This window comes from Martes martes (genome assembly GCF_963455335.1).
Source record: "Martes martes genome assembly, chromosome: 18".
In the NCBI taxonomy this organism is placed as follows: domain Eukaryota; kingdom Metazoa; phylum Chordata; class Mammalia; order Carnivora; family Mustelidae; genus Martes; species Martes martes.
The window spans coordinates 6,054,264-6,121,350 of record NC_137906.1 but is presented as its reverse complement, the minus strand read 5'-3'; the positions used below and the strand labels follow the sequence as shown (position 1 = coordinate 6,121,350).

Genomic DNA, 67,087 nt, shown 5'->3' with positions numbered 1-67,087 from the left:
CGCAAACCCATTTCTTACAGAAGGAAACTGAGTGTCAGGAAGGTGCAGGGCCATTCCCAAGGTCACATGGTGAGAAGATGCACTCAGGCCCTGTGGCTTTCTTTCCATCAGTCTCACTGGCCCCCATCGGCCTCCAGGGGATGGGGAAAGGTGTGCCTGGGTGGGGAGGGAGTCTCTTTGCCAGAAGTGGCCACCAAGCAGCCAGCTGCTGACTTTTCACTGCCCTCCTGGCGGCTGCCCCCCCCCCCCGTATCCCAGGATGGCGATCTGGGCTGAGCTGGAAGGGGTGTCCCTTCTCAGGGATGTGTGTACGACCATAGCCATCGGGCTCCAAAGGAAGACAGCTGGGATGCTGGAGCAGTGGGCAGTGGGGAGGCAGCACCCCGATCCCGACCCCTAACCCTGGCCCTAGTCCTAGGAGTCAATCAAACCCACGAGATGGAAGGGCCTTTGCTCACATGGGAGGCTGAGGCCCCAAGGCTTAGTTTTTCAGAACCCCAGGCCTGCTTTCTTCCAAGGCTTCTCTGTCATCTTGGGGCTAAGGGGTGGGTGGGGAGGGGGCAATCTGACTCCTACAGCCCCTTAGGTGCATGGGTCACTGGGTCCCCTCTCCTCTCTGGTCTCCAAGCTCCTGTGTTTGTTTTCGGGTAGGGAGCGGGGAAGGACTGCTACCCTAGGGTACCACAGGCCTCATTACCCAAATAGAGTACATAGCCCATGCCTGGTGGCTGGCCCCCTCCTTCCTAAGTTAGATAAACACCATCTGTCTAGTAGGGAGACTTAGATGGGATACACTGATACCTCCTGGGCCAGCTTCTTCGGTGGCACCCCCCGGGGGGGGGGAACCTCTGAGTCTGTTGCCCCCACCTGTATCCCAGCAACCTCCCAGCACTCTGATCACCCAGGGCCCCAGGCCCGGCCTGCCTGCCCTCCCTCCGCTTCCCAGCGGAGGCTATGATGTGTGTGGCCAACGCAGTGTTTAGGGAGATGAGACCGTGACAACGTCCAAGGCCGGGAGGAAAGCCATTTTGCTTGTGCCGGGCTTGCTGGGTGGGAGGGGAGCCGAGGGGCCCAGCCCGGAGGAAAAAGCCTGGCACCAGGGTTCGAGGGCTTCTCATAACCAACAGAAAGTCTGGGAATCTTGGGGATAGCTTGGAGAAAACCTAGGACTCCTAGTTCAGCCTGACTGACTCCCTGCCCCTCACCTGGCCCCCAATCTCCCTTACAGGAATTCCCCAAGGGTCTCTCTGACAGGGTCCTCCTTGCTCTGTCCCCGAGGCCAGGCTTTCCATAGCTAGCCAGCTCTGACCATGAACAAGTGTTTTCTTGGAACTTCCAGAACCCGTCTCCCTGGGGCTTCTACCCACAGAATCGTGAACTCTGGTTCTCCTCCTAGAAGGGAAGTCCACACTGCCCTGCCCGGGATGAAACTGGCCTTTCATCCCGTCCTCCCGGTCAAGCGTCTCCAGACCCCTTGCCTTACTGTCCTTTCCCATCCAGTCAGTCACTCTCTCGGGTCACCCTGGCTTCCCCCATACTCTCCCTTCCAGGGGACCCCCATAATTAGGGGTATTCAAGGGCTAAAACACTGTCCCTGTCTGAACCTCAGATTTTTCCTCTACCGTGGAGGGGGAAGCCAAAGTCTCCTCTAGTACTGAGCCACCTCCATCCCTGGCACTTGGGCACCCCCGGAGATGGAATATTCTGGGCGTTTAGGGAGAACGCACAGCCCTCTCCTCCCCAGCTGCCCTGGGTCACATCAGATTCTAGTCAGCCCCTTAGTGGGGTCAGATCTCAGAGCGTGCTCTAGCCCCAACCTTGCCCCTTCCCCCGAAACCCCTCCCTTTGGCCACCCATCACCCATGGTTTGGGGTTGGGTGGGATGTGGTATAAAGCAGGAAGCTAAAGTTGGGAGCAGGTGAGAAATGGGGCGCCCTGGGAGAGCCTGGGGAGGAGGGGTGCCCACATCCGGTGTACCAAGACCTTAAATGCCCTCTCTCAGTGGGTCCCGTGATGTCCCAGGAGGCGGGGGAAGGGAAGAAAGGGACGGGAGTTTGAACTTTCCACATCGGTCCAGCGCCCCGGACGATCAGGTTGCAACATGACCTGGGCCTGGGGCCAGAGCATGTGGGCCAAGGTTACATCGCCTCCAGCCAATGGGGTCTCGGCTGGGCTGCCGCAGTTGGGGGTGGGCAGCACCCCCGCAATCCCCACCCCAGCCCCGGCTCCGGGTCGGAGCCTCAAGGGCTGTTCTGTATCCAGCGGTTCTCAGAAGGGGAGGCGGCGCCGCAGAGGAAGAGGAATATTTGCACAGAGAAAAGATCAAGGCCAGCCGATCCCCCTTTCACCTCCGCGGTTTTCGGTTGATAATTTATCCTGGCCCCTCCGCTCCTGGGAACTTTGCTCCAGGGCACTGGGCCAGAACCCGGGTTCGCGCCCTCCCCTGGGACGCAGGCGTGGAGCTAGGGCCGGGCACGGTCTGTACTCTCTGCGACGCACCGAGCGGGGGTCCCAGGCAGCCTTAGGCGCTCAGCCTAGCGCGGAGACCGGGGTAGGCGAACCCAGGCCTCCCGGGCACCAACCCCCACGCGGCGTGCAGCACCCCCTGCCGGGCGACCGCTGGGGACTCTGCCAGCCGCGTCCTCCTGGGGCCGCCCGGGGCACCCTCCATCTAGCTGGTCAAGGACAGGTGTCCCGGCAATTGGGGAATACAGGGTGGACGAGAGACTGGGTTTCGAACGACGTTGGCTATGAGTCCGGACAGCCACGGGCGTGAGGAGTGTCGCCTGAGTGCAGGAATGAAGTGGGTCCGGGCCAGGGGTGCTGGGGAGGGAGCGGAGGGCTGGGGTGGTCTGGTGGATTGGCCCCAGAGTGGAGAGTAGGGACGGCTTAGGGTCCCGGGCGCGTGAGGGGTGCCCTGGCATTTCTTTGGGGGCAGAGGAGCCGGGACAGGCCTATGGCGGTCAAGGTGGAGGGCAGGCTGTCCACCCTGGGAAGGGAGTGGAGGTGGCCAGCAAAGGGAACCTGGAGGGGCGCACTCTAGGCGGAGGCCGGTGGGCTGGGCCCCGGCCGGAGGACGCTCAGAGCCGGGGCAGAGGGGTGTCCAGGATGTGGTCGGAGTCTCCGAGAGCAGCCGGGGACCAAAGTTTGGGGCCGGGTCGGGTGTCCGGGGCCCCAGCGCGTGGTCCCGCCACGGAGGGCCGAGGCTGGCGGGCCCCGGAGCCGCCCTCACCTGTAGGCCAGGCTCATGCACTCGAAGAGGCGGGTGAGTGTGGGGTCGATGCTGCGCGGCCCGAAGTCTGCGGGCCCCGTGGGCCCCTCCTGGTCGCGCCGCCGGGTCAGCGAGTCGCTGTGCGGCGACGACACCATGAAGTGACCGCTGTGGATGACCTGGGAACGGAGCAGCCCGCCCGCGCTGCGCCGAGTACTCGGGTCCTCCGAGTCCGTGTCTGAGTCCGAGTCTTGGCTGGGGACGACCCGCGGGCCGTGCAAGCCGGCGGCCAGACCGGCCAACGCCCCGGCCATGGCTTTCGTCGCCGCCGCCTCGCCCGGGCTCGGAGGAGCCGCGGGCACAGCTAGCGAGGCCCGACTGGCCTCATTAGCATGACCCCGCCCCTCCACCGCAATAGGTCGCTTGAGGGGCGGGGCCTCCGGGGGGCGGGCGGGGCGGGGCTTAAATTAGCATAATCAAGGCGCTCAGTGTGAGCGTCCCGGTCCGGAGCTACTTGCAGATCTGGAGTTTGGAAGAGGAAGAGGTGCTTGTGTCCCCTCCCGCCTTTCCTTTTGTGGTGCCCCTACTTCGCCCGAAAGGGGTCTTAAGAAGAGCTGATTATCAGGAGCTCACACCTGAGCCTGAAAGCGCCTCAAAGCCTGGGGTTCCTTGCCTCCAGGGGCGCCCCCCACCCCCGCCCCGCATGAAGCCCTTCACCTACCTACACCCCTCCCTCCCGCCCTCTCTGATCTCTGGGCTCACATTCATGCCCTCTCGGTCCTGCACACGACTGGAAGCACCCACCTCTCAGAAGTCTTGTGTGGCCTGGCCCACGGGAAGGTCTCAGCACCCCCTGTTGCCATAATGATCCTCACTACACCTGCACAGAGGCCCCAGAGGGTTAATGAGTGTGAATCCAGCGGTGATGGCTGACGGCCGGCAAGGTGGAGCCTTGTCACCCTCCCCTGGACATCCCCCAGGCGGGCCACCTGCTCAGGAGCTCTGGGCACCCCCTTTCCCTGCTGCCCTGAGGTCCAGCTCCTGTTCCTGTTTCCCTTCTCTCACCCTGAGAACACGAACTGGGGTGTTTGGTCTGGGGAACTCACACGGTCACCTCACTGCCCCTTTAACAATCCTCAGAGGTGGGATTCCTGTCCCACGTCAGGCGGTGTCACCAAAGTCCACAGGAGTGGAAACACACTTGAGTATTTACAGAGGACCAGCCAAGGTCTGGAATTCCAGACTTCCCATCCAGGGCTATCTCTGGTGGGGGAGGGGAGGGCTAGAGGCCAATGGTGGAGGGTGTGGCCTAGGTGTGGTCACAGGAGGGAAAGAGGGGGAGGTAGTCAGGGGAGGGCTGGAAGCTGGGAAGAGGTTCCCTCAGAGGGCTTTCTTCCTGCCCAGGATCCCGAAATCAAATGGCAGGCCCCCCGAGGGGCCCTGTGACCATCTGAGATGCTAAAATGATGGCCCCAGGCTGTTCACAAGCCCGGCTTTCCACCCACCCTCCCATGTCCCTTGGCCAGGTACCCTCTGTCCCTGGCAAACAGCGGTTTCTCTGTCCTTGGAGCCTCCGGCGCTCTCGTCCCCTGTCTCCTGGTTTCTGCAGGAGGTGCATTCCCTCTGCTCATCTCAGCCAAATCTGGGGGCCTCAGGGGCCCACCTCAGCCTGCCTCCTCTGGACAGAGAGCCATTCCTAAGTGGCTCTTTTGGCATTCTTGGCATAGAGAAGGACAGAGTTGTTACTTATCCCTTAGGTGCCTGACTGGCTTTGCCCGGGGGCCGTGGGCCTGGAGGCAGGACTGTTCTCTGGTGTCTGAACCCCCAGGCTGAGCATGGAGGAACTTGGGGAATGCATGACACTAAACAAGAGCTGGTACCACTGTGGGGGACAGAGGTGGGATGAAGGGCCTCCTCTCCCTTGGAGACTCCTAGCTTCAGGGACCCAGGCACCCCCACAAATCTCTGTCTACGGGGATTCTTTCTCTCTACCTGTAAAATGAGGCCCTTGAATTCAATGACTTTTTTAGGACTCTGTAACTGTTAACACCCTTGGTTCTGAGTCTCCCGCTGGCCTTCCGTCCCCAGGATAAAAATCTCAGAATTGTCTCCTGTGATTTGAGAGACTTTTCCTGCGACTTGGGTCTCAGTAGGGTGGACTGTGTGTGCCACCTCCTTTCCCTTCCTTTCCCCAGACATTAGTCGGCTCTCGACAAGCATCTTGTACCCTGGTCTTGCCCCCCTCGGGGCCTGATAATTCCTTTGGAGGACTAAGTCCTGAAAAGCCAACCCCTCTGTGCATAATTCAGAACAAAACAATGTGACATTGTACCCTAAGTGCAAGGAAGTTCACAAATTCTGTTTCTTCCACAACGACAACTTCAATTAGAAAATATATTTAGGGGCGCCTGGGTGGCTCGGTGGGTTAGGCATCTACCTTTGGCTCAGGTCATGATCTCAGGGTCCTGGAATCGAGCCCCGAATTGGGCTCTCTGCTCAGCAGGAGCCTGTCCCCACCCCCACCACCTGCCTACTTGTGATCTCTCTCTCTGTGTGTCAAATAAATAAAATCTTTAAAAAGAAAAAGAAAGAAAGAAAATATATTTATATGTACATATATCCATTACTATTTTTTTTTCCAAAAAAAGGAAAAGTTTAAACGCTCCCAGCTTGGGGTACCTGGGTGGCTCAGTGGGTTAGGCATCTACCTTTGGCTCAGGTCATGATCTCAGGGTCCTGGGATCGAGCCCCCCATCGGGCTCCCTGCTCAGCGGGGATCCCGCTTCTCCTTCTTCTGCTCCCCCCACCCCGCTCATACATGTGTGTGTGCACACGCACTCGCTCTCAAATAAATAAATAAAATCTTTAATAAATAATAAATACTCCAACCTTGCTGGCACCTTGAATGCCTCATCTGTCTTGTCCAGCCTCCCCAGTCATCGTCCCTTAACTATCCTAGAGTAAGTGATATTACGTCCATTTCACAGTTGAAGAAACAGGCTCAGGGAAGTGAGGCACTTGCTTAAGTTCCCACAGTGAGAAAGGGCAGAGCCAGGTCTGATTCTGAAGTCCCGGCCCCTTAACTTATGAGGCTGCCTCTCTCCCCTCTTAAATATGATTCCAGCCACAGCCAACTGGAGAAGTCAAACCAGCTGTTGGCAGGGGGGCCCTGTCTGGCATGCCTGGACGTGGGCACAGCCAATTCAGGGTGCCCTTGCCCAGAGGACGGTGCAGGCTTGTGGGAGCTGGCCTGGCTCCCCCTCGTGCTCCCTTCCCCCTCTGGCCTCTGCCACCCACGCCCAGCGTTCACAGCCTCTCTCTGCAGCCAAGTCTTGTTCACAGCCCACGGAGGTCCAAGACCATGGTCCCCATCGGTATGGGAAGCCCTGACTGGCCAGCGATCCCGCTTGACATCACACCTGCCCCGTGTCCCAGCCTTAGTTCTCGGGATCCTTGCCCCAGACTGCCCCTCCTCATCGGTAAAGTTCCCCCAGACTTAAAGGGCCACCTCCACCTCCAGGATCTCATTGGAGGTGCCACAACCCTATTCCAACACAACTTTTAATTGCATCCGGCTGTGCCTTTTTAGGGAGGGGTGCACATTCCTCCCTGTCCCACTAGATGGCGAAGGACCTGAACGGGAGAATCATCGTTTATTTCTCTCTATAGACCATTTTCCTCCCAGTGCAAATGTGCAAGTGGGGTTTTGTCGAATGGATGAGTTTATACTACATCTGTCTACTATGTATGCTCTGTCCATCCATCCATCCATCCACACACACAATGACATCATCCATACACACACATACACACACACGCACACACGCCTGACGACACTCACTAAGTGTATATTACATGCCTGTTGCAGTACTAAGTAGTTAGGTTTTGCAAGAGTTCAAAAATACAGAAAAGCAAAGATTTGGCACCTGTAGTATCCAAAGAGATGGAAAGTAGCTCAGCAGCTGCCAGGGGTTGGGAATGGGGGAATGAGTGCCAATGGGTATGGGGTTTCTTTTGGGGGTGATGAAAATGTCCTAGAATGAGACAGCGGTGATATTTGCATAACTCTGTGACTATACTGAAAGCCACTGAGAGGGGCGCCTGGGTGGCTCAGTAGGTTAAAGCCTCTGCCTTCGGCTCAGGTCATGATCTCAGGGTCCTGGGTTGGAGCCTCGCGTCTGTCTGGGCTCCCTGCTCAGTGGGGAGCCTGCTTTCCCTCCTCCCCCGCCACCTGCCTCTCTGCCTACTTGTGATCTCTCTGTCAAATAAATAAATAAAATCTTTGAAAAAAAATAAAAGCCACTGAGAAAGGGTGAATTGTATGATCAATGTATTATATCTGCGTAAAATTAGGCACTTTTAGACGTTATTCCATTCCTGGTTATCCCCTCAATTGTGTGTGTGTGTGTGTGTGTGGATATGTTAGGATGGTCATGGCCAATTTACAGAAGCGGAGACTGAGGCTCTCCACGGGCAATTCAGAGTGCTTTTGTGAGAACTGACCCTAAACGGCTAATGTTCAGGTTAGGACCCTACCCTAATCGGTCTAGGGAATCTTCCTAACAGCTCGGGGTGCTGTTTCAACTCATTTCAACGCGTCTCGTACACAAGGAAACAGGCTTTGCCAAAGGTCACAAGGTAAGAAGAGAGCCGAGATTCACACACAGTCAACCCGAAGCCGGCCTGCCCCGCAGAACCTCTGTTCTCACGTTAGAAGGACCAGCGATCGATCAGTGCTTGCTTCGGCAGCGCGTACAGAAAGACCAGCCATCGTGTGGGAGGACGTGGTACCAGCAGAATTTCACCTGTGCCTCCGCCAGAGTCACTTGGCACAACCCCTTTGGAAAACTTTCTCGGTATCTGCTAGAGCTGAACACGTGTGTCCCTTATAACCCAGCAGATGTACATGTGCACCAAAAGACGGGCACACGACTATTTGTACGCGTTATTCTCATCAGCTCGGGACTGGGAACATCCCAAATGTCCATCACTGGCAAATGCAAGTGCAAGATGCAAGGCGGAACAGCCACGCTACGGGATATTAACGCAGCGGTAGGAGTGAACCCCCGCCAGCCGGAGGAAAGCAAATGGACGCATTCACCGACCATACGCTGACCGAAGAAACCTGACACGGACGTGTACGTGCGGAAGGCTTCGTTTTTTAAATTGTTTTTTGTTTTTTAAAGATTTTTATTTTTTTATTTGTCAGCGAGAGAGAGCATGAGCAGGGGGAGTGGCAGGCAGAGGGAGAAGCAGGCTCCCTGCTGAGCAGAGAGCCCGATGCAGGGCTCGATCCCAGGACCCTGAGATCATGACCTGAGCTGAAGGCAGCCGCTTAACAACCGAGCCACCAAGCATCCCTGTAAGGCTTCATTTATATAAAGTTCCAAAAGAAGCGCGTCTGTGGTTTATGAGTCAGGGGAGTGTTTAGCTTAGAGGTGACAGGAGGGATCAAAAAGGGGCCTCCTGGGCTCCTGCTGACATTTCATTTCTGTATCTGGGTTAAGGTTACACAGGTGCGTTTTCGGTGAATATTCATCAAGCTGGATACTTATGATCTGTGCACTTTTTTTTTTTAAGGTTTTATTTATTTGGGCGCCTGGGTGGCTCAGTGGTTAAGCATCTGCCTTCGGCTCAGGTCATGATTCCAGGATCCTGGGATCGAGCCCCACATTGGGCTCTCTGCTCAGCCAGAAGCCTGCTTCTCCCTCTCCCATTCCTCCTGCTTGTGTTCCCTCTCTCGCTATGTCTCTCTCTGTCAAAAAGTAAATAAAATCCTTAAAAAGTAAAGATTTTTTTTTTTATTATTATTTGAGAGAGAGAGTGAGGGAGAAAGAGAGGGAGAAAGCAGGGGGAGAGACAGAGGGAGAGGGACAAGCAGACTCCTCCCTGAGCAGGGAGCCTAATGCAGGGCTCCATCCCAGGACCCTGAGCCCATGACCTGAGCTGAAGGCAGAGGCTTTAACCCACTGAGCCACCTAGGAGCCCCTGATGTGTGCACTTGAAAACCTGGTTTGCATGCGTGTGCCCAAACACACATGTGCGCACGCACACACACACACACACACACCCCGTCAGTCACTCCCACCTCTGAATCACCTTCGAAGCTATTTTTTTTTTTTGAACCTTTGAAGCTATTTACCTGAAACCTGCCCCAGCTGGGGGTGAACTAGGGATCTAGGTGGGGGGAGGGGACAGGTGGTACATAAAGTCCAGAAGAGGATGGCAGAGATCACTGAGTGGGTTGAAGAAGTAGGTGATGGAGGGATGGACGAGAATAAGAAAGAGGAATAAAAACGTTTTTGCTGTAACAGACTTTGCCGTAGGGTCCTCCAAAAATATAATCCCCACATTATCTGTCCACCAACAGAGTAGGGAAAAGACAGGTTGCCCCGCCCACAGCATTTCTGCCTTTTCCTGGTCTGGGAGGGGGTTTTAAGGCTGCCTGGAAACAGTCAAAGTGCTGGAGAAGGAGAAGTTTCCAGAGAGACACCCCCACCTGTCACACCACTGATTTCTTCCTTCCTAGCTCTCCCTGCGCATCAGCGACCCCATCCCCCAACCCCTCTAGTGGTTGCACCCCAGGGCCCTGTGGAAACGGCTCCCCTCTCCTCTCCACTACTCAACTGTACCCATCAAAAAGTACAGGGTCAGGAATTAGAGTCTTTAAATTACTTGCTCTGTGACCTCAAAGAAGTGACTTAACTTCTCTGAGCCTGTTCCCTCATAGATAGCAAGGAATCATAACCCCCGTTCTTCTAGTCTCCCTGAGGGACAAGAGGAGAGAAGCATTTAAGGGTGCTGGGCTCCGGAGAGACTGGTGGTTTCGTTGGCTAAACTTCGGGCAGGCTTTGGAAGCACAGATGGATGAGCCAAGGCCTTGGCCTTGGGAAGCCGGATGATGGGGGGAGGGGGACACAGAAGGAGAAGAGGAGGGAAGAAGACCCGAGAGAGACTGAAGTGGGCCGGGGCTGCAACTAGCTTCATTGCACGTTCCCCCAGATCCCAGGGACCCGGACTGGTTCTTCTAGAACCATCTGGGAAAGCCCAGGCTGACCTTCTGGCCGATCTCTTCCTCTTCCTGCCCTTCCTCAGTCAGAGATACTCGGGACAGGCTCTACATCCCAGCTCCCTCTTTGTCTGCTGGTCTTTTCCCAGTTGCTTCTCTCTTCCTCTCCTGGGCCCTCCCCACCCCACCCCCCAGCTCAGTCCAGCCCGAGGCAGGAGCTCATGGGAAGCTGCCCGCCATGATGTCAGCCTTGGGTTCAAATCTCTGCCCTGCCCCCGGCCATCCATGAGAACCTCAGCCGATCACGTCAGGCTGTAAAATGGGGAGAAAGTTCTCGCCCTGCCCCGCTCTCAGGGGAATGAGATAATGACCACGAAGCCACTTTGGCCAAGGGTATGTGTCGTCTACCGGAGCTTCTCAAACTACCCGCAGCCCAAATGGAATGGGCAAAGGGCCCCGCTTTTATTTTTAATCTGCCACGGGTGTATAAGCAGGCAAGACATGATAAAAAAGTGAGTTATTAGAAAAATTCAATTGAAGGAATAAATAAGCTGGAAGCCCAGTGTTTTATTATCATATTCCACAGGTGGCAGATGACTATTAGACTGATATGTTTCTAAACACTTGCTTTCAAGTTATATATTTATCTGGTTGTCAGGGCACCTGGGTGGCTCAGTGGGTTAAGCCTCTGCCTTCGGCTCAGGTCATGATCCCAGGGTTCTGGGATCGAGCCCCACATCGGGCTCTCTGCTCAGCGGGGAGCCTGCTTCCCTTCCTCTCTCTCTGGCTGCCTCTCTGCCTCCTTGTGATCTCTCTCCGTCAGATAAACAAATAAAAATCTTATCTGGTTGTCAACTGGAAAGGGAATCCGTGGCCTGGCGGTAGTCCACAGGTCCCACTTTGGGGAGCACTAGTGTAGAAGTCTCAGTGCCCACTGGAGCTGGGCTTGGGGACAGGGCCGGGGGTGGGGAGCACGGCAGCTTTGCAGGCTATTGGCACCCTGCCCTGACTCTGGCCCCTTGAATGATCTGCCTCTCTCTGATTCCCCAGCCCTGACTTCACCCCCGGTGATCCCTCCCAGAACACCTTCTCCCCTCTCTGCATGTCTGATACCCACTTTGTCTTTCAAGGATGACCTCAAGCACACCTTCTAGAAAGCCTGCTCTGACCATGCTCCCGCACCCCCCATGCTGCAAGTCAGCCCTCCCTCCACTGAACTTGCACAGTCCCGGGCACTATTTCTGTCCCTCTCTGAGTCTCTGGGGGGGGCATGCCTTGGTCTCCCATGCTGAGTTGCTTGGAGGCAGGAGTCCAAGTGTCTGAACATCCCCCCGGCTGAACTCCTGCACCCCTGGTGTAACTGAGGGCATGATACCAGCAGACAGTTAGTATGTGTGCCAGGTGGGCAGCTGAGAGGGCTCTTGGTTGGGAAACAGATGCAGAGATGGAAGGTTGGGTAGATGTATGGGTAGAAGGAAGGACGGACAGATGGACAGATGGGAAATGCTAGTAATCGGCATCATCATAAGTGTAGAAATAGTAAAAGGTAACTAAAAGCAATGCTGACTTAAGAAGAAAGTTACAGAACAATGTGCAAAGCGTGATCTCATTTGAGAAGAAACTAGTAACGGTGAACACTCACATATGAAAAGGGAAGAAAAGTCAGGACATCCAGCCACCAAACGATGACACCGGTGGTCTTTATGGGAGGTGGAAAACAGACATTTGCTTGTAAATTTCCATAAATGTTCAAGTTGCATAAGCCCTGTGTATTACTTTTGAAACGAGAAAAAAAATTCTCCAAAAAAAGTACAGAAAATAAGATGAGAGAGTAGAGCAGATGATGGCATGGGAGCTCCCTCCTTTCTTCATAAGGACCCCAACGTCCACAATCAAAGCTGTCTAAACAAAAGAGAAAGGGTTCCTGATTGGCTAACCAGGCACTGGGGGCGGGGAAGGGACAGCCTCCCACCCCAGCTCCTGGGAACACTCTGATTCTACACAGCCCACGGATGCCATGGGGGACATTTTCTCTTTAGGGCACAAAGCTCGGGGGCTGGGCTCATCAGGTACCTGTGGGTCATCTCAGGCAAACCATTCACCCTCTCTAGGCTTCAGCTGCCCCGCCCCCCACAACATGGACTGAAGCAGTCTAGCCCCCTAGGTATGTTGTGAACAGCCAGGGGGTAGAATCCGGTACAGAGCAGTGCAGGGATGGGCGGGGGGAGTATAGCCAAGGAGATGAGGTTCTGCCAAGAAGAACCATCATGCCAAGAGTCTTCTCAGTCTACAAAAACGTTCCTGGCCACCATTTACCACCAGACCATTTTTACCCCCAGAGAATACTATGATTCAAGTCCATTCTGACACTCTCTCCTGGGAGTTAGCATCCAGCCCCACGAGTTAAGGGCTCAGACCCACAAAACTGGCTCCATTTCAGACACCAACCTCAAGTTCAGGTTATTACATGGACTTCTGGCCCACCGCCTGTAAATCAGGGCATCCCAGGGCCCCTTCTTCAGGTAGTCCAATCTGCTAGAGAGGCTCACGGAACTCAAGAAAGCACTTTGCTCACATTTGCCATCTTTATCATAAAGGATACGACCGGGGAAAGCCAAATGGAAGGGAGGCACAGGGCAAGGTATGGAGGGTGGGGGGGGGTGCGGGGAGCTCCCCTGCCCCCACCAGGTGCCCCACCCTGCCAGCGCCTCGATGTGTTCACCAACCCAGAAGCCGACCGAACTCCTTCATTTAGGAGTTTTTCTGGAGGTCTCATTAGGTAGGCACGATTACATCATTGGTTACTGGTGATTGAACACAATCTCCAGCCCCGTTCCCCTCCCTCCGGAGAGATGGAGGGTGGGGCTGAAGTTTCCGACCTTCTAAGTCTTTCTGATCCCACCTTGATCTCCCTGCTGACCCACTTCGACCCAGAAGCCATCAGCCAGCCACCAGTCATCTCGTTAGCGTACAAGAGACACTCGGGGCTCTGGAGTTTCCAAGGGTTTCGGAGGGTTTTCAGGGCTGGGAGCCAGAAACAAAGGACAAGGACCAACCTTACACTGCTTAGGAGTGACCCCTGCTGCTTGTTAGTTTGGCCTGTCAGGACTGGACTGAGCTGCGGAAGTCAGCAGGGGCAACAGGCTTCTGTTACTCGGGGCGGGGGGCGGGGGGCTCCGTTTGGAGCAGCGGACTGCACCAGGCTACCTGTCGTGTCCCATCAGTGACCAAGCCAGGTCCTCTGCCTCCCAGCTCCGGCCCCTCTGCCCTGCGCTATCAGAGCCTTACAAGAGAAACCCCAGAAGGAGAACAGGTACCACTGTGTTAGTCTACCCATTCTACAGATGAGAACACAGAGGGCTGGTGAGCAGGTGTGCCTTGCAGCGGAGGGCATTTCTGGCCACCTCAGTGTGCCAGGGTGGGTCTGTGCCTGGTTGTTCGGAGTCAGCCCCGGGAGAGTAGAATGGGGAGTGCCTTGGAGGGTGTGGAGTGATTGTCAAGGTGAGGAGCCCCCCGGTCCTCCTCAGACCCCTGGCCTGCTTGGGGAACATCTGGGTCAGACGACACCCCTGCCATCCACAGCCCCCTGGCCCCAAGGCGTGGGGACAGGGTCTGGAACGTGGTGCTCAAACCTGCCCCCCGTGTGACCTTGGGCTCCTCTCTGACCGTGACTCCTATACAAGGAAAAACGGTACGGTGGGCTTCGAACGCCGGTTTGTCACCTTTAACATGGGTGTGGGGATATGGTCGGTGGTCAGTTTACCTTGCAGGATTGTTGGCAGAATCGAACGACGGGTGTGACGGCCAGTGGCAGGCCCATGAGTGTGGATTTCCTTTCTCCTTCCCTCCTTCCTCTCGCACCCCTCCATCCCTGCCCTTTTTTTTTTTCTTCCTTCGTGCCTAGCGAGCATTTCTGAGCACGGTGTTAGAGAAAGAGCCAGGTGCTATGGGACAGACGATGTGGGGACCACCTCCCCCAGGGGACTTGGGGATGGAAAAAAGCTTCTCAGACCAGCTGCGGGTAGCTGTGGGAGTCACACCAGCCCCATCAGGGCTTCGGGTCCCTGGGCTGACAAGGAAAGCCGTCCCAGGGAGGCATGTCTCTCGACCAGGGTCACCTGGCTGATGGGGCCGTGTGGGCCAAGGGCTGGTGAGACTCCCAGGGCTACCCAGAATTAGGGAGGCCTGGGGATTCTGGGAAGGACCTGGCTGGGTCAGATGATGACCCAGGTCAGCTTAGCCAACCTCAAAGAGCAGGCTTGCTCCGGAAGCCCAGGAGCAGGAAAGGCAGGCGGGGAGGGGGAGGTGGGGGCCGTGTGGACCCCCATGGGCATCCGAGTCTACCCCCTCTGACGCAGAGCTTGCCCACAGCTGCCGCCGACTGTCCCCGCGAGCCCACTTAACCCCAAGTGACGGACGAGCAGAGTGAGGCCCAGAGGCGACAGTGGGAGCAGAAACCCGAGTTTTGGAATTCGGGTGCCTTGTTCTGAATCGCAGCCCTGTCATTTCCAGGCTGTGTGACCTTGAGCCCGTGCCTTGACTTCTCTGAGTCTCTGTTTCCTCATCTATAAAGTGAAGACAACATCCCTTCTCTCTCAGGTTATCAGGAAGAAGGAAACAGTGACAGAAAATCACAGTGGCTGGCACAGAGTAGGTGCCCAGCAAAATTCAAGCCCTCCTTCCCCCTTCCCACCTACCCGGGGCTTCAGGAAACCTCTCTTCCCTTCCTCGCCGGACTCACATCTGAGCCCAAACCCCTTCGTCAGTACTGATCGGGGAGTGATGAGGGCCTCCCCCACTTGCCTTTACCCCCCACAGAGCCAGCAGCAGGGCGAAGGGCAGCTTCTGAAGGAGGTCCCAGGTAGGGCTCCTGCCCAAAAGGAGGAGGTGGGCTTTGGGGCAGGTGCGGTCCACGGAAGCCTCAAAAACACAGCTTCTCCCACCTCCACGCCACTCTGCGTTTGTCAAAGCTCGTTTTGCCCTCCACCTCAGTTTCCCAGTGTCGCCTCCCCTGGTGCCACACACATGTACACACAGGCTAGGCCAGGGGATTTCCGTTTACAGCATTCCAAGACCCCAGGTGGGTCCCTGACCCTGGCCCCCTCACCTGGGCCCAGGTCGAGTCCTGATCCCGCTGCCTGAGCCCTGAGCATGATGCCAAACTGAGTCCTGGCCTGGGGTAGATCGTTTCCTTGGTGGGGAACAGGGGTGCAGCCAGAAGGATCCCCCTCTCAAGGGAGGAGAGGAGCACAGAGTTCCTCAGTGGGACTCTCCCCCCTCCTCCAGGAACTGCCCCTGTCCGGAGGCTGAGGCGTTGAGCCTCCCTGGGGCGAGTGCGTGAGCCTACTGCTCAGGTTCCTGGGCCTGAGATCCCCAGGCCTCAGTGCTCCTCCCCCTGGATCTGGGGCTCCTGGGCAGGAGAGGAGCAGCCAGATGCAGAGAACAGAAGGAGACACACCTGGACAAGATGGAGGCCTGGGCCGGATCCCCAGCCCCACCCAATCCCTGATCCAGCTGTCCCTGGGGTATCCTCGCCCTTGCGACGACACCACAGGGACCTTGCTTGGAGGGGCCTGCCCTGTCCTCCAAAGCATCCTGGTGTCCTGTTGAATCCTGTCCCTATCTCCACTCCAAGTGGCCCAGAAACGAGTTTCCCCATGTCACAGAGGGAGAGCCGGGCCCAGAGAAAGGAAGTAACGTGCCCAAGGTCACACAGCCCGATGCAGACAAGAACTCCAAGCTCCTAAACCCAGGCCAGGCCTGACCACAGGTTCTTTGCCCACTAGGGTGCCCTCAGGAGACACTGGGGCAGGGAGAGGGTGGCCGTGAGGCAGAAGGAAGGCCTGGGCTTCCTGGGCCGGACCAGTGGGAGTGCCCTTGGCCACTTTTCTAACTACACCTGTTGGCTGGACAGCTGCTGATCACGAATGCACACAGCTTCCCAGCCACACGGTAACATCTGGCTTCTCCCTGCCCAGCCAGGAGCCCTTGCTCCTGGTCCTAGGGCCCACCTGGGGCCAGCTTCTCACGGCACCCACACCTGTCCAGGGCAGAGGGTGCAACCGGGAGAAAGAGGGCCCTCCCTCCTGCCTCCCTCCCTTCTCCCTTAGCCCACTCTCAGCTCCCTGGAGAGTCCCCAGATCACCATTCAATCCTTGCCCAGCCCACGGGACCCCAGGAGGCCATGGGAACCTGGGTGCACCTGGTAGAGCCAGCAGGATGAACTCCCAGATTCTCAGTCCTGAGCCCTCGCTGGGGTCTGAGCTAGCCTCCTCCTCCTCCTGGCTGCTGGGCCGGGACAGGTACACAAGAGCATTAACCCCAGCAGCCGCGCGGAGCCAGAGAGGTGTCCCTCCCCCTTTGACAAGTGCAGAGACTGAGGTCCAGCCTGGGGGACGACGTGACTCCCCCTGGGCCAGGCACCTGCACCCACCTGATGCCCTCCTCGCCCCTCACCTGGATTCCGCGCGATCTGCGGGCTGGGTGGGTCCCAGGCAGCGCCACAGGGTCCGCTCGGGCGGCGTCCGGGGGCCCCAGAGCCGCGGGGCGCACGCGGGATGCTCCCGGGGCCGCGGCCGACAGCGGCCGCGTCTTCTCCGCGCCGGCGGCAGAGGGCTCTGTGCGCTGCGCCCTGGGCCCGGCTTTTAGCAGCGGGTGTGGACGCGGGCACTGCCCGGCCCCCGCCCGCTCGAGATGTCCTTTGCCCCTTGATCGGGTGCCTCCTTCTCTCCTTAGCACGTGGATGGCAGCCGCTCACCCGTCTGGCTGCCTGTGGGACAGACATGGCCCGGGCCGCGGGCCCAGGCGCCTGCCAATCCCCGTCTGGGACCTGCTCGTGCCCGCTCACCTTTAACCCCCGTCTCCCCGGGGGCTTGGTGCGGGGCTCCCAAACCGCGGTCTGGGTTTGAGAAGGGAGGAGCCACAGGTATGGGGCCCGGCCCAGGTGGGCAGAGACGGAGGCTGGGACTTTGCGGCCAGTTCCCTGAGCCCCAGCCCCGGTGGGAACCTCCCTCCCTCCATTTGAGCTCGCAGCCGACTCTCCCAACCCCATTCATTCCCCCGGTGACGGCTCCATCCCGGACCCCGCCCTGAGCTCACTCTGCCTCCAAGCTCCCTTCCTCTCCTTGATTTCCCACGACCCTCAGGAGCACCCCCTACCTTCCCTGGGCTCTCTTCCCCTGCTAGGGCAGCTCCCCACTCTCTCTGGGACACACACAAACCCTTCTCCACTTTTACGACCCTCCCCCTCCACAACCTTCTGCTCTTCCAGAGTTCCCATTCCCTCTTGACTTCCTTCCTTTCCTCCTAAGCCTCTTTCCGGCCCTGTTTCCTCAAGTATGAGATGGGAAGCACAGTGGAGGGGATGGCGGTGGTCTTGGGCCTTCACATCCAGGAAAGGCAGAGGGAAGAAGTTCCTGGAAGGAATCCAATCCGGGAAGGCTTCCTGGAGGAGGAAGATGTCCATGGTTCCTCTGATGCTAAGAAAGGAAGGAGATGACTTCGATGGCTTCTGGTGACTGGCTCCCCTCTCTTGATGGAAGCTGGAGAGCCATGGGGGGGGGGGTCTCCTCATTTAAGAAAGTCTCCCAGAGATCAACAGAACGCATCTCCCCCTTCGAATGAAGATTCTCTAAAGCAAGGGCAGGGTCTCATTTCAACTTGATAAATCATTACTTCTAGCTAATGTTTGCCCAGCATTGACTGCTTGCCAGGCTCCTGCCTACACTTCTTAAGCCCTTTGTGTGGGTTAAGTCATTGAATTCCCTCAGGGACCGGACGGGATGGATATTTTCTCCCCATTTTACAGATGAGGAAACAGAGGCACAGGGAGGTTCATACAGGTGTTCGGTGGTAGAGCTGGAGTTTGAGTCCCGATGTCCTGGCTTGGCAACTGGTGTGTAATAGATCTTTTGCTGGGGGGCCAGGGGCCGGGATAGATGACCTAAATGCTGTTCCTGGTCTCAGGGGACCTCTAGTTTAACAGGGAGGCATGGAAGAGTCTTTAGTGACTCTGGTACAGGTCCGGTTGGCATCCAGGCTGTGACCGGAAGTGGCAGGAAGGAAGAACTGATCCTGCCTTTGGAGGAAGAAGTATGCGCTAGGCCAAGGTCAGTTCTTCAACAGCTTTAGGACAAGGCATGGGGAGGAAGGGTATCTGAGGTGGAGGGACCTCTGGGGCAAAAGCAGGGGAGGTATGGAAATGCAGCGTAAGGTCGTGGGGGGTGGGTAGTCAGGCGTCTTACTTGACTGGGAAAGGGTCTCTGGGTCCAGTATGAGACCGGGGAAAAGAAAGAGGGACAGAATCATAGAGGAACACAGATGCAGACAAAGAAATGAAGACCAGCGGAGAGACGACGGGGAGCCACGGAAGGATGTTGAGTAAAGGCAGAACCAGGGGCTTTGCAGAGGTTGTGGCAAAGAGGGGAAGCAGGGGCTACATGAGGGTGGGTGCCTCAGCCCAGGAGGGGCAGGGCTGCCTGTGTGACTGACCTGGGGGGGAGGTGAGCCAAAGACTTGCGGAGCAGAAGGGACAGTTTGTCACCGTGATTTCTTAAGGGTGCTTCTCCAAAGGGCTTGGGTCTCCTTCAGCTCTGGATCCAGCCCCAAAGCAGACCGGAGAGAACTAGCACGCTTGTAAATGTCATGTGAATTGCACGAAGAGGACTTGGGGCTGGATGGAAGATGCGGGGCTGAGAAAGTCTTTCCTGGTTTGAGCCTAACTGACCGGCAGGATGCTAGCCCCCCAAACCGAGTAAGGGGGTGCCCCAGGGGCTGACTGATTGGGCAGGGTTGGAAGATACGCTGGGGGTTGGGGGGGTGGTGATGACCAGCAGGCTGTTGTCTTCAGGCTGATGGGTGAAATCTACGCCTCCCAGGACGAGGCAGGTGCGGAGCTGACTCTTGATCTCGGGGTCGTGAGTTCGAGCCCCATGATGATTACTTAAATAGATAAACTTAAAAAAATGACCAATAGTACATGAAAAGATGTTCAACCTCATTCGTCATCAGAAAGATGCAAATCAAAATCACGAGATCCTATCTCATATCCACTAGGATGGTTATAATAAGAAAGAAAGACGATACAGTGTTGGCGAGGGAATTGGAATCCTCATCCTTTGTTGGTGCAGGTGAAGGGTGGCAGGGCTGCTTTGGAAAATGGTCTGGCTTGTCCTCAAAGAGGTTAAACACGAAGTTATCATATATCCACTCACTGGTATATAGCCAAGAGAAAAACACACGTCACCTAAAAACTTGTGTGTGAATGTTCATAAGAGAATTATTCATAATAGCCAAAAAAGGCAAACAGCCCCAGTGTTCATCAACAATGGACGGATAAACAAAATCACGGTGTACACATAAACCAGAATATTATTTAGCCTTAAGAAGGATGAAAATCGGGGCGCCTGAGTGGCTCAGTGGGTTAAAGCCTCTGCCTTCCCCTCAGGTCATGATCTCAGAGTCCTGGGATCTAGTCCCGCAGTGCATCTTCCCCTCCCCTCTCTACCTACTTGTGATCTCTCTGTCAAATAAACAAATAAAAGGATGAAAATCCTGTCACCCGCTAAAACATGGATAAATCTTGAAGATATTATGCTCAGTGAAGTAAACTAGTCACAAAAGGACAAATATTGTAGATTCCACTTACAGGAGCTCCCTGGAGCGGTCAGATTCATGGAGAGGGAGAGGAGAAAATAGTGGGTGCCAAGAGCTAGGAGGAGGGGACTGGGGTGTTCGTACTCAGTGGATATAGAGTTTCAGTTTGGGAAGATCAACAAGTTCTGGGGATGGATGTTCGTGTTGGTCACTGAGCAATGTGAATGTGTTTAGCGTCACAAGGTGTATACTTAAAAATGATTAAAATGGTAAATTTCATGTTATGTATATTTTACCCCCCCAAAAATCAGAAGGACTTGTGCAGTAATAAATACTACAATGTGAATGAATTTTTTTTCTTAGGATTTTATTTATTTATTTGACAGACAGAGATCACAAGGAGGCAGAGAGGCAGGCAGAGAGAGAGGAAGGGAAGCAGACTCCCCGCTGAGCAGAGAGCCAGAGGGGGCTCCATCCCAGGACCCTGGGATCATGACCTGAGCTGAAGGCAGAGGCTTTAACCCACGGAGCCACCCAGGCGCCCCAAATGAATTAAAAAAAAAAAGATTTCATTTATTCATTTGAGAGAGCGTGTGAGAGAGAGCACAAGCGAGGAGCCGGGAACCCGACTGGGAGCGGGCCTGGATCCCTGGATCCCAGGATCCCAGGATCCCAGGATCATGACTTGAGCTGAAGGCAGACGCTTAACTGTCTGAGCCACCCAGGCACCCCCAGTGTAAACGAATCTTGAAAACATGATGTTAAATGAAAGAAGACAGGGGCACCTGGGTGGTCCAGTTGGTTGAGGGACTGACTCTTGATTTTGGCTTGGGTTGTGATCTTGATTGGGGCAGGAATGGGGAGTGATTGCTAATGGTTACGGAGTTTCCTTCTGGGGTGATGGAAATATTCTAAAACTGTGCTGATGTACCCCGAATAACTGAACTGTAAAAAATGAATTGTTGAATTGCATGGCATGTGAATTATATCTTAATAGAATTGTTTTTGTTGTTTTGTTGTTTAAAGAGGGTAGCGATTGGGCTCTTGGAGAATAATGAATTTAAACACTGAACCAGGGAGCGGAACCATGAAGATGAAGGGGCCCCTTCGTATAGTCAGCCCCGGAAGTTCGTGACTGATAGTAGAGTAGGTACCTGTAAATTAAAACCAAGGGAGGGGCACCTGGGTAGCTCAGTGGGTTAAGCCTCTGCCTTCAGCTCAGGTCATGATCTCAGGGTCCTGGGATCGAGGCCCGCATCGGGCTCTCTGCTGGATGGGGAGCCTGCTTCCCCCTCTCTCTCTACCTGCCTCTCTGCCTCCTTGTGATCTCTCTCTCTGTGTCAAATAAATAAATAAAATCTTAAAAAACAAAAACAGTGGAGCGTTTCCAGAAAGAGAAACACATCCCAGCTGCTGTTTTTGGAGCACTGACTAGATGTCAGGCATCATGCAAGACACATGTCAGGTCACATCCTTCAACTACCCATTTTACAGATAATGTAACTGAGGCTCAAGGAATGAAGGCATTTACTCTTGGTCACACAAAAAGTGGCAGAGCTCAGAAAGGGATCCAGGTCTGTCTGACTCCAAGCCTAAAAATAGATCCTAAAAATTATTAATTTTATATGAAAGTTTTCAGACTTTATTTTATTTTTAAAGATTTTATTTATTTGACAGAGAGAGACAGAGCAAGAGAGGAGAACACAAGTAGGGGGAGTTGGAGAGGGAGAAGCAGGCCTCCCGGCAAGCAGGGAGCCTGACGTGGGGAGTTTTCAGACTTTAATAAAAATATAAAGAATAATACCGGGTACCCCCACTAGCTTAAGAAATTGAACTATCTCTCAATGCTATTGAACTTCCCTTGATCTCCCTGATTCCATCCTCCTTTTTTTCTTTGTTAAGGACTTTTTTATTTCTTTGAGAGAGAGAGAGAGAGTGAGCATGAGCAGGGGGAAAGGCAGAGGGAGAAGCAGACTTCCCGATGAGCAGGGAGCCTAATGCGGGGCTCGGAGCCGAATGCGAGGCTCGGAGCCTAATGGGGGGGGCTCTATCCCAGGACCCTGGGATCAGGACCTGAGCCCAAGGCAGATGCTCAACCCACTGAGCCACCCAGGCTCCTCCCCTCCGTCCTCCTTCTGCCAGACAGCCACGCTCCTGGATTTGGTATTTCTTGTTCCCACTTTTACTTTGTACATATCTGCAAGCAATAGGAAGTATAGTTTTGCATGTTTCTAGACTTTGTATAAACAGCACCGCAGGGAGGCGGTCTCTTCTCACTCAGCGTTGTTTGTGGATTCACCGAAATCGACAGGTGTAGCTAAAATGTGCTCGCGTCCGTTGGTGTTTAGTACAAAGAACTGACTGTATGGCGGTTCCCTGGTTCCTTTGCCACTCTCTGGGGCTTGGGCGTTTGGGTTGTTTCCAGTTTTCTGTTACGACAAGTAGAGCCACTGTGAGCGTTCCCATTCTTGTCTCCTAGCCCAGGGGACCAAAAATTCCTACGAGTTTGTATTAGTTTCTTATTGCTGTTGTAACAAATTACCAAATTCGTGCCTCCAAACTCTGCGAATTTGTTATCTTACAGGTCTGGATGTCAGAAGTTCAAAATGGGTTTCACTGGGCTGAAGTCAAGATGTCGGCAGGGTCACGCTCCCTCCAGAGTTTCCATGCATTTCCTTGCCCTCTCTGGCTTCTAGAAGCTGCCTCTACTCTTTATCGTGAAGCTCCTTCCTTCATCTTCAAAACCAGCAACACAGTGTCTTCGAGCTTCTCTCTGCCTCTGGCTCTCTGATTCCCCTGCCGCAAGTCTTCTGATCCTGACCCCGCTGCCTCCCTTTAATAAGGACCGTTGTGATGACTTTGGCCCACCTGGGTGATCCAGGACCATCCCCCCCACCCATCTGGAGACCCTTAATTTAATCATATCTGCAAAGTCCCTTTTGCCTCATTTCTGTTGTTGTTGTTTTTGTTTCTATTGGACTGTCTGATACAGACGAGTCCCTTTTGCCTCGTAAAGGAACACACTCACAGTTTTCTAGGGTTTAGGAAGAGCTCGGTAGTATGATAGGGGGTGTCTTTGAATCGAGAGCTTGTCAGACCGCTCTCTGGAGCGGAGAATGGATTCTCTCTCCCGCCCGCAGGGCAGAAGCCCTCCTGTTGCTTCCCACCCTCACCAACACTTGATGTTATCTGACTTTTTAATTTTCACCAGCCCGATGGCGATGAAGTATCTGGGCTCTGACCGCCGTGTAGTCAAGAAAGAGGTGGTGCTCGAATGGTGAGAGTAGCCCTGGCGGTAAGGAAGTGGCCGATGACTTTGATTTTGAGCAGTGCCCCGAAGTGGTGAGAGGGGAGTGACGTCAGCCTGAGTCAAGGAATAAGGAGGGTGAGGAAATGGGCAGTGAGGGTACAGGGGATGTCTTAGTCTGCTCGGGCTGCCGAAACAAAATCCCACAGACCCAGTGGCTTAAACAAGAGACTTCTCTTTCTCATACTTCTGGAGGCTGGAAAGTTCAAGATCAAAGTCCTAGCAGCTGGGGCTTCTGGTGGGAGCCCTCTTCCTGGCTTGCAGAGAGCCACCTTCTTGTTGTGTCCTTGAGAGAGAAAAAACTCCAGTCTCTCCTCCCCTTCTTATAAGCACACTAATCCCATCACGGGGCCCCAATCTCACGACCTCATCTAAATCCAATCACCTCCCAAAGGCCCACCTCCAAAAACCATCACACTGGGGGTTAGGGCTGTGACATATGCATTTGGGGGGCGGATACACAAGTACTCAGTCCATCCCAAGTTACTTCAAAATACTGGGGGTGGTGGTGAAAGGAAGGTGGCAGTCTAGAGGCAGAGATGAAAGGTGAAAGGGCCAGAGACGGGAAGTGAGACATAACTACTAGATTGGGTCAAGGCATCTCGGGGGAAGCAGGTGGAGGTGGGACCCATAGCGAAGGTATCTGGGTTGGCTTTGGAACAAGGGGGGCTGCTCTTCCTGGATGCCACGGGGAAGGAAGGACTCCAGGGCAGATGCACAAAAAACCCAAAGTGGTGAGGCAGAAAGTTGGTGGGAGCTTCTCCATGGGATGGAGTTATCTCCTGAGAGGGCAGGAGTGGGTGCGAGGGTCTGAGTGTGGGGAAGGTTTATGGGATGTGTTATCGGGCGGCTTCAACAGAGGGTCCACTGAGCAAGGGGGGGACTGGCAAGAAAGAGAGGACGAGCTGAGGCAAGCATCTCACATCGGATCTAACCAGCACCTCCTTGAGAAGCCCAGAGGAGGAAGGAGCCAAAGCAGGGCAGGTCAGGGGGTGTGTCTAGGAGCACTCCGGAAGCTTAGAGGAAATGGTGGGTCCTGAGGAGGCAGAGCAGAACCAGGGAGATCATAACCAGGAAACTGGAAAGTGCAGAGGTGTTCTTGCTAGTGGCCAGGACGAGGGTGGAGGGACAGCAGGGACCGTAGGAGCCCAGAAGAGAGGGGCGCACAACCCAACCTGGAGGGGGAGAGGCGGCTTCCTGGACGTGGTGGTCTTCCAGCTGAGTCTTGAAGAGGAAAATCAAATTTCAGTTATCCCAAAAATGTGGAAGGAAAACTGTCGTCACAGTCCGTCAACAAGCCTGTCCTGCTCAACTCCATCGGGCACCTCTCCAACGGACGGCCCGCTTTGTCTCTCCTTCTCACATATCTCTGCCATGCCCAGGGTGTGCTGGCTGGTTTGGAAGACTCCTTGGCAGATGAAGTTCTCTCTGGGTTCATTGTTTTTTTCTCTTCAGCTTCAGAACTCCTATTCATCCCTCAAAACCCAGCTCAAATATCACCTCTGCTGGTGTCTTCCCCCCACCCGCCCCACCCCCAACCCTCCCCCTCGTGAGGTTTTCAGACTGTCCCGGTCCCATCTCTGCGCTTTCTCAGTGCAGTGAGTTGGAACAAGCTCCAGTCACGGCTGCTTGATTTTTAGACAAGTGACTTCATCTCTGAGTGTCTGTCTCTGGACCCAGCACTGGCTTGAAGATAAGCTACCTGACATCCTCGGGCATCACGCGGGAATCACAAAGGAAGACATCCCGTGGTGACACCTGCCATTCTCCCTTGTACGAAGGGAAGCTGAGAATGTGACTCTGCCTCAATCCGAGAGCTCTCTGAGGGCAGAGACCATGTCCCCGCGGAGCCTCGCCCAGTGCCCGGCACAGAGAGGCACCACGTGCTCCGTGCACACTGCCCAGGCGGGAAGAACCGAGCCTGCCTATCATGTACCTGTAATGTGACTTTGGGGAGATGACATCATCTGTGTGCATCTGTTTCCCCCATCTCTGGGAGAACAATCACTCGCACTAGGTATTCACTGGCTGCGTGTAAGACCCTCCGCATTCACTAGCTCGGATCCTCAGGGTGTGCGTCATCGCCCCATTTTACAGAAGAGCACACTGAGTCTTGGGGCGGTACATGGCTCGTCCGAGTTAGCAACAGGGCAGAAGCTCCCGGCGCCCGGCCAAACACGGGAGATTGTTGTGCGAATCCAAGGCAGGAATGTGAAATAGCCCTGCAAACTGTAAACGCCTGGGGTGGGAGCGTCCGCGGCCGGGGCGGGGGGCGGGGGCGTGGTGAATGACGGCCCGAGACGCGGTGCGGAGACTGACGGCCTCGGGTATACCCGCCTGGCGGCGGGAGGATGGCTTTGCCGCGAGCTCTCGGGTGCGGGAGGCGCGGCTCTGCCGGGGCCGCCAGGGGTGCGGCCCGCCCCCTCCCGCCCCACCCCCAGCCCCAGCGCCGCGGCCCCTTTAAGAGCGGGCGGGGCGCCCTCTGGCGGCGGAGCGCCGCGCGCGGCGGGAGCCAGAGCCGGATCCCGGAGCCGGAGCGGAGCGGAGCGGAGCCGGGGCGGAGCGGGCCGAGCGGGCCGAGCCAGCAGCCGAGCTGGGGGCGCGGGCGGGCGGCATGTACCGGGCCCGGGCGGCGCGGGCGGGGCCGGAGCCCGGCAGCCCGGGGCGCTTTGGGATCCTCAGCACCGGGCAGCTCCGGGACCTGCTTCAGGATGAGCCCAAGCTGGACCGGATCGTGCGGCTCAGCAGGAAGGTAGCGCGGGGGGCGCGGGCGGGGGGCGCGGGGGACGGGCCGCGGCCTGCCGGACCTGCCGGGCGACCGAAGGGCCGCGCGGGCCGGGCTGCGGGGCCGCGGGAACCTGGCACGTCCGAGTGGGCCCCGCGGAGCCGCCCCCGGGGAAGGGGGCGCCCGGAGCCGGCCTGGGGCGGGTGGGGCGCCGGAGACCCAGGGAGGCGCCCGTGCACCCCCGGGATGGCCGCGAGGCGTGTCCTCCAGCGGATGCTCCGGGGAGGTGTGTTCCGGGGACAGGGACTGGCTGTGTTGTGGGGGGCCCTGTCTCGCACACCCACGTTCTGTAGGGCCAGAAAGGGGAGGCGCCTTCCATAGGGGAGAACTAGGGGCCTGTTTGACACCTGGGGGGACCTCAGGGGGGCGTCTGCATTCTAGGGGTGCCGGAGGGGGCTTTGTGGCTTCCGTTGGGGAGGGGGACTGCAAGCTGAGGCGTGTATTCCGTAGGCCACCGTAAGAGAAAGTTGTATATTTCACGGGAGATAGGCCCGGGCTGCTTGTCTGTGGGGGGTAGAAAGGAAAAGTGTCTGTTGGAAGGAGGCAGACAGGAGGGGCCTGTGCATCCTACAGGGGACAGATGGAGGGTAGTGCGTTCTCCAGGGGCAGGGAGGGGGGCTTGGCCCTCCGACAGACAGAAGGAAGAAGCATTCTCAAGAGCCAGGAGAGAAAGGGGGTCTGCTTTCTGCAAGAGAAGGAGAAGCTGGGAGCAGGTGCTGGGGATCAGGGAGGAGAAGGGGGTGTGTATCCCCTGGGGTGTGGGGATTCCACTGGAGGGCAGGAGGAGGGGTGCAAAGGGAAGCGAGGGTGGCTTGAGGGGGTACCGTGCGGGGACAGGGCGAAGACATCACTCTGGAGAGTGAGAGCAGGGGGGGAATGTTTTCGGCACACACACCTGAGGAGGAAGCAGACAAAGGCCTGGAACGAGAGAGGGAAGCTGCCCATGCATGGAAAATGGGACAGAGGAGGGCGGGGGACTCCTCAGGGACCTGAGCAGACATATTAATTGAAAAATTAAAAATTAACTAACATTTGTGGAGGCGGTCATCGTTTTCCTTACTTGGGCTCACAACAACCCCGGGAGGTAGCTGTTTTCCGCTCACTTTGTATAAGAGGAAACTGAGGCCCAGAGAGCGAAGTCAAGGCAAAGCCGGGTCCAGGCCCCTTGGAGTCCCTCCACCTGTTAGCCGGCCATCCTGAAGGCGGGGTGCCTAGGGCTTGGCCCTGGGGCCCTGTGCCTGGGGTGGGGGGGCAGCAGGGGGATTGAGCAGATGCCCTGAGTGCGCCTCCCGGCTCTTCTGTTCTGGTAGTTCCAGGGCCTCCAGCTGGAGCGTGAGGCATGCCTGGCCTCCAACTACGCACTAGCCAAGGAGAACCTGGCACTGCGGCCCCGCCTGGAGATGGGCCGGGCTGCCCTGGCCATCAAGTACCAGGAGCTTCGAGAGGTGGCCGAGAGCTGTGCGGACAAGCTGCAGCGACTGGGTGAGGGACACCTGGGAGAACCGCCTGCGATGGGCGCCGTTGGCCTTCTGGCTGGCTGGGCTTGGGAAGGGCGAGACGCTGAAGGGCCGGTCTCGGGCAGCCCTCCTCCCTGGCCAAGTCTTAGGGGTGGCACTCCTGGAGCACTGAGTTGGGGAAGTGAGCAGTCCAGGAGTAGAACTGGGTTGGAAAGGCCAGAAGGGGGGCTCTGAGTAGGGGAAGAAAAGCTGCCCTGGGGGTGCTCTAGGGGGCAAAGCCTCTGCTTCCTCTTTTGCGCTAGGACTGGGGCAGAACCCCCCGGGGGAGGTTCACAAACTGATCCCATGGGCAGGACCCTGAGGCACCAGAGAGAAGCAGAGAGTCACACACGGGGTCAGGGAGAGTCAGGATCCGGCCCTGGGGCTCTGGCCTGGCTTGTCTTGGGCGGCGGGCCCTGAAGGCAGGCGCTCTTTACTCTGTCCCTCTGTGGCCTTCAGAGGAGAGTGTGCATCGCTGGAGCCCCCACTGCGCGCTGGGCTGGCTGCAGGCTGAGCTGGAAGAGGCCGAGCAGGAGGCTGAGGTGAGGGGAGGGGCCGCAGGGCTGGGGATGGCAGGGAGGGAGACCCAGCCTATCGTCGCCCCCTCCTTCATTCTTACGCTGCAGCAGGGTTGAGAGCCCCTCCTCCAGGAAGCCCTCCCTGAGTGCCTGGCCCCAGGAGAGCCTGCTACGCTGCTGTCCAGCTGTCCACCTTGGACAGCGAGGCTCATCCTCCCCAGTTGGGAATGGCTCAGCGTAGGACAGTGTAGACTGGGTCCGCAGAGGAGCTGGGACGAGCTTGTCCGTGCTGGGTTGGGAGCACGGTGCTCAGGGAGTCCCAGGAGGTAGCAGAGGAGGACCTTGATGAGAGACAGCTAAGTTTACTCCGGGTGTGTCCCCATCTCTGATTCTGCCTCATCTTCCACCCAGCAGAGGACACGCGTCCCCAGTCCCTTGACAAGTCCCAGGCAGGCCCCGGCTAGAAGTCAGGGGCCCCATCTCCGGGCCGTGGGTGGGCGGCCCTGGAAGAGATCCGGGCCGAGAGGGGGACAGGTGTCTGGCCGGGCTCCTCTCAAACTGTCGCCGCCCTCCCATCCCAGGAGCAGATGGAGCAGCTGCTGCTGGGCGAGCAGAGCCTGGAGGCCTTCCTGCCCGCCTTCCAGCGCGGCCGCGCCCTCGCCCACCTGAGGCGGACCCAGGCAGAGAAGCTGCAGGAGCTGCTGCGGCGCCGGGAGCGGTCTGCCCAGCCGGCCCCCACTGCTGCCGCGGACGCCCCCAAACCCTTCCCCGCCGCAGCCGTCCTGCCCACCGGGGCCACCCGGGGGCCGCCAGCAGTGCCCCGGAGCCTGCCTCCCTTGGACTCCCGCCCAGTGCCCCCTCTGAAGGGCTCCCCCGGGTGCCCCCTTGGCCCGGCCCCGCTGCTGAGCCCTCGGCCCTCGCAGCCAGAGCCCCCCCACCGGTAGGATCCAGGGTATGGCCCCCCAGTGGGGGGGTCCAGACAAACTTGATCTGTGGCTCCTCCTCCTCCCCCACTGTCTGGGTGGGGGGAGGGGCAGGCCCCTCCCCCTGGCCTCAGGCAGGCCCTGGCCCTGGAGGCTGAGCTGGGGAGGAGGGTCCCCTGGAAGATGCCCAGAGAGAGGCCGGAGGTGGGGTGGGCAGGGGGCCTCTGGCGCTGAGGAATCGCTGCCTTTTTTTTCCTCCCCGGCTGGGGCCTCCAGGGTAATGGGCCAGCCCCAGCGAAAGAACTTTCCTGCTGGGGGGCCCCCCCCCCGGAAGGTGCCTGCTTCCCCCAGGGGGCCTGACTGCACCCTTCCACTCCACTGGGCTAGCACAATGCCAAGGCCGACAGGAGCGCTTTCCATCACGTCCTGCTCCTACCTTTCCCCGGTTGCGGGGCCTACCGCCTAGGAGCCGGGTGGTCAGGCCCCAGCTGCGGGGCCAGGGACACCATGGCCCTGGGGCTACTCTGTGCCCCACTCCCGCTCCGGACCCTGGGGCAAGGTAGGCCAGGGGCTCCTGACCTGTACCGATGCGAGTGGGCCATCCCCAGGAAAGACCATTCTGTATTTTTCTGTCCCCGTCTCCTTAGAATGGAACCTTTTTGAGGGCAGGTCCTTGTCTTTGTATGTTCTGTCCCCAGCCCCACCTCCCAGGGGCCGTCAATAAATGTGATGATGAGGATGACGATGCTGCCCGACTCGTCTCTGCTCCCTCAACCAGCCACTCTGCTGTCGCAGCCTTCACGCCCGAGCTCCTGCGATGCCCTCCCTTCCTCTCTGCCCATCCAAAGCCCAGCTGTCCTTCAGGTCCAGCACTGCTGCTGCCTCTTCCATGAAGCCTTCTCTGACTACCAACCCATGGGAGTCTTTCCTAACTCTTGTGGCCAGAAGCACACTCTGCTCCATCACTGTTCTCCAACCACCTCACCTGTATGCACCTTCCCGGGTTTGTCAGCCCAGTCGGGATGGTACCTATTCCTGCTCTTCCCTGCGGAATGACCACCTCCCGTGAGGGGGGGAGGGGCTTCTGTGAGGCTGCAGGTCATGTCTTCAGCTAGGGTGAATACTCGGTAGCCAGCTTAGGCGCTGAGGGTGGGAGAGGAGGTTGGGAGAGCGGGAACAGGCCCCGGGTCAGCTTAGGTCAAGTCTCATGAGTTGCAGTTTGGCAGGGAGGCCTGGAAGGTCTGGCAAACAGGAGGGGGCCGGCAGAGTGCTGTAGAAGCGAACGTGATCGTGGTCCATGGGACAGAACCATCTGGAAAGAGGAAAGGATTGCATCGGCTCTACTCTTCACTCAAGTTTTATGCTGTAGGAGGGACTCACCCCCATCACAAACCACCATCGCTGGTCTCCTGAGCACGTCCCTAATGCACACGATGAGGCCGGGGGCTGGGACTAAATCCCACAACGAGTAGCCGAGAGATCCATCCGAGATACGTGCGATGGTTAGCCTCCAAACCCGCCACGGCTAGAGGTGTAGAGCCAGAGGTCAGAGTCAAGACCGGTGGGTGGAAACCATAGGATCGATGGGGTCTGTCCACAAAAACGAGCGAGCAGTGCCCGTGTGGAGTTGTAGAGATTTCAGCAGTGGTCGGAGGGACTGGCCCATCGGAGCTTTCCAGAGCCCTTTCGGTCTAGACAGAGGTACCCCAGCTAGGGGTGCAGTCAAAGCTTGTGCGGACAGTGCCCACTCGGGAAGGTCTACCCTACACTTGCCTTGGTTTTCCCGCTGTCCTCGCTGCTAGCCCCGGAGCTGCTGGAGGCTGAGGGACACCAGAATCTCAGGGTACCTGCCTGAGATGAGACAAGACTGAACTGCCTTGAAGACCTCCCACATTCTCAGCACAGCCTAGGGCAGGCTGGGCCCCTCTTGTCCTGGCTTTCCATACCTGGGCCTTGCTTCCAGGGTTGTGGGTGTGTGACCAAAAGGAGGAAAGGAGTTGGGATTGGGCATGTCTGAACCCTCCTCCACTCTCGGGAACTGGCAAGCAGCCTCTGGAAGGCGGAGGCTAATGTGCCCCGCCTAGTCGTTCAGCCTCCCCTCCCCAGGGCAGGTAAGAAGAAAAAGGAATGACCAACCCCAGGGGAGGAGCTGGGAGGGGAGAAAATCATTATTTAAGCAAACCAGATGATACCTTTTGGCAGGTCTTACACCACTCACCTTCCTTAGAGAGCTCAAACTCAGTTTTAGAAGGGGTAGGGAACAAGGCCCTTTAGTGTTCAGCTCTGGCATGAAAAAGACTTGAGGCTGGTGGGTATAGATACCAACAGAGTGGAGTGGGCTGAGTTCTGGGCCATGAGAAAGTCTTTTGAGATGGATGGTTAATAAACTTCATTAACCCTCACGCTTGAAGATACATGGAATATTCTGGAAGGCTCTGGAAGGTTCCAGCCAGTCTGGGCTCTTCCTCTGCTGCCTGGCAATTTCTGGAACTTTCTGTTTCCAGGTTCCAGGACCCCAGGGAATGTCCCTGAGCTCAATCCTCTGTGAGAGAGAACCTGAGAGTCTACATCAAGGGGCCCCTGAGAAAGGTCCCACCTATTACAAACCACCAGGGCTTTTACAAACCAAAGAGTTGTCCAAAGTTGTCCAAAGAGCAAAACTCCTATCCCTTTTTGTAAAAACAAAGAGTTCCTGCCCTTTTAAGAAAGTCTGTTATGTATACATCCTTGTTCAAGAATCACTATCTCGGGCATTATCCTAAGCTTACCCCCTTATGTCTGAAATATAAAACATAATCGAGGAGGGGGGGGTACTAAGGCTTATTGAATCAAGCAGGCCTGAACCGGAGTGGGCTAAAGTCTTTACTACTGAACTGTGGTGTGGTCAGTGCAGAGCCAGGGTTAACAACTTGTCCCTGACTTCCAAGGCTAGAGACACATGGTTCAAGCTGGACTAGCTGTTGGTTTCTCCCAGTCTATACAAGGATTTTACACAAATGATCGAGGGCGGGAACTGATGTTACCTGCTTTTGTCCAGGGCCTTGCCACTGCTGGAGACTTCTCAAAAGATCCTTCCTGTCCCACATGAAAATAAGATTTAGACTCTGCCTCGCCGCTTAGAGCGTGAGCTCTCGTAACAACATACGTTGTCTGCAAGCTCAAAGGGCTGCCGCGGCTAGGAGGCTCACAGAGGGGCAAAGCTGCCCATTTCCACAAAGAAATACACCCTCTCCCGTTTTTTTGGAAAAAAATGCACGGTCCCTTCTTCTTCCCTTCTCGATAGACACAGAGCATAAAGAGACATTTCTCTATTAAGCAAAATGGCCAAGTGTGTAGATCAAGGCCTTTTACACTTCCCCTCTGTTGGTGGAAGTGCCACGAACCCGGGAGCCATGTCCTCCCTAAAAGGCAGATGTTAACAGCTTTTCCCAGGTGCTAGTACAAGTGTGGAAGTGAGCGCAAGGGCAGCAAGTTTTCTCATTTTTTGAGAGAAGTCAGAAATCTGGTTTTTTATATAGTCTCCCGTTTTGAAAGTTGGCTGAAGTTTTTGAAGACATGGTGCCAGCCAGAGCCAAACACGGTGTACAGGTTGGCTGTGTGGCCTCTGGGACCACAAACTGCAGCCCGTTCTTGGTCCTGAAACAGGCCTTGCCTTGTCTACCAGAAGCCCCCTCCCAGAACTGAGGGTGTGAATACTGCAGGGGCCAAAGCCAGATGGGAGGGAGAACGCACAGGACCCCAGCCGTAAGAGATAGATTGCGTGACACCATGACCATGACCTCGTATAGCAAGTGCTCTCTGCACCTGCTTCTTGGGGATGACGGCACTGAGCGTTCTCAATATATGCAAGTTCACCACGAGGACCCAGATTCAGGTCCTCGCAGTCATGAGGGCTCGCAGTCATCCTCACACAGTAACAGAGGGACCCTCAACTGCTTTGCACAAACCCTACGGCCACCAGGCCCACAAGCTGGCCTGAGAACCAAGGTAGTGAGGGCAGGCAAGGCAGGCCTTCTCCTACGATCCTGATCATGGCAGGTGGCAGTGTGTGATCCTGTCACAAGGCTGAGGCATGGAGAAGAGGTAAAGACCAGGATAGAGCGCACTTCTCTAGGGCACTGAATTCAAGACAGTGGATTGAAGGAACACCACTACTTCCTAGCCTCTCTTCCTGCGATCTGGTGACCTTCCAGAAAGGTCTGAGATATGCCACCTTCACCCTGAGGCCATTTCCCCCAAAGCGAGTATGGTGGCCATTTACTTGGGCTCCATCCTCGGTGCCGAGGCTTGCCACCATAAGGACTCTGCGTGTGTGCGTGCATTACGTTATATATTTAATGACCAAATGGACAACTCACTGGTCTAAGGGAGGTTATTCGTATTCCTCTTGGCTCATGCTAGGATCATTACGGAAGGAAAGGTGCACCAAGTGAACAATGCCAGAACCTCAGAAGGGAAGCAAGAAATCCTACTCCCTCGGCGCTGGGATCTGTAAAGGATCGGTTACCCAACAGGAAAAAAATGTAACCAAGGGCAAAGTTTGGCTCAGGAGAAATAAAGTCCTGATCAAGTCCAAAGACTGTATCGGAATTGCCTACACAAGTACACCTTTTGACTACTGTCTTGTGCGTGTCTCCCCGTTCGGAACTCGTGTGCGTGGCGCTCACCGGCATACTGTCCTTGCCCACCCCAACGAACGCAGCCTGAGGCGGGCTGGGCTGTTCTTACCCTTCTCCTGTCCTGGGTCCAACCTTTGAGAGAGTTTTGTTTCAGTTTGTGATCAAAAGGAGAAGAGGACTAGAGTTGGACATGTCCGAGCCTTCCTCCACTATCCGGAACTGGGCAGCAGCCCCTAGAAGGGGGGATGATGTCCCCGGCCTGGTTCAGCCTCTCCTCCGTAGGGCAGGTAAGAAACTGAGAGGGGAACGACTTAGGGCCATCTCAGGAGAAGGGGAAAAGGTGGGAATGGGGAAATATGATGGGAACCAGTTTGGGGATCCTTCAAAAAGCCTCCCACACATCTCCCTTTCCATAAAGGGCCCAGACTCCAACTTAAGGAGAGTAGAGTTCACTCTGGGCTAAAAAACAAAAACGAAAACAAAACACCTAAGGCAGGCAGGATGACACCGTGAGAATAGTGTGAGCCTGGTTCTAAGGCCTAAGGAGAGTCTTACAGTTGGATGATTAATAAACTTTATTGACCACCCTCCTTGGAGTTGCATGGAATGTTCCAGAAGTTTCATAGGGTCTGCCCCTCCCCCAACCTTCTGGAACTTCCTATATACCTCTGTGTTCTGGGACCCCAGGGAATGTTCTTAGCTTTGACATTCACGGACAGAACATAAACTCGGGAGGTCTATATAAAGCCACCCATGAGAAAGGTCCCAGCTATTACAGACCACTAGTGCTTTTACAAATCCCCAAAGAACCCCAATCCTTTTTGATAGAAACTCTGACAGAATCATGCCCCAAGGACACTCCATTATTCGTCCAGGTGCCTGGTTGTAAACCACTGGTTTCTGGCACATTCTACCAAGCCCAACACTTCCTGTTTTTTGTATTCCAAGAAGGACTTGTTTTCCAAATATGAAACATAGTAACATTAAATGTTCTCTCTAAAAGTACATCTGCCCCTCCCCCCAAACCAAGGCTAACTGAGCCTACCAGGTCTGAATCCAAAGCTGGCTCAAATCTTTACCACTGAATCGTATGGTCACAGCAAAGTCCAAAGATTTTGCCCCAACCTCCAAGGCTAAAATCAAAATCATTTCTGAGACACCAATTCGAACTAGCTGTGGCCTTATCCTAATTATTAGGATTTCTCAAGAGCAGTTCTTACTAATATACCAAAGCACTGCTGGCTTTGGTTAGAACCTACACGTCTGTCCTCACTCTTGTGGTAGATCTCTTGCAAAGGTTTTCCTATCCAACAGCTTTACACTTAGCCCCAGTGCATGAACACCTGAGCAGCTGAACTCTCACAGCACCCCCTCACCGCCCCCACCCCACACCACGATCAGGGACACAGAATCAAGAGCCTGACGACTACAGCTCCAGCCAAGTGGTGACCAACTGCTTAGCTCGACTTAGAAACCGAGAGAGAAAAAAGCCCCAGCCAGATCTGAATAAAGAACCAAGTTTCCACCACATGCCTCCTCTCCCTTACAAGTACCGTCGACACCACGCTCAAGCTGCCAGGTTTCAAGGACTTGACTTGTGGGGTTAAACAAGAGGACAGGCCACCATCCCAGTTTGCTGCATTCAAATTTCCAGTTTGTTGCTCTCTTTCAGGGAAGGGACAGGGCTGTACAGTTAGCAAGGGGCAGGCTGGCCAAGGAACGACCAGGAGACAGGCACACTGTCCCAAGGATAAACGTGACTCCGCTAACATCACGTTTTAATCCCTGAGACCATTAGAACTATGGATAATAAAGTGTGACAGACCTCAAGAGAGCAAAATGATTTGTTCCTCTGCGGTCATGCCACCGAGTAATTTCTCCGAGGTCATACATTAGGTGAGTTACGGGCACAGACACACTCTGGTTCCTTATGCTCCGTGACCTTGCTTTCCTGCTCCCACCTGGCACCAGCAGAAGGGGGAGTGGGGCCTGGGGCTGATCATCCAAGAGCCGCAAGGTTTCCGAAGATCCCATTCTTACCCTACATCAGGTCTCACCTGTGGCTGGGGAACTCACAGAAAGACAAGGTTCGTACAACCCCAGAATTTTTCTTTTGGCAGCCAACAATTGGTCACATGGCACGGTTCAGGGTTACACAGGCGCCCCACGGTACCAACGCGGGGCAGGGGCAGACAGTGCTTGCCCCGAGCTTTACAAGAAAGCCAGAGCACGTGTTCCAGAAGTTGACAACCTCTGCAAGCAGGCACCCAAGGGACTCCAGAAAACCCTTCACTCTCGGGCTTTCGGGACTCTTCTTCTTGGGGCCTCTTTCTTGGGCATCGAAAAGCCTTCTTCCCTGGACCGCAGGGGAGGGACGTGCCGGTGGATGGCTAAGCTGGGCGGGCGGGGAGTAAGAGGGGGTAGGCAGCTCCTTCGGACCCCAGCAGAGGTGGACTACCGAAGGCAAAGGGTTCAAGCAGACAGGAAAGGCCATTTTCTCGGGGCTGGCTGGGGGCGGCTCCCCTGTCCTCCTCCTCTCTCCGATTAAAAACGAAAGCCTATGAGGACGAAGGCTGTGAGGAGAAGGAACACAAAAGTCGTGTCTCGGGTCTCGTCCCAGCGGAAGCCCCTCTTGGCCCGGTCCTCCTGCTGCTTGCGCAGGGCCTCTCGCCGCGCCCGCTGGCGCCGCTCGCGCTCCAGCTGCTCTCCGTAGTGAGCTTGGTAGAAGGCGTCGAAGTTGAACATGGTGCGGCTGGCGCCCGCCGCGCCCTGACCGCGGTCGTGGGCCCAAGAGGCAGGTGGCCGGGCGCGGGGCGAGCGGGCATCGCCGGCGGGCCCCTTGGAGGGCCGGACATCAGGTCCGCGCAGGTCCTCGTCGCTGAGCAGGCCGCGGTCATACTTGCGACGCAAGGTGGCACTGCCCAGCACCAAGTAGGCCTGGGAGATGCGCGTGAAGCGCTCGGCAGCCTCGGCGCTCCCCGAGTTGCGGTCCGGGTGGTAGAGGAAGCTCTGCCGGTAGTAAGCTGCCTTGATTTGCGCCTGCGTGGCCGTGGAGGGGACGCCGAGCAGCTCGTAGAGCGCGGTGCGCGAGTATGGGCGGTCGCCCTGGGAGTAAGTCCTCGCTTGTAGGCCCAGGCCGGATCCCGGGTTCTGTGGAGCGGTCGGGACCAGCCACAACCTCCACAGTAACCGCCGCGAACACCTCAGATCGCGCTTGGCTGCCATCTTGGATGGGGCGTGCGGGCGGTGCACGACGAACTGGCCAATGGCAGGCGTGCGTTGTTCGCAGCGCGTCCGCCCTGTAGCCAATCGAGTAAAACCGGAGGCGGGGAGAGGGGCGGAGCATGCGTGTTAAGAGGCGGGCGTGGGGCCGATGACATAAAAGGCGGATTTCCGGGACGCCGGTTCCAGTCGCGAGGCTGTGGCGTGGGGATGGCGTTCCGCAGCAAGAGGCCGGAGCACGGCGGGCCCCCGGAGCTGGTGAGAGGCTTTTGCTCGGCGCATACCCCTCTTTCCGCCGGTGGGGCTGCCGCGTCTTGATTCCTCCTCTACTGCTCTTGTCTTTTTCTCTCCCGCAGTTTTACGACAAGAATGAAGCCCGGAAATACGTGCGCAAGTAAGGGGAGCCCACATGTTGTCGGGGGGTCGGGAACCGGCAAGTTGACCCAACAGCGGGCATGGCTGGGAAAGCGCGCAGAATCGGGGGGGTGCGGGGGAAGGGAAGGACAAGGACTGATTCCACTTCTGGACAGTGGGAAAGTCGGCGTTAAATAAAGCTCGGAATCCTCCCGGCCTCCGTCAAGTAGCGTTAGAATGGGGGCGGGTCCTGCGTGCTGTCTCCGGGCGGTATTCAGAGTTTCAAGTGACCGCTTGTTGGAAGCGCGGGGTAAAGGCGGCGGGGGGTCGTCGGTGCGTGCAGGGGCCCCTCGATGCTATTGAGGGGAAGGAAGGCGTATTCACAGAATGCTGTGGCTCTTAGGTTCTCGAAGAACTGCGGGTGCAGGGTCCGCAGGGGGGAAGAGTGGAAGGCTCGTGCGGGGCCCGCAGGGGGAAGAGTGGAGGGCTAGAACAGGGACCCGCGGGCCTTCCCTTTCTGAAACGCTGCTCTAGAGAGAACTGTCCTGTGCTCCCGTTTACATTCGAGGCCAGGGGCGCCTGGGTGGCTCAGTGGGTTAAAGCCTCTGCCTTCAGCTCAGGTCATGATCCCCGCATCAGGCTCTCTGCTCAGCGGGGAGCCTGCTTCCCTTCCTCTCTCCTGCCTACCTCTCTGCCTACTTGTGATCTTCGCCTGTCAAATAAACAAATTTAAAAAAAAAATCTTTAAATTCGAGCCCAAGACTGAGGAGGTCGGCAGAAATCTCTGGCCCGGTTGTCCTTATGTAGGGACGTAAACTTTTCTCCCACCGCAAAGCTCTGTGGGATTCTCTCTCCTGGTCTTGGGGTAGACCCATCTACTAGAGACCCGGTTTTTCTTTTTTTTTTTTTTTTAAAGATTTTATTTATGAGGGGCGCCTGGGTGGCTCACTGGGTTAAGGCCTCTGCCTTCGGCTCAGGTCATGATCCCAGGGTCCTGGGATGGAGCCCCGCATCTTATCGGGGCTCTCTGCACAGTGGGGAGCCTCCTTCCTCCTCTCCCTCTGCCTGCCTCTCTGCCTACTTGCGATCTCTGTCAAATAAATAATGTCTTTTTTTAAAAAAACACATTATTTAATGTCTTTTTTTAAAAAAGACATTATGAGACCTGGTTTTTCTTACTGGTAGTCATCGACTGAACTAATACTCAGTTTGAATTATTTAATATGAAGGAAATGGACGTGTTGAAATGTTTAGAGCATATTGGGTTAAGGAAGGCATGTTATCAGGTATATGGGGTTGGGTAAACTATTCCTGCAGTTAATTTTATGTATTTCATTGTCATTATGGTACTATGAAAGTTCTACGTGGCCTGCAGTATATATCTCATAGACAATATGATACAGATTTTTTTTTTAAGATTTTATTTATTTATTTGACAGGCAGAGATCACAAGTAGGCAGAGGGGGGGTGGTGCATGCGGGTGGGTAAGCAGGCTCCCTGCTGAGCAGAGAGCCTGATGCGGGGCTCGATCCCAGGACCCTGAGATCATGACCTGAGCCGAAGGCAGAAGCTTTAACCCACTGAGCCCCCCAGGCGCCCCTGATATAGATATTTGTTGTGCACTGTTGAGCCTTACGCAACAGAGCAGCTATGGTGGGTAATTCTTCCAGAAAATGTGGGATGGGTTTTGTTTTGTTTTTTTAAAGATTTTATTTATTTGACAGCGCAAGAGAGGGAACACAAGCAGGGGGAGAGGGAGAAGCAGGCTTCCTGCAGAGCAGGGAGCCCAACTCAGGGCTCGATCCCAGGACCCTGGGATCATGACCAGAGCCAAAGGCAAATGCTTAACGACTGACTGGCCCAGGCGCCCAGAAGATGTGTTTTTAAGTAACAACTACATCACAACTTCACTGAGTTGAAGATCCCCAATGATTAGTCATTGAGCTCAGTGATTTGTTCCCTTCGCATTAGCGTTGCGACCGGTTGAGTTATAGTGTCCCCCCAAAAACTTGTTGCGCTATTATATGGATTTTGGGGGTCACTTTTAAATAGTTGAGTATGGTGATGGGGAAAGTACCTCAGGGGGATTGTTCCTTTTCCTCTTTGTCTGCCTTTCTTTTTTTTTTTTCTTTTGCTCTGGGTGATGTTTTAGCTCAGAATTCTTTTATCGCTTGCTTGTGTTTTTTGCCTCCCCAGCTCACGGATGATTGATGTCCAGACCAAGATGGCTGGGCGAGCTTTGGAGCTCCTTTGTCTGCCCGAGGGTCAGCCCTGTTACCTCTTGGATATTGGGTGAGATCCTGGGGCCCAGTTCAGGTTGTCCAGGTGGAATTGGAGTGTCTTTGCTGCTCACATTTTTGAGCTCCTGTTTGTGTCTTCCAGCTGTGGTTCTGGGCTGAGTGGAGATTATCTCTCGGATGAAGGGCACTACTGGGTAGGCATCGACATCAGCCCTGCCATGCTGGGTAAGTCTGTCCTGCTTAGCCCTGGAACAGACCGCTCCTCAGGAGTCTGGAGCAGTAGGCATTGTCTGTTTCCCTGATACTCTCTTCTCCGATGTAGATGCGGCTTTGGACCGGGACACTGAGGGAGACCTGCTGCTGGGGGACATGGGCCAGGGCATCCCCTTCAAACCAGGCTCTTTTGATGGATGTATCAGGTGAGAAGAGTTTTTGCTTCCTGCTTTTAGTCCTGCAGGTCGGTGCTTCCCAAACTGGCTGTGCTGCAGAGTTACACAGGATACTTAGAAATTCACATTATTGGGTCAGACCAATGCCACCAGTTACGTCGGTTTTTTGGTATTTTGAGGCTGTGTAGTTCGTTGGTCATCTTACGCTTCCATGTTCAGGTACTTCTGGTATAGATCCTCTCCGCTTGGGGGGTGGGGGGAGGGGTGGTCTTTTCTCACTTCCAGGAGTCATTTTGTGGGTGCCAGCAGCCATCTTGTTGGCCCCAGCAGCCATCTTGTTGCCTTCTTTTTGTTTTTTTTTTTCTTAAAGATTTTATTTATTTATTTGACAGAGATCACAAGTAGTTAGAGTGGCAGGCACAGAGAGAGGAGGAAGCAGGCTCCCTGCTGAACAGAGAGCCCAATGTGGGGTTTGATCCCAGGATGCCAAGATCATGACCTGAGTCGAAAGCAGAGGCTTTAATCCACTGAGCCACCCAGGCGCCCCTGTTGCCTTCGTTTTGAATAGCTCTGCAGCGGAGAGTGGCCCAGAATTTTCCAGTCTCTTCAGTGGCTTGGCACTTTCTGGGTTGCCAGGGTGAAGTTTTGGGCATTTGCATAGTACTTTGATGACAGATGAACATTTAAATGACTGAAATGTGAAATTGTTTGTCTTCTGTGGTCAAGTTCTGTTGAATATTTGGTGTGCTGTGTTGTTGATGGGGTGGAGGTAGGGAATAAGGAAGAAGTCATAACTTTAATCCTTCCCCGGGGGGATGCCTCCTCCTATGATTGTGGCCTGAGCAGTGGGGATCTGAGTGAGCAGGAAAATTTGGATTTGAAGATGTTCTTCAGGGTTAGGGATTAGTTTACATCTGGGAACAAGATTGGGGAGAAACTACATTTCAAGCATAGCAGTTTTTGGTTTTTTTTTTAATTTATCTATTTGACAGAGAGAGATCACAAGTAGGCAGAGAGTCAGGCAGAGAGAGAGAGGGAAGCAGGCTCCCTGCTGAGCAGAAAGCCTGATGCGGGGCTCGATCTGAGGACCCTGAGATCATGACCTGAGCTGAAGGCAGTGGCTTAACCCACTGAGCCACCCAGGTGCCCCATAGCAGTTGTTTTTTAGTAATGATTGGGCAAGATGTTCTAAGCTGCGGAGAACCGAAGGCCAGCGATCAGGTCTTTGTGTTTTAGGAATAAGTTGTCATTTGTTGTTTGTTTTTTTAGAGATGATGTGGCAAACTTACTATTTTTTTTGGCATTGCTTACGTGTAGGACATGGTACCAAGCGATGTGGAGTTTGTGGAAATAGAACACAATCCCTGCTTTTAAGACTATCCATGGTGTATTAGGTGCTGTAAGACATGGCCCACACATGGAGTGTGACTGGGGAGTCGTGGAGCCCACCATAGCGGTGAAGAGAAGCCACAGAACACAGGGAAGCCTTTAAGAGGAGGAGGGGTTGCGTTGGGCCTTGAAGGCTCTGAGGAATTTGGATAGTCGTGGGGAGGGTTTCTGAGTGAAGGAACAGTGTGAACAAAGGGATAGAAGAGGCCAGGGAAAGGAGTCTGATAGATCGTGGGGGCAGAATAAAGAATCTGTAAACTCTGCTGAGAAGTGTGGGCTTTATTGAGTAGTCGACGGGAAGCTGGGGAGTGGCAAGATCAGAGCTGTATTTTGGGAAGATTATTTAAGAGGAGAGAAGGGAGATTGTTGAAGAAGTGAGGTGGTGAGGGGCGCTGACCCAGGAGAGAGGTAGAGGGAAGCAAAAGCTGGAGAGGCATTTGGACGGGCAAGCAGGGTTTGGGGTTCTGTGGATATGTGTGCACAGCAGCGGAGGGGGATGTTCCGGAGAGGGGTATATAGTAGGCGCTCGAGGCTTTTGGGTCTGCGGATGGTGAAGATGCCGAGTGAGTACAGTTAAAGGAACCGATTGAGGAGGAGAGTGAGTGAATGAGTGTGTTTGTGTTAAGTATTATATAGGGGTTTTCCCTTGATCAGAGGAAGGGAATGAAGGGGCAGGTGGCAGAGAGCCTTGACATGCTGTGTAATTTTCAATTCGAGATGCGCGGAGAAACAAGGTTGAGAAAATACTTCTTCGGACTGGCCGCCAGGAAGTCAGTGCTGACCTCCTGTTCACCCTTTTCTGTCTTGTTGTAGGAGGGTGAGCTGGAGTGGATCTGCACTTGCCCAGAAAGAGAACTATGGGCAGGAGGGTTGGGGCTGAAGGATATGCATGATGTTAGCGTCTCGAGGCAGTGGAGGGAGCAGCGCGTGTTGGTCCCTCTCCTGACGGGTCCCTTCCTTTCTCAGCATTTCTGCTATACAGTGGCTCTGTAATGCAAACAAGAAGTCGGACATCCCTGCCAAGCGCCTGTACTGCTTCTTCTCTTCTCTGTACTCTGTGCTGGTGAGTAGAGATCTCCTCCCAGTCTGGGCCGGCTGCTTATCCCTCCCGCAGGTACTGACACGCTAGGAAGCGTCCCACGGGAAAGCCATTCAAATGGGACCGCAGGACCCAAGAAGGGTGGCAGGACTGTACTATGGTTACTTCTGTCCAAGTCTTTAGTCTTAAGAGGAAGCTCAGTGGTCTGACATCCCTAACGAAACGCAGAAGATGCTCATGTCAAAATCTGAGACCGATCACCGTTCCTGTGTCCCCACTGCACTGTATTTTAATCGAGAATTGATTTGGGGGCATGGAGTCCACAGAGCGAGGACAGAGACATCGTGTCCCGGGCTTGCTGTGTGCCCACATCCTCTGACTCCCATCCCTCCCTCCCCTACTGCTGATGCTCCGATGGGGAGCGGGGTGGTGGTTTATCACAGAGCCTTTATTAAGCTTTACCTTGTCCTCGTAACTGATAGTGTTGATTTCAGCTGTGATTAGAAGATAGTTTGAGATTTTAAGTCCGAAAAATGAGTTCTTTTACTTTTTTGAACGGACCTAGATATTTCTTGGTCTCCTTTATCTCCCCACCTCATTCTGGTTTTCTTAGGATGGGTGGTTTTTGCAAGTGGCCGGCTGGGCTTGTGTGGCATGTGGTTTCTGTCACACATGCGCAGGAGTTATCCTGAGGTTCTGATGGCCTTTGTGTTTGCCTTTCTGCTGAAGTGGTTTCCTTCCTGTGTGTAGCCAGCTCCCCACTACATTTCAGGACTCTGCTCAGGTGTCCCTCAGAGCGGCATTCCTTGAACCAAAAGTAAACCCAACAGTCTCTTGGCACTCACCGTTCCTTTGTTGTAATATTCTTTTTTTGGCGCTAAATCGGGACTGTAAATTGGCAGCCTTTCTCACTAAAACGTGAGCTCCGAAAGTTCCGGGGCTCGCTCTCTTCCCGGCTTGTATTCCAGGCCCTAGGAACAGCGTCGTGTAGCTCCTGAGGTTTCACATACTGATTGAGCGAGGAACAGACAAGCGTTGGGCCCTGAGCCCATGGTGTTTTTGCAGGAGAGTGATGTTTCTGTTGCTTGCAGGTCCGTGGAGCCCGGGCCGTCCTGCAGCTGTACCCTGAGAACTCGGAGCAGGTGAGCCCCTCGGTTCTTAGAGGGGCAGGGAAGTGGGGGCACCCAGAAGCTGTCCTGCTCCCCACTCACCTGCCCTCCTGCTGCTGGGAGGGGACAGAACAAGGAACCTGTTGCTGACTGGTAGGGGAACTAGGGAGCGAGCCTCTGAGAGGGGTTCCTCTGGCCCCTGAGGGCATGTTCTATGACCCGTCATCCTAGGGAAGAGCGCAGGGGTATCTGGGCAGGGGGTTAGGATAAGGACGTTTGTCTTCCGACAGACACGTGGTGTTCCAGTTAACAGGCTAGTTCTGGTTCCGTAATCAAAGGTATAGAAATTGGGGAGGATTTGAGAGGACAGCAAAGCTGTCTGTCCTGTGGAGTGTCATCCGTGGGGCTGAGGAATAGAGGCACAGATCCTGAGAGACCAGTGGGGACCTGTCTCCGGTCCTCACGTGAACCAGTTTGCCCTCCTCGGTGGTGGCCTTTCATCCCTGAGATGGGAGCGGGGAGATGGGTCCCTGGGCTAGAAAGAGGATTGGGGGGATTGTTGGTTCCAGCCTGCCTTTTCCTTTGCGTGGCTTTTGGGGACTCAATGGGGAAGAGTCTGATGAAGACATTCCGTTTTCCCGGGCACGGTCCATCCTGGGGGCGGACTGGCTTCTGCTCCCCCAGCCTCCGGCCTGACTCGCCGCTGCTCTCTCCTCAGCTGGAGCTCATCACGACCCAGGCCACCAAGGCTGGCTTCACCGGTGGCGTGGTGGTGGACTTCCCCAACAGCGCCAAGGCCAAGAAGTGAGTGCTGGGGCCTCGCTTGCTGCCCGCGCCGAGCAGAGAGGGTGTTGGGGTGATGAGCCGGCCAGAGGCGTGCGGGACTGGGCCCCCAGGGCCGTCACGTTCTGCACCTGCGTGTGGGAGGGAGGGTCCCTGAGGATTTCTCCCCAAGCACCGCCCCCCCAGTAAGGCTCTCTGAGCCCAGCCCTCACTCTACTTTCTGGTTTCAGGTTCTACCTCTGCTTGTTTTCTGGGCCTTCAACCTTTCTGCCAAAGGTGAGGGCCCCAGAGTTTGCAGGCTCGTGGCCTTAGGATTCTCTGCTGGTGGGGCTGAGCCCTTGGAAGGGCTTAGGCCTGGGTGGCCCGGCCTTTTTGGGGTGGGACAGGCAGTTGCGGAGCCCGCCGGGACGATCTAAGAGCGCTCTGGTCCCCGCAGGCCCTGAACGAGAGCAATGACGAAGAGGAGACCAAGGAGTCCGAGTTCACGAGTGAGAGGTAAAGCAGTTGCGCGGGCTGCCGCCAGGGCTGGCAGGCGGGGCGGGAGGAAGGCGGCGGCGCTCCGCTTTCACGAGGTCTCTTGGGCCCAAATGGGACAGTGGCACCACGGTGGTGACAGAGTGGGAGCCTTCCCAGGCCCGAGCCTGCCCCTGCCCGAGCCTGGGGCCCTGCTGGATGTCCCCAGACAGCCACACGGCCTTCTCTCCTTTCTGCCTTCCCTCCCCACCTGCGTCCTGGACGCCCCCATCCCCCCCCCCCCGCATGCTCCTGTCCGCTCTCTGGGCTCCTTCCCATCCGCTCGCACGCGTGCTGCGCCGTCTGTGCCGAGCCCCCCGACGACTGCTCGCCGCCGCTGCGTGGGGGCTCCCCTGTGGACCCGATCTCACACCTGCCTCTTGCTGCACCGCCCCGTTCTCTCACGCCTGCTCTCCGCTCCTGCCTCCGTATCCTTACCGGTCACTGTGGTCAAGGCCACAGCAGCCTCTGTCCTGCCAAATCTGTGGCTGCTGCCCGGTCTGCGCTCTGCTGTCCTCTCAACCCCCCTGCTCCGTTGGCGCTGATGCGGCCTCTCGCTCCCTTGACGCTTTCCTCACCCGGCCTCCCACCCGCTACCCCGGTTTGGTCCTCGGCTCGCTGGCTCTTCCTTCTCCGAGCACCCTGGGGCGCCCAGCGTGGACCCCTTCTCCGTCTGCTGCCTTAGCCTCCAACCCTAGCCCCCTTGCTCCCGATTCATGCCTGCGGCCTCAGCCCCGCCTCCAGCCTCCCAACCGCCTCCCGAATGTCGAATGTCCTGTCCGTTCCTGGTTCCTGACTTCAAATGTGTATGGGGCCATGCCGAGCTCTTGCCGTTCACCCCAAGACTCCTCCCTCCACTCTTCCCCCGCGCCCCCCCCCCCCGTCCTGTCTCTCCGACGTCTGCTCCAGCCAGTCCTTCGCGTCCTGGTGCCCCTGGCACCTGTGTGTGTCCAGACGGCGGCCCCCTCCCCGGCCTGAGCCCCCACCACCGCCCTTGCCCGGTGCAGACGCTGCTGCGCGGGCCTCCCTGCCCCTTTGAATTTCTCCTCCACGCCGCAGCAGGACGAGTCCTCTCCTTTTCCCTTCCTTTTCTAAAAAGGGCGATTCTATCTTGGCACTTTTCTCGTGTCCTTGGTTGAGCTCTCCTAACTCTTCCCTCCACCTTCCCCTGCTCTGAAGCCCGCACCTTTGTTCCCTGGGTGGTCGGTGTCTCCCCACCCGGAAGGAGAACCCGGGGACCGCTGGTGTGTCCCTGATGTCAGAGCAGGTCTGGTCAGTGCGCGGTGTCCAGGGTTCGCTGACTGGATAGTAGGTGGTAAGGCAGCCAAGGTGGTTATTTCTTTGTTGTGGTTGATGGGAGTGAAAAAGCCCTAGGATTTTTAAGACCGATATTTTAAGAGGAGCAGTGGGCGAGAATGAATGAGTTTGGCAGGCCGCAGTGCCGAAGAGCACGGGTGTGTTCCCTGTGTCCGCCACAGACTGGAGCCCTCTGACCCCCCGAAACCTCCACCACCCACTGTGGTCGGTTCCCTGAGCTTCCTCAGCCCATTCCCACGGGGATCTGGGGGGCTCTCCGGGATGTGTTCTGCTCAGTGGGGCCCACCCCTTGCTCCCAGCGAGTGGCCCCCTCTCCCACCTCAGAGAGGACCCGCCCGTGCTTCGGCCCCCTCCACCCACCGCACGGTCCCCCTTGTCCTCACGCGGGTGTCTGCAGACGACACGCGCTAACCAGACTTCTCGTCCGCTTCCGGAGCGGGGCGAGCCCGCCGCCGGGCAGCGCGCTGAGCAGAGCGAGTGTGTGCTCAGGCTCGGCGCGGGGTCGGGCAGGGGACGGTCTCTGCAGTTGTGCAGGTCCCCAGCCTGGAGTGGAGTGGGGCGAGCAGGCGGCCATCGTCCTTGGGAGAATACTTGGGGCTTCTCCGGTTCCTGTCGTTTCCTATCGTTCTCTCTGCCTCTGACGACAGTCCACCTGTGGCATTTGCCGCTTCCGACCAACTTTCCTCTCGGCACCTTCGGTCTGGGGCACGCGCCGCCTCGTCTGCCCCGACGGCTCTGTCCCTTCGTTCCTTCTGTGGCCCACGGCTGGCCCCCCAGCTCGTCCTTCCCCCAGGCTCCCACTGCGTGGTCCTGCCCTTCCGGCCCCCATGTGGCAGCTGCCTCCTGGTTTGCACTTGGTGCCTCAGGCTCCTGCCCCCCGGTCGTGGGCACACTTCCGTTTTCTTTGTGCCCCCCTGCCTGCACACGCCGAAGGGTCTAGATCGCTTTGTGTCCCTGCCCCCTGCTTACTGAAGGTACAACACGCTCACTCTTTGCCCATAAACCAAGCGAGATTCTGAGATACATTTTTTAAGTAGTTTTTTTTTTAATGTATTTATTTGTGTATTGATATGTAAGTGTGTAGAGAGCGGGAGTGGCAGGGAGGGGCAGAGAGAATCCCAAGCGGACTACACTGAGTGCAGAGCCTGAGGTAGGGCTCGGTGTCAGGACCCCGAGATCGTGACCTGAGCCAAAACGAAGAGTCACGTGTGCCACTGACTGAGCCATGCAGGCGCCTCAGATTGGTTGGTTGGTTTTTGTTTTTTTTTTTCCCTAAAGATTTTTTTTATTTATTTGACAGATCAAAGGTAGGCAGAGAGCCCGATGTGGGGCTCCATCCCAGGGTCCTGGGATCATGACCTGAGTCGAAGGCAGAGGCTTAACCCACTGAGCCACCCAGGTGCCCCTATTTTTTTTTTTTTTAAGATTTTATTTATTCGTCAGAGAGTACACACAAGTAGGCAGAGAGGGAGGCAGAGGCAGCGAGAGAAGCAGGCTCCCCGCTGAGCAGAGAGCCCAGTGCGGGACTCGATCCCAGGACTCTGGGATCATGACCTGAGCCGAAGGCAGCGGCCCAACCAATTGAGCCACCCAGGCGTCCCTTGTTTGTTTATTTTTGATGATTCTGACTTCATTGTTAGGTGAGAACAGATGAGAAGTAGTAGCAGACGGGGTTTATGATGGACTGGCCCTCAGGCAAGGAGGGAACGTGGGCTTCGGACGCGCAGGATCCCACTGGGCGTCCTCCCCTTCTCGTCCCGGGCGCACAGGACTCTTCTGTCCCCTAAGCTTCTGCTCCGTCCTTTCAGACCCCCCCCCCCCCCTGCCCCGTGGCACCGAGGTCTTGGTGCTGCGTTCTGCCTGTAGAAATACGCACTTACCTCAGCGGCCGTCTTGTTCTTCCCAGACTCTGCTTTTCCTTCCCGTGTCGCTCCCTCGGCAGCCGCTGGGCCTCTGCCCGCACTCTGCCTGGTGTGGCTGGCCCCCGCCATGGCCCCGTCGTGGGCTCTTCGGGGCCGAGGCTGGCTCTCAGCCGCCGTGGGGCATCCCCGGGTCGTGCGCTCAGGTGCTCGGGGAATGGTGGTTGCGCGGATGGCGAGCAGCCCTCCGTGGCGGGGTTCTGCCCGAAGCCGCTTGATCCCAGCTGCCGGGTGGGGGTGTGGTTTGGGGGGGCAAAGGCTCTCCCTGTTCTCAGGGCCTCTCCCCCACGGGGCTGTGTGAGGGGTCCCTTTTCTCCTCAGCCAGGGCTAGAGGCCAAGATCAGCCCTGGAGGGTCATTGTCGGGGCTGCCTTGAGCTGGCAGCCTCGTTTTCCGGCCTCAGACACCTGTAGCTGCTGGGAGCCCCCACGTGGTCTGTCCCAGGCGTGCCAACCCCACAGCCACACGAGGGGCTCAAGTGGCCGCACCGGGGACGGGGCCTCTGGCTCTCCTCGGATAGTGCCAGGCTCTCAGGAGCCGATCTGGGCCTGTGTCGCCCCAAAAGTAGCGGGGCTCCGCGCCTGCCTCAGTAAACACACCGAAGCAGGTAGTTCGCGACCACAGACGCGCCTGGGAGGGAGTGGGGGGCTTCTCCCCGCCTGCTGGCTTCTAGAAACCGCTTCGGCCCCCGGGGGAGATCACTGGGGGGACGGGAGGGGATGTAAAGGTGGGAACCTCCGTGGTGGAAGGGGCGTCGGAGGCCACCCGGCTCCGGGAGGAGCCACGTGGTGCCCTGCGTGGGTGAGCCTGGGGCCAGGCCGTGGCCTCCGCCCCCTCCGCCCCCTCAGAGCGGTGTCTCCCGCACAGGGTCCCGTACAGGATGGCCAGGCGCGGGTTGGTGAGGAAGAGCCGCCAGTGGGTGCTGGAGAAGAAGGCGCGCCGCAGGCGGCAGGGCAGGTGAGGGCCGGGCCGCTGGGGAGGACGGGGTGTGGGCCGCTCGTGGCTCCCTGCATTTGTAGGGGTCCTGGGGGTTCTTGGGTCCTTGTTTTCTGAGACCGGGCTCTGACTTTCTTGCCACAGGGAGGTCAGGCCGGACACCGCGTACACCGGCCGCAGGCGCAAGCCCCGCTTCTGAGCGGCGAGCGGGGCGCGTTGGGACGGCCCGGCTGTGCCCCGTTGTCGCGCGCCTTGTCGCACGCCTTGTTGCACGCCGGGAGTTCTCTGTCGAAGTGCCTACTTCGTCAGCTGACAAGATACTGTTACAGGAAAGTTCTCAAGTTCTAACCGTCGTTGTTCATTAACAAAAGTTCTTGTTCTAAAAGCAATAAACCACTTTCCGTGGCACTGTGGCTCTGGCATCGTCCAGCTCTGACCCTAAAAGCAGTTTTTGAGTTCCTCCACTGGTCAGGGCTACTGCCTGATGCCGCGGGTCCAAATGAGGCTTGCAGAACTTTCAAGCGTGCAGGGAACACGGGACTCCATCTCAGGCCGCTTACCGATCCAGCAAGGGGCCGATGAGGGGACAAGGGGCCGGATGAGAGTAGCTATGGGACCCGCTGACCTGAGGCCATCGCCCTGCTTCTGGCTGCCCCCCCCCCCCCCGGTTGAAGGCATCATCCAGCCTGTGGCCTGGGCTGACCCTGGCCTTGAGCTGCACCGACTGCTGATTGGCCCAGCACGTGGTTGCCTTTGGGACCTGTCTCCTGTCCGATTTCCAGTGGTCAGAGGGCAGGCAAGTCCTGCCCTGGGGTGTGGGGGGCTCTGGGTTGCTTGTGACTTCTGGGGAAAGCAGGGGGAGGGGAGAGCTCTGGGCCCGCAGTACAGAACCGGCATCAGGCTTCCAGCAGGAGTGGAGACGTTCAGGCTGGGCCGGAGGGGCCCGAGGATCTGGAGGCTGAAGATGAGGGAGGACGGGGATCCTCTCCCCGAGTCCCTCCTCCCTGTTCATGCTCTGCACACTGAGCCCTAAGTTCTAAGACAGGGACAGTGACAAATCCAGAGCAGAGGCAGGGTACAGATACAAATGTTTATTCTACATAAAAATTTCACAAAATGGGCAGCTGGTTGTACCAAGACCTTTGGTGAAGGGGGGTGAAGGAGGGGAGGGAAGGCGCTGTTCAAGAAGGCAACACGGACGGTGGTCACAGTCACTGGGCAGGAGCAGAGCTGAGGGGAGGCGGGGCCTGGCCGCGGCCCCGCCCCCTGCCGCATGCACTCGCATGCACACTCCCAGCCTGTCAGCGAGGGGGGCTCTTGGGTGGGGGCACGTTTCTGACTGGAGAAGCCCCGAGACGGGGAGGAGGGCGGTCCGCCTCCCCGGCTGGCTGCTGAGTACTGCATCCCAGACACCAGACACCCACGTGGCATGTCCGTGGGGGGACAGCAAGGGCAGGACGTGACTGTAGGCCTGAGGTGACGTCTGACTTTCCAGGGCACAAGAGAGCAGGGACCCCTGTCCCAAACATGCAACACACGATGGCTTGAGAACCTGACAGGCCTGCCGGGGAGGGCGGCTGGCCCAGGGTGCGGGCTTCGGCTAGGGCAGAGGCCCGAGCGGCCCCATCTGCCTCCTGAGCTCGAAGGGTGGCTGGAAACCAGGCACCCCACGACCTCTCTAGAATGTTACCTGGGGTCAGGCATAGCCCGGAGGGGTTGCTCCTGGGGCTGTAGGAATGTGGGAAGGGAGGACGAGGCAGCCAAGACCTGCTGGCCTCTGCCCCTAGGCCGGGGAGGGAGCCTGGTCTTGACCGAGCCAGAAGCCACCTGGCCACGACACCCTGAGCCTCCCTGGCAGTGATGAGCTGTTAGAGGCTTAGAGCTGGGCTGTCTCTCAGGGCCACCCCTCCCCTGACCTGAAAAGCAGCACCATGTGGCCAGCTGGCCCGCACCCCTCAGGGGGCTCGGCTTTGGGGGACAGCTGGAGAGAACAGAGGTCAGGGCGGACGGGCCGTTGAGGAGGAGGCAAGGTTGGGGGTCTAGCGAGCGCCCTGGTCCCAGGAGAGGGCAGACCCTGGGCTGGACTGGGACTGCGGGCGGCAGGGGAAGGGGAGCGTGGCTACCCTGGGCAGCGCGACCCGGGAGGGGTGAGGCGGCCTGGGCCAGGGCCTGAGTCTGTTCCCTGCGGACCTGCCCCCACCCCACTGGCTCCTCGGTACAGACACACACTGTCACAGAGATCATGCACACGACGGCTCAGGGCAGGGGGTACGGAGGGCCCTACGGCCGAGAAAGGAGCGGTACCGGGTGGGAAGGAAGGGGCTCCGAGCCAGAAGGCGGCAGCAGCCAGCGGGCCTCCTGAGGGCCGACGGACCGTCCCGAGCGGAGTGGCGGGTGCGGTGGCTTCTACCCGAAGATGCCTCCGAAGGTAGAGGCGATGACGATGCCCAGGACCACGCAGCAGATGATGATCATGATCTTCTTCTGCACGGGGGAGGCAGGAAGGGGCGGCCTCAGACTCGGGGGGAGGCTGGGGGCCGGGGCTCCCAAGGAGAGGGGTCCCTGAGCGGGGCTGAGGACTGGGGGCCCGGGGGACAGGATCAGAATTGGAACTGGGGAAGGGGCCGCCTGGAATGTACCCAGGGAGGCGGTGGCTGCGGGGAGCTGAAGGCCTCGGGGTCAGGGCTGCGTCCGGTCAGAGCCCAGAGATGGGGTCAAGGCAGAGTGGGGAGGGCTCCGCGCTGCTCTCCGGGGCTCCGAGGGGCAGAGGGGGCTACTGACCCGGCGCGCCTTGCTCTGGTACTTGACGGCCTTCTTGGTGTCGGACACGGCCCTCTCCACGTAGTCCACCGAATGTTCCACGTTGTACTCAATCCTGTCGATCATCTCCCCCTGCAGGGCCGGCGCCCGTGAGCTCCAGCCGGCCCCCCTCAGGGCAGGACTCGGGGGAAGCACCCTGAGGTCAGAGGAAAAAAAAAGTGCAGGCATGAGGAGGATGGGGTGCAGCCTGTCACCTGTGCCCCTCAGGCCAGGCACCCGGGGAGGGGCTGGGCCATGCAGTTCCAGCCAAGGGGGTGCAGACCATGCAGAGGGTGCTCAGCCGGGGCCGGGAGAGGCAGGGGGAGGCAGGGGCGGCAGCGGGTGCTCGGACAGGGTCCCGCTCCCTCCTCGCAGACATGCAGGTTGACTTCGGTCTTCAACGTCCAAGGATCCCTGCCTACGCCCGTAGCCCTCCTGGGCCCCATAATCCGGTCCCAGCAGCCCCCCAAGGCCGCTCGCACCAGGACGCTGCCCGAGACTACCACCAGCGGTGCCGTGGCAAGCAGCCGCGCTCTCCCAGTCCACTGCTCCTGCTGGTGTCCTGCTGGTGTCCTGCTGGTGTCGCCACGGTCGCCGCCACAGCAGCCTCCCGGTGGCCTCTCGGCTTCCTGACTCGGCTCACACCACACCCACACGTCGGGGAATCCAGAAGGCCAGCACCCCGTCTGCCTCACCTTCACTACCCCCCGAGCTCCAGCCGCACGACCTCCTCAGTGAGCCGGGCTCTTGCCAGTCTCGGGACCGGGCTCTGCTGGTCCCGCTCTTCTCACCCCGGGAAGTCTTCCAAGCTCAAATGCCACCTCCTCAGAGAGGCCTTCCCTGACCACCCCCATCCAAAGCGGCCACCGCAGGGACGCTATTACGGTGTTACCTTAAGTGTGGCCCTGGGACTAGCAGCGATGGCTTCCACCTCGAGCCTGTTAGAAATGCAAATTCTCGGGCCCCCTCTCCAACCTACCAATCTCTGGGAATGGGGACTAGGAAACCTCCAAGCCCCTCCAAGTGATTCCTGGGCCCTTTTCGAGTTGGAGAACCCCCGCTCTATCTCACTGCCTCCTGCTGACCTCTCCCGAGCACCCGGCACAACCGGAGAACATTCCATTTGTCACTCCCTTCTGCTGCCCTTCCGCCCCACAGACATTAGCTCCAGGAAGCGCCCCCCACCCTCGCCCCGCTGTCCCAGTCACTGCTGTACTTCCGGCTCCCGGGAAGGCGGCCGTCCTCAGTGCCCCTGAGACAAACGGCTGGTGAGTTGGACAAGGCTGGGTGGGGGGGCCATGCGGGGCCTGGGGGCCTGGCGGGCCAAGCAGAGCCATGCAGAGGACGGGGCTCCTTCAGGTGGGCCCGGCCCCGGAGGCGGTTTCAGCAGCGGGGGGTCAGTTACCTGGAGACTCGGTCCCTCCCGGGCAGGGCAGCGTGTCAGGCAGAAAGGGTGGGGGTTAGTGCAGCCCCGGGGGCTGCTGGGGGCTGCTGGGGGCTGGTGGGCCGAGGGCCGCGGGCCCGGGCTCTCACCTGGCTCTCCACAAGCATGGCCATGTCCATGAACATGTCATGCAGCTCCCGGATGCTGTTCTCCAGCTTGATGATCTCACTGTGCCGCGTCTCAATCTCGCTCAGGGCCTGCTTTGAGATGCTGGAGTCCATGATGATCTAGGGGGGTGGGAGCAGTGGGCTGGGACCTGGGAACCTGCTGCAGGGGGCAGGGCGGGGGGGCCCCCTGGGCCAGGAAGGCAGGCAGAGGGCGAAGGCAGCGGGGACGGGTGACGGCTCCCTGCCGGCCACAGTGCTCTGCCACTTCGTGCTCGGCTCCTACTAGCTGTTACTCGATCTCTCCGGGACGGACTTCTCAGCGTTAATGTGAGGCCCCCTGTGCCCACACATAGCCACCGCTCAGCAGCCTTGTAGGGAGGCCAAGTTGACGGCCCCCAAGGACCCAGGCCTTGAACCTCCTTTCCTCCTCTCCCCGTCCCCCACCCTCCAGTCAGCCTCCCAGAGAGGGTAACTACTCCTCCCTTCTCTCCTGGAACCCGCAGCCCCTAGCTGCCTTCCACTCTGTGGGCCACCTCCTTCAGGAGCCCCCCTGCTCAAGTGTCACTTAAATGTAGAGACGGCCAAGGGCACTATGTCTCCCAGGAGAGGAACAAGGAGGCCCTGAGGACGGTGGAAGGAGAGCCCCTGGCCACCGGCAAACCGGAGAAGCAAGGAAGTGGACCCGACAGAGGAACCAGGAGACAGCGGGTCTTCATTCTACCTGTGCCACTAATATCTGTGTAGCCTCAGTCCGGTCCCTTTTCCTCTGGGACTCCGCTGTCCCTGAAACTGGCCTCTCAAGGGGGCTGTGTCCACAGACTGCCCAGGCCCAGCACTTTGCACACACGCCAGGGGCGCAGTGGGGTGGTGGTGGTGGGTGGCTCACACTCACCCCGGAAGCAAAGATGGCTGGGTTTCCGCTCTCCAGCATGTCCTCCAGCTCCTCACTGGTCGTGGTCCGGCCAGCTGTGAGCAGGGATCGCACTGAGCCCTGCACACCCGCAGGGTTCGGCCCCGACCCTGCCCCTCCCCTTGCCTCCCCCCCCCCCCACCGCCCCCGAGAGCTCACTGATCTCCAGCTGCCTCTGGATGCGCCCCTTGCAGCGCTCGCGGTAGTCAGACTGCGTGGCATTGTACTCGGACATGACCTCCACAAACTTGCGGGACAGTGTGGAGTGCTAGGGTGTGAGATGGGGGAGCAGGTATCAGGCCCAGCTCCACAGAGCCCCAGGGCCTCCAGCGCCCACCAGCCCACCCCGGACACCCGCCAGCAGCACCTGCGTCTTTCGGATCCTCAGGTCCGCGGATGAGCGGTTGAGGCCTTCCTCCTGCTCGATGCTCTGCTCGATGCCTGGGGGGACGGGGGGACGCTCAGCCATGACCTGTCCGCCTCGCCACTGTCCTCTCCCTCTTGGACCCACACACCCAGGATCTGCTCCGGACCTCTCCTGGAGAGGGTCTAGTGTGGACTGGGCGTGGGAGGGGGTCACAGGAAGCAGACGGAGAGGACGCACCAGACTCTGGGGGAGGGGTCGCCAGGGGCCCATCCGGGCGCGCCGCGGGTTTCAGCGTGTGCACATATGCACACCCGTGAGGCCTCAGGCACACTGCAAGCTGTGCGTGTGTGTGCGCGTGTGTGTGTGTGCCTACCGCGCACTGGGCCTGGCGGCTCCGGCCCACCCTGCCTTCTGCTCAGGAAGGCTGTGCGCAGCAAGGGGCCAGGCGGGGAGGACCTGGTGGCCCCAAGCTCCAGGCCCTCGGTCTCTGGGCCCGCGTGCACCTCTGCCCTCCCACAAACGCGGTGCTGGCCACACCTTGAACACTCTAGCTTAAGTGGGGGACAGTTCCCAGAGTGGAGGCCGGTGCAAACAAGCCTTGCCAGGTAGCAGCGGCGCCCTCATGAAGGAAAGCAAGACCCAACGGGCCCCTCCGAGCCAGGGAGACCCGTGGGACGCAGAGGGAGTGGGCCCGGCGCGCCCCTCCACCCCCAGCCAGGGCCCGGCTGGAGCCCGCACTCACTCTTTAACTTGGAGCGCACTTTGTTTGCGGTCTTCTTTATGTCGGACATGAGCTCCTCCAGCTCCTCCTTCGTCTCTGGGGAGGTAGAAGGGGTAGAGGGTAGACGCCCGGGGCGCCCCCGCCGCTGCCTGACAGTCAGGCTCAGCCCCGGGCACAGGGGGCCCCGTCGTGGGGCTCCGGGCAGACCCTGGGTCCCAGGTCTCCCGCCTGGCCCCGGCTAAGACTCTGCCTGCCCCTCCGCTCCTGGGCCCAGCTGCAGCCTCACCCCCTCCGTGCTGCCTTCCAAGGAGCCTCCCCTCCTCCTTCACTGGCTCTCCCACCCCCTGCAGATAACAGATGGGTCTAAATTTAAGGCAGAAATAATTGTGGAGCAGCTGGCGATGCTGGAGTTGGCGCTGGGAACACTGACTTGATGCTTGCCTGAGTCGAATGGGTGGGGGGCTGCGGGCTCACCTAGAGTTACCTGGTAGCTCTGGGGGGCCGGGAGGCCAGACGTCCAGCCAGTAGGGGGACAGAGCCAGGGGCCGAGGAGGCTGAAGCAAGCCCCTGTCAACGGAGCACTCTGGGTGGGGCAGACCTTCTACTGGGTGCCCTTTCCCAGGTGCTGAGCTCAGAGGAGACCAAGCGCTAGATGCCTAATGGGTGGCCGGGGGCACGAGGCACCAGGCCTGGATGGGAGCTGGCAGAGAGAGGCTCAGAGAGGCAGGCCCCCTGGCACGCGGTTAGCCCTGGGGCCGCAGGTGGCCAGTCCTGTGACAGTGAAGCTGGGGGAAGCCCACAGCCTTGTGTTTCTGGCCGTTGCTCCAACTGGAACCTCTCTCTAAAGCTGGCAGAGGCCCTGGGGGTTCCCGGCTTGCTCCACCCCCGGTGAGTGGCGGGCTGGCTGAGTGGGGCCAGGTGGCTGCTTCCCTCTGGGGTGCTGGTGACACCACCCCAGCCTCAAGGCAACCCCAGGACTCTGACTTCCTGGAGAAACCAGGCCCGAGCTCCTGGGTGAGCCTTAGTTTCCTCTGGGGCTGGGCCCCTCCGGGGGGGGGGTTGGTGGGAGGAGCATTTATAGCAGTTGATCGGTTGGGGGGTACCTCCGAAGTAGGTCGTGAGGTAGGGGGCTTCGGGGAGTGGAGGAGGGCACCTCTTTCGTACAAAGGAAACTTGGTTACCAGCTGCTCTGCCGTCTCTGCCTCTTTTGCTCAGACCCAAAACAGCCCAGCCCGGATGGCAGCCCCCAGGGAAGGCAGAGCAGGCCTCGGCCCGGGGAAAGCCCCCCACTCGCTGCCGTCCTTCCTGGTGGCCCCTCGGGAACCGCTCCCTCCGGTCTGGAACCCTTACCGGGGAGCCCCCTGCCCTCATCAGTGACCGCTGGCGGTCCTGACTGCTTGGCTCACAGTGGCAGTTCCGAACGGGTCACTACTGACCGACGCGGGGACGCCTTGTGCAGAAGGTGGGACAAGAGGAAGGACCTGGCGTCTCTGTGGCCCCGCGCTCGGCCCGTCGCCCACAGGGGAGTGCCGCGGCTCTTTCCAGCACTCCGCTCCCGCAGTCAGCCTGCATCCGGCCCTCAGCAGGAGGGACCCACGTGGGGACACACCCGGACTCAGACACACGCGTGCATGAAGACGTATGATGTCACACGTTGCTACCTGAGACAAGTCTCTGGGGAGAGGGGCAACGTGCGACGGCCATACTGAACATGGCCCTGCCTTGGGGGGGGCCCCCCTCTCCTTCCCACCCATTCCTGGGACAGGCTCCCGGCTCCCGGCAGACTCATATCGCTTTCTAAGGGCCTGGCCCTGGGCTAGCTCGGCTTGGCCCTGGCCTCGGGTTCCAGTGCACTTTGGGGGCTGCGGAGAGATTTCTTCCGGCGGCTTGAGGAGGCCCGCAGGCTGGGCCGAGGGGCCAGGGATAGGGAGACACAGCAGGAGGCCACGCGCAAACCCAGCCCTAAGGGCTTCCCCTGAGCCACCCAGGGCCGGGACCCTCCCCCTTGCATTCTTGGGGCCCCCCGGGCTGGAGGGGTGGGGCGAGGCGGCGAGCCGGCAGGAGCAGTGTACACCCGCTCAGGTCACAGGCCTGGGCGCCCGCACTGTCACTGCCTCCCCAGGGCCGAGGGGAAGGAACCTCGGACCTGCGTGCTATCAGCCCGGCACAGGGCTGGGCAGTCACCGACACCTCGCCGGCAACCGCAACAGGAGGGTCGGGGGGCCTGTCTGGGGACAGAGTGCAACGCAGACACACACAGGCTCCCTGTGTGCAGGAGAGAGGTGACTTCCTGGAGCCCCGGGAAGGCCCGGCTCCGGGGTACCAGTGGCCGGGTGCCAGGTGCTGGCTCCTTCCGGAAGCTCCTCCCGCTTGGCCGGCTCGCCCTCCCACGGCGCTGAGGCTCGGCGCGGCCATCTGCTCCCCCGGGAGGCTCGGGAAGGGGAGGGGCTGGGCAGAGAGGCTTCCTTTTGAGCCGGGCAGCACCCCCCGACCCAGCTTACCTGGCCCAAGGTCGGCGCCCCACTCCATGCCAGCCTGGGATACTGGGCACCGACCCCTGCCCCAGGCCCCGGGCCAGCTGTGTTCCCTGGAGCTTTCCACGGGGCCCTCCCCACGCCAGGCAGGCCCAGCAGGGCGGGTGCTGGGGATCCAGGAGCCCCTTCTGGCAGGACGCCGCCCCCCAGTCCCACACACTCACTCTCGTCGGGGTTGGGGGAGGCCAGGATGGCGCTGTGCTTCCGCTTCACCTCCTCCACGTTCTCCGAGATCTTGTCGATGAAGCCGCGGATCTCCTCCACCTGGGCGCCAGGGCTCGGTCAGGAGGAGACCCGGGAGGGCGCTTGTGGGCCCTGGGGCTGGACCAGACTGGGGCTGGCGGTCAGGCTCAGAGGGGCTGGACCAGGCTTCGGGCAGGGGTGTGACGGGGGGTTCCCCCCCCCCGCCTCCAAGGTCTCCCAGCGTATTCGAGGGCGTGGGGTGTGCTGGCTCCCACCTGTTCGAAGAACTCATCCATGAAGCCGTCCCGGTCCACCGTGACAGTGACATCGTCATCATCATCGCTGTCCTTGGCCTGCGCAGGCGTGTGCACACGTGAGTGGAACTGTGGCAGCCCCACGGGGTCCCGCTGGGCCTGGGACTGCAAACTGCCCATCATCCATATGCAGGAGGCTGGTGGGCTCAGTTCCGGGGCCCTGACTGCCGCCCTCTGTCCTCTGTCCTCTTGGCAGGGACAAGGTCTGGCTGTGCCCTCAGCTCCCAGCCACAGTGAGACCCGGAGGACCCCTGGGGCCCCAGTGTAAGGAGAGAAGCCCTGCCTGTCAAGTTGGTGACAGGGCCCAGTCTCTACCTCTAGGCCAAGGACTCCTTCCCCTGCCCAGCTGCTTGCCCCTTTCCCACAGAACCGGGGCCCTCCCAACACACCCCTCTCCCTAGGGGGCAGCTGGAAACGCTTGGCCCCCTGGCTAGCGGCCCCAACTCACGGACCTTGCCTAGGACACACTGTCTAGAAGCCGGCCTTCTCTACTTCCCAGTCCCGATGGTTTTTATTTTTTTTTTAAGATTTTATTTATTCATCTGACAGAGATCACAAGTAGGCAGAGAGGCAGGCAGAGAGAGGGAGGAGGCTCCCCGCGGAGCAAAGAGCCCGATGCGGGGCTTGATCCCAGGACCCTGGGATCATGACCTGAGCTGAAGGCAGAGGCTTTAACCCACCGAGCCACCCAGGCACGCCCCCACCCCCCACAGTGGTTTTAATTAGGCTGGAGACCAAAGCTCCCAAGCTCCTTTTTGGCAGGGGGGGGGGGGCGCCAGGGGCAGTCCAGGCGTGGGAGGCCTGGGTGCCACGCCACCCATACCTCCTCGGAAAAGGTAGGCTGGCTCAGACCGGGGGGCTGCCCCACAGTGCCTGAAGCGGGCCTGGGAGATCCTGGCTGTGCGCAGCCCGGCAAACCCAGCTCTCCCCTGGTCACGCTTGCCATCAGACCTCCATCCTCCTTCCCTTCAGGCCCAGAGCTGGGCCCCACCAGCCTGAGAGGCCAGTCATGTCGCCTGGCTCGGGGCCTGCCCTAGGCCCCACCCCACCACCCCGGGAGCAGCCGGACAAAAGCCACCCATAATGGGGCTGAGTAATGACACCTGTGACTCCCAGTGCGCTGGCCGCGCTCGGCACTGTCCGCCTTACACGCTTCCAAATCGCCAGGGGCAGCCCGCTCTGCTGGCAAGTCCCTCTCCACGGCCACGGCCAGTGGCCCCCTCACACTGCGGTTATCGGGCTTGATCACACCCCTTCAGGCCTCAGCACCCATGGGGAGGGGGCGTGAGCAGCTCAGCACCGGCCTTCGCCCGGATCTCTCTTGTGTCAGGGTCCGAGCCGGGGACCAGGCAGCGGCTGAGGGACGGCGAAGCTGGGGGACCCAGGAGGCTGGGCCCAGCTGGCCTGCTGGGGAGGGACCCAGGTTCTGTGCCCAGCACAGACAGTGACTGGCTGAGGGACGTGCCCTCTGAGTCTGTTTGCTCCTGTGTGCGGTGGGGACAGGGACGCCTGGCTGCAGGGACAGAAGGCTGAGGAAGGGTGGGAAAGGCACAGCATGTTCTGGAAAGGGCTGTGCCCCTGGGGCTCTCGGGGTCCCACTGCCCCCCCAGAGAGGGACCAGACAGCAGAGGGGTTGGCTGGGAGCTTTATGGAGGCGGCTCTCACAGGCCCCTCTCATCAGGAGATCACACCTCCTCCCCCAGCAGCTAAAATAAATCCTCGCTCCCACAAGTGCTTGTGGCTGCTACCAGGTGGCCCCCTCCCCCCAACCGAGCCCACCTATAGACAAAGAGCATCTAGAAGCCGTTTCCACACTTTTGAACCTTGCCAGGCGCAGGACCTAAGCTAGAGGAGCACTTCTTAGGGAAACTGAGGCAGAGTGCAGTCTAGAGGAGCCCAGGTCCCCCGGGGCAGCCTGCTAGGCTGGGAGGAGGCCCCAGGAACTCCCGCCCTTCAGCGGCCTGCCCTCTCTGTCTTTCTTGGCATCTAGAGAGCACAGGGATGGACAGGAAAGGACACAAGGAGAAGGTTCCAGGTCCTCTCCCAAGAAGAGTAATGGCCAGCTAGGGCCAAAGACAAGGGCATCAGGTTTCCAGAGACAAGATCCGTTGCCAGAGACCCCTGGGATCCGGGCGGCTGCTCGGCCTGGGCCCGGGCTTGCCCGGCCGCCCGTCGTCAAACAAGGACAGATCTTCTCCAGCATCCAGCAGCTCCGACCTGCCCCCTCCATGGCCCCCCCCCCAGAAATCTGACAGCTGGAGTCGGGGAGTTTCTCCCACACAGGGTTGGCAGGAAGGAGGCTCACGCTCTCCCCCCGGCCCCCAGGCCATGGGGGCAGAGCTGAGGAAGGGGACACCTGGGGCCAGGGCCTGGCTGGGGCTCCAAGGCTGGGGTACACCCCGAAGGTGGCATTCGGATTGGCCCCAAAGCCGCTCGGAGGACTGAGGGCCTGACTTCGCAGCCCGGGTCACAGCAGTGGTGACTCCAAGCAAAACCTTGAGGGGATTCTCCACAGGGACCCCTTCCTTACCACGTCCTGGCGCTTCCTCCTCGTCAGGACTTTGTACCCACCGCCCCTCGTCACCTCACTGGCTCAGCCTGAAACCGGACCCCGGCACACCCCACCTAAACCATCTCCCGGCCTCCACAACCCACCCGCTGTCTTCCCTTGCCCCAGTGCAATGCCCTCCGCCTGGAATGCTGATTCCATGAGGCGGACATTCCCGCCATCCTTCGCTGCCACCTCCTTCCAGAAACCTCCCCCCATCTCCACCAGAACCACAGCCACACACTGAAAAGCCACCTTGGCCTCAGCTTGCACACCTCCTGTGATGGTGAGCTCACTAGGCTTCCCCGGGCAGCTCTGCCTACCTTCGGCTGCCCCAATTGTCCCTTTCCTGTGGCCCTAAGCCATGAAGAACCTGTTGGTGCCCTTTCCCTTGGCTGGACTTGCCAGAGATCTGACGGCAGCATCCACACCTTCCCTGGGGTCTTCTCTTCAAGCTGACCATTCCCTTTCCCTCACATCCCTCCCGGGACCCTAAGTTAAGTTGCAACCCCTGCCCCAGACTTGTCTGGTTCGGCCTCTGTCTTCTGCGGTACATGGTATAAACTCAATGTGTTGTTGATCGTGGTCTAAGTGGTACCAAAGAGCTGACCCATCCCCTCCCTCTTTTTATGTGGTCTACCTTCATTAATGCAACCAGAGATCAGTATAAGTGATCATATAGCACTTCCTGCCAGAAAAGCCCCAAGCCCTTACCCACCCCTGTCTACTTGGTTGGATTTTAGGCTCAAGGGAAGGACTTTTTTTGCTTAATTTCTTCATTTGTTCTGATCCTTGTTCCACTTTGTGAGAATCTGATGGCTCATGACTCTGGGGCTCCCTGCAACCTCGTCCATATCTAAGCCGGAGCCCTGTGGCACCTTTCTAGAGACATCCTCCAGATTAACTAAGACCCCAACCAGGTTTCACTGGACACTAAATAAATAAGAAGCCCCAAACCCAGACACACTGCAGACCCAAAACGAAGTAGGAACTGGGCTGGCATGTCCTTGTGTCCTGGGGGTAGTCAGGGCGGGCATCACCGACACGCACCAAGGGAGCACCCAGATGGTTAGAATCATGAGGGCCCCAGCTCCCTTGGAAACCTGCTAGCCCTCTATGAGTGACGGTCACAGCACCAGCAAGAGGGCGAGACTGGACTGGGGACTTGAGGTGGCGGCTGGAGCCTGGTGGGGGTCGCAAGCATCTTCAGGACAAACCCAGCCCGTCATCATATGAGCAACCTACCGGCCATCTGGCCCAAACTAGGTTCTGCCTCATTCTCCTGAGCTCCTCCTCTGAAACCCCCCATTCCCAACGGTCCCCCCAAATCAGAAACCAGGGTACATCTACTTTCTTCCTCTTCCTCTCCTATCCATCCAACATTTGACTTGTTGCGGTGTTCTTTTCACTGGGTCATAACCCTGTTCCAGCACCATGATCCCTTGGAAGGCTTAAAAAAAAAAAACAAAAACCCAAAACCCAGCTTCCAGGATTGAGAGATCGAATCAGAATTAAGGGGTTTGGGGCTACGTTGTTAAAAAGCCCCCCGCCCCGGGGTTGAGAACCAGTGGTCTCTCTTTCTCCTCTCTGGTAGGCTCTGGCCTCGTGAGGCCTCTGGGCCGAGCCATCCAGGATGAAGGCCGCCCGGGCCAGAAGCCCTGCACTTCCAGAGGAGGCCAGACAGCCCTGGTGGTCTCTGCTGGCAGAGGCCCCAGGATTCCGGGACACCTTCCTGGAAACAGAAGTGTGATTCCTCCAAGAGGCTGGGAGGCCAGCAGCCTCCAGGCCCGTCCCTGGGGATGGATGGCGCGAGGCCAGCCCCTGTGTTGATTCATTCCTGGAGCAGGAGTTGGCTGTTGTCTGCCTCGAGGGCTAGTTTTTTTTTCCCCTTCTTGTTTTTAATGAAGAATCAAAGTCAATACCACTAGAGCAGAGAGACCCAGCGCTGAGTCAGGGGTATGTGAGGCCAGCCTGGGTCTCCAGGAAAGAGGGGCTCCTCCCGACCCCTGTCTGATCCCTTCACCCTCTCCCCATCGCGTGTCCGCCCTTCACCTCCAGATCCTTGCCCCTGACCGGGGGCCCCAGGGCAGCTCCCGGAGGCAGCCTCCACCGGTGGAGAGGAGCCGGCTTCAGCCCCGCACTACCTTCCCGCCCCAAACCACGACACACCACGGGCCCTTCGATAAACCCCTGGCCCTTTCCAGACCTCACTATTCCAAACTGTGAAAGAGGAGGTTTTCCTATCTCTGAAAGAGGAAAGACTAGATCATCCCTGAAGACCATTCTGGCTGCACCCCAGGCTTGTTCTGGAAGAGAAACCCACTGTTTCTTCTGGGAAACCCCAGGGAGGTAAGGGGAGGGAGGAGGCCTACTCGTATATCCCTAGTCTTCCACTCTGCAAGGCTGATCTGGTCAGGTGCCCTGTAGGGATGAAATGGACGAGAGAGGTTAAGGCAAGAACCTGCCTGGTGTTGCCCGGGACACCCAGTCTCTTTTCTCTCAGCGAGAAGGAAAGCGGGAACGGGTGGGCTTCCCCACCCAGGCCTGCCCCCAGTGAGCAGGCATCAGACCACCCTCCTTCTCTCCTGGTTGGGCATTCCCGCCTCTCTGCCTTTACCCACGTGGCTCCCTCCTCCCAGTTCCATCCAGCTCCCTCTGGGACACCCCAGGTTCCCTTCTTCCGGGGTCTGGCGGCCCCCTGCGCTCCCTCCTCTCTGTCCTCCGGCTCCCGCGGCAGGCCCCAGGTCCTGCGTGGGGCTCAGCACGAAGATAAACACCCTCCTGGACCCAGGGAAGGGTGGGTGAGCTCCAAGATCTCAGAAAGAAAACCAGGAAGGCCTCCGAGGAGGGGGCAGGTGGCAGCGGCACGCCAGGTGGGGCTGCCCGGGGGGGGGGGGTCTTGCCCTAAGTCTCTCTGGTTCTGTGACCCTGGGCTAGTCCTTGCCCCTCTGAGACCCCTGGGTGGCCCTTCTGATCTCTGAGGGCCCCCGATGATCCCTTCGCTCCGTGTGCACAACCGCAGGATAAGCCGCATGAGGAGAGGATGCTGGCGAAGGCTGGAGGGCTGGGCCCGGCCTGCAGAGCGCCGAGGAAATGCGCCAGCTCCTTCCCCAAGTGTGACTTTTATAAATAAGCTCCCTTTGCTTTCCTTCCAAATGTGGTGGCGTTGGATGTGGGAGGAGGAGGGGGAGGCGGGAGGGAGGGCTGGCGGGGGTGCAAGTCACTGGCCCGAGCACCACCTCTGTCCAGCCCAGCCTGTACGCCGGCCTCTCGGTTCCTGGGGATTCTGACTCCTGGGGTTCAAGGTCTCTCTTAAATATGGAGTCAGACTCAGGTGACCACCCCTTGCCTTGAGAAACTGGGCTCTAGGTTTTCTTATCTCTCCTTTTACAGGTGGGAACCCAAGGCCCAGAGGAAGACTTGTGGGAATGAGAGGTCCCCCAGACTAGCTGTCCCACCCCACCCTGTGTGGGCTCCTGCGGGCTGCTGGAAACCCCCAGGGGGCAGGACCACCTGCCAATGAGGACAACGGCCTTCACTGGCTGCTCTGAATGCCTGCGGGGTGGGGTCTAGAGGAGAAGCCAGGCCTCGCCATCTAAGGCAGCCCCAAGGCTACTGTTTATGTATCTATGTGGGGGGGATGGGGATGAGGGGGTCACAGAGACACACCCCAGAGCAACAGTCCTGGGGTCAAGCTCCCTACAACCCATGCCCCCCCGCAAGGGCCTCCAGTCCCAGCCAGGCCTAAGTCTGACTGTCTTTGGGACAAAGCCCCTTTCTACTGTCCCTTTTGAGCTACCAGGCGTGCCATCTGCTCTCTTATGCCTCAGTTTCCCCTTTAGGAGAGGGGACAAAGGCTGATGCGCCAGACAGCCTGTCACATGTAAAGGACTGTGTTCCCCTGACCACTTGGTTCCCACATACACTCCCGTCTGACCCACCAGGCGTCCGAACATCGCCAAATGCACCGCACCGCCACTCATCGCCCAGATAACATTCTGACTCAACACAGCACAGGAAGCTTGAGGGCAACCGCAAGGGCTGGCGGGGGAAGTGTTTAGACATCATATATGACATGAGGGACCATCTTCTTCCTTTGAAACCTCCTGAGGTTTACCCTGGGGGTTGGGCATTTGGCCAGGAATAAAAGGTCTGTTGGGGGGGGGGGGGTCCTAGCCAGAGCAAGAGGGGAGATGAAGGCAGGAGGGTAGAGGTCCCAGCTCCAGACTGCCAAGGAGACTAGACTGGTACAATGGAAGAAATGGGGGCACAAACGCAGGGAGCCTCTGGACAGACAGGTCAAGCCAGGGGCTCAAAACCCCAAAGTACACTTGAAACTTTCCATATGAGGACGTCGGTCTCTGGCTCCGAGCTGGGTAGCAGAGGGAGGGCTCAGAGGAGCCAGGGAGCTAGCGGCCCCCCACCCCAGATCAGCACTGTGGGCAGGGCACCTGCTAGCCAGCATGGTGGTCAGCTAGGGGATCGACAAGAGTCAGCTTGGTCTAAAGTCCTGATGCCCCCCTCCCCACAGGCAGGCTTCATTTCCTTCAATGCCCCCAGGCTTGCCATCTCTAAGGGCAGAGGTGAGAATGTCCTCGTAAATGTCAGAGTCCAGGGGAGACAGGGGTGAGGGGGTAGGGGTGAGTGAGGAGCGGGCGGCAGGGGTCTCAGTCAGGGCCAGGAGAGGGTGGGCTCTGTCTGGTCAGAGCCTTTGCGCATCCTCTTACTTCCCCCAAACCCCGCCCCAGGAGCCACACCCCGGGGGCCCCGAGACACAGGTGGAAAAATAGGTTCAGGCTGGACTCGGACCAGGAACCCCGGAAGATCTCAAAACGCCGCGGGCCGGGGCTGCCAGGAAGCCAGCAAGGTGGACCGGGGGCGAATCCGACCCCTCAGGGACCGGGGCGGGCACCTAACCCCGAGCGCGACGGGGGTGGGGAGCCACAGGTGATGGGAGCTACAGGTGACGGAGGCGGCGGGGCGCCCCGCGGGACAGCGCCCGCCCGAGGGGCCCGGCCCCACCCGGCGGCCCGGCTTCCGCAGCGCGCCCCGCCGCTGGGCTCCGGGCAGGGGACCGCCCCCGGCCCCTTCCCGCTGCGGTCCCGCCCTCTGCCCACACCCGTGCCGGGGGACAGGAGGGTCAGTGATGCGGCACCGCGGGGGGACAGAGACGGGACCGGCTCCGCGGGCCGCGGCGAGGTCAGCCTTCCGTCCCGCCGCGGATATCCGGTAGTAGCCCTCCGACCCCCCAAAACAAGGGGGCGCGGGAAAGTTTATCCGGGACCCGGGGCTCCGGCCGCCAGCCCGCGGGCCCACGGCGCCGAGCTCACGCGAGCCCGTGACCGCCAGTGGGTCCGAGGGGCGGGACCCGAGGGGGGTCGGGGTCCCGGGCTCCGCGCCGCGCCCTCCCGCCCGGCCGGGGACGCCGGGGGCTGTCGCCGGGTGGCCGCCGAGGCCGCGAGGGGAGCGGCCGGCGCGCGGGGCGCGGGCGGCGAGCGGCGGCGCGCGGGGGCCGGACTCACCGTGCGGAGCTCCTGGGTTCGGTCCTTCATGCTCCCGGGAGTGGCAGCGGCGCCGGCTGCAGCCGTGTGAGCCCCGCATGCGCGGCGGCCGCCCCGCGGCTGCGCAGCGCCAGCGCGGCCCCGCCCCGGCCCCCGGGACCCCGGCCCAGCCCCCAGCCCGGCCCCGCCCAGTCGCCGCCCCCGCCCCCGCCCCGCCCCGCCGGCCCCGGGCGCGCGCAGCGGGGTCGGAGCCCGGGGACCCGGTGCGCCCCGTGCCCCCGCGTGCCCCACGCCGCGTGATCCCTGCCAGGCCTGGGGCCCCCGGAGCCCCCGCTCCCTCTCTGCGCTCAGCCGCCCAGCAGCTCCGCCCTCGCTCTGGACCCTGGATCTTCGCCCCCAGAGCTCCTCCCACCCCTGAGGATTTGCTGGAGGTCGGAAACCCCTCCATTTCCTTGGAACCTCTGGCACTCGCCCCCAAAACCCTGCTGCAGAGTTTCAGCCGCTGAGCCCCCACCCTTCTCGCTTTCCCCCAACACCTCATCCCGACTCGGGCTCCTCTGGCTTCTCTTTCCCTGGATTTCTCGGTTCCCTGGTGATGCTGGGTGACCACCTTTTTCCTTTAGTTTCCACGGCCAGCAGGATGCGGGGACCCTTCTATCTTTGAGGAAGGGAGGTCTAAGCTAAGGTCTAAGGTCTAAGGTCTTCTGCCCCTTTCCCTGCAGCCCCAACCCTGAGTCCCAGCCCCAGGTCCGAGATCCTATGTCTCTCCACGGCTGGGGGCAGCTCAGCCTGGGGCCCAGCTCACGGTAGCACTAATGGAAAGATCTTAGCAGTGTGTAGAGGCGCGGTGGGTGGGGGCTAGTCAGGAACAGATGCTCCTTTTCCAATCTCTGCCAGCAGCTTGTTATATGGCAGCCATATAACACCCCCCCTCCCCCAGCTGTCCCCTCTGTGCCCTGGCCCAGACCCTCTTGACCTCAAGCCAAGC

The 67,087-nt window shown here is 58.4% G+C and overlaps 5 protein-coding genes across 10 annotated transcripts in view; 2 read left to right on the top strand and 3 right to left on the bottom strand.

The window, feature by feature from the left end:
- MLXIPL (MLX interacting protein like) overlaps positions 1–3,581 on the bottom strand; it is a 17,808-nt gene extending 14,227 nt beyond the window's left edge. For all 5 annotated transcript variants that reach the window (XM_080829808.1, XM_080829810.1, XM_080829812.1 and 2 more), the window contains exon 1: positions 3,233–3,581. In XM_080829808.1, the coding sequence (XP_080685934.1) occupies positions 3,233–3,525 (293 nt within the window). In that variant the 5' untranslated portion in view covers positions 3,526–3,581. The remainder of the gene's footprint in view (positions 1–3,232) is intronic.
- Positions 3,582–25,732: 22,151 nt separating this feature from the next.
- On the top strand, positions 25,733–29,576 carry VPS37D (VPS37D subunit of ESCRT-I). Its single transcript, XM_080830374.1, has 4 exons — positions 25,733–25,873; positions 27,217–27,388; positions 27,862–27,944; positions 28,502–29,576. The coding sequence occupies exons 1-4, from the start codon at positions 25,736–25,738 to the stop codon at positions 28,862–28,864; spliced, it is 756 nt and encodes a 251-aa protein (XP_080686500.1). The 5' UTR covers positions 25,733–25,735; the 3' UTR covers positions 28,865–29,576.
- Positions 29,577–34,027: 4,451 nt separating this feature from the next.
- DNAJC30 (DnaJ heat shock protein family (Hsp40) member C30) lies at positions 34,028–36,808 on the bottom strand (the record flags this gene model as incomplete). Its single annotated transcript, XM_080830501.1, is given in 3 exon segments — positions 34,028–36,732; positions 36,735–36,766; positions 36,769–36,808. Coding segments are annotated over 3 exon segments (798 nt in total). The 3' UTR covers positions 34,028–36,006.
- Positions 36,809–36,813: 5 nt separating this feature from the next.
- Positions 36,814–49,098, top strand: BUD23 (BUD23 rRNA methyltransferase and ribosome maturation factor). Of its 2 annotated transcripts, none has more exons than XM_080830499.1 (12): positions 36,814–36,942; positions 37,041–37,078; positions 39,235–39,330; positions 39,421–39,503; positions 39,601–39,697; positions 42,023–42,119; positions 43,187–43,237; positions 43,923–44,008; positions 44,218–44,263; positions 44,424–44,482; positions 48,603–48,692; positions 48,816–49,098. In XM_080830499.1, exons 1-12 carry the CDS (start codon positions 36,895–36,897, stop codon positions 48,868–48,870), a joined length of 846 nt encoding a protein of 281 aa, XP_080686625.1. In that variant the 5' UTR covers positions 36,814–36,894; the 3' UTR covers positions 48,871–49,098. The 2 variants fall into 2 exon arrangements, with proteins under 2 accessions (XP_080686625.1, XP_080686624.1); XM_080830498.1 differs by having other exon boundaries at positions 36,849–36,942; positions 48,584–48,692.
- A 656-nt stretch (positions 49,099–49,754) lies between these two features.
- Positions 49,755–66,171, bottom strand: STX1A (syntaxin 1A). Its single transcript, XM_080831061.1, has 10 exons — positions 66,121–66,171; positions 58,012–58,089; positions 57,718–57,817; positions 55,041–55,115; positions 54,299–54,372; positions 54,091–54,199; positions 53,914–53,987; positions 53,004–53,141; positions 51,453–51,563; positions 49,755–51,155 (listed from the first exon to the last, which is right to left on the bottom strand). The coding sequence occupies exons 1-10, from the start codon at positions 66,148–66,150 to the stop codon at positions 51,078–51,080; spliced, it is 867 nt and encodes a 288-aa protein (XP_080687187.1). The 5' UTR covers positions 66,151–66,171; the 3' UTR covers positions 49,755–51,077.
- Between the last annotated feature and the right edge of the window lie 916 nt (positions 66,172–67,087).

What these genes read in the sequence shown, in the direction of transcription:
- VPS37D (XM_080830374.1), top strand. Translation starts at nt 25,736, where the DNA reads ATGTACCGGGCCCGGGCGGCGCGGGCGGGGCCGGAGCCCGGCAGCCCG. An exon ending in GGACAAGCTGCAGCGACTGG is followed by an intron (nt 27,389 to 27,861) that starts GTGAGGGACACC and finishes TGTGGCCTTCAG; the next exon opens with AGGAGAGTGTGCATCGCTGG. An exon ending in AGGCCGAGCAGGAGGCTGAG is followed by an intron (nt 27,945 to 28,501) that starts GTGAGGGGAGGG and finishes CTCCCATCCCAG; the next exon opens with GAGCAGATGGAGCAGCTGCT.
- BUD23 (XM_080830498.1), top strand. Translation starts at nt 36,895, where the DNA reads ATGGCGTTCCGCAGCAAGAGGCCGGAGCACGGCGGGCCCCCGGAGCTG. An exon ending in TGTTACCTCTTGGATATTGG is followed by an intron (nt 39,331 to 39,420) that starts GTGAGATCCTGG and finishes TGTGTCTTCCAG; the next exon opens with CTGTGGTTCTGGGCTGAGTG. An exon ending in CGCCGCAGGCGGCAGGGCAG is followed by an intron (nt 48,693 to 48,815) that starts GTGAGGGCCGGG and finishes TTCTTGCCACAG; the next exon opens with GGAGGTCAGGCCGGACACCG.
- STX1A (XM_080831061.1), bottom strand. Translation starts at nt 66,150, where the DNA reads ATGAAGGACCGAACCCAGGAGCTCCGCACG. An exon ending in AGTGCGCTCCAAGTTAAAGA is followed by an intron (nt 54,373 to 55,040) that starts GTGAGTGCGGGC and finishes CCGTCCCCCCAG; the next exon opens with GCATCGAGCAGAGCATCGAG. An exon ending in ACCAGAGCAAGGCGCGCCGG is followed by an intron (nt 51,156 to 51,452) that starts GTCAGTAGCCCC and finishes TCCCCCGTGCAG; the next exon opens with AAGAAGATCATGATCATCAT.